The sequence below is a fragment of the Podarcis cretensis genome (assembly GCF_951804945.1).
Source record: "Podarcis cretensis genome assembly, chromosome: 1".
NCBI lineage: Eukaryota > Metazoa > Chordata > Lepidosauria > Squamata > Lacertidae > Podarcis > Podarcis cretensis.
In genome coordinates, this window is record NC_137170.1 from 109836753 (window position 1) to 109897700 (window position 60948).

Here is a 60948-nt window from a genome sequence, read left to right on the forward strand (position 1 = left end):
ACCTCTGCCAGCCTTACCACAGCTTCACCCATGCCACTGCCACCACAGCACCCGGCCCTCGCCACTAACGCTACATCCTCACAGCTAGTGCTACACCTTTACTGCATCGTGGTGGCAGCACAGGTGCAGCCACACGTGAGGGTGCAGTTGCAGTGCTGGAACCGACAATGATGCAGGCATGGTGGCAGGGGAAGGGAGCAGGCCTGGATCTGTGGGGTGTCGCTGCTGAGGGGCAGCGGCAGGGTGTTTTGCCTACAGCAGCTGCCCCTGCTTCATATCCACACCATGCAATTACAGCGCAAATTAAGACCACCACCCCTAAAGTATGCTGGGGACTGTAGTCTGTTAAGGGTGTAGCTCTGTGAAGGGTAAACTACAGTTCCCAGGATTCCTTGGGGGAAGCAATGTGCTTTAATTGTGATTTAATGTATGTTCTGGATTTTCTAGATCTTTACAGGAATGGCCCTGCTCCCTATGAATTTCTACCTTGGGAATTAAAATTTCGATGGCGAGTTGTTGTTGTTATTGTTGTTGTTTTTAGAGCACAGGTGAACATCTTGATTATATATATATTTTACGAGCTGCATCTTACTGCAGCGTTTCATCCAGCACATCACAGCTGGTGTTAAATGTGTGCTGACCTAAACCAAGGATGGAGGGGATCACTATGTCTGACAAGGCAGACACAAAAACAAAGGGTTCCACAATCTGTCCTTTTTCCAAGAAGCTTCAGCTGCCAAAACCCCAACACACACACATACACACACACTCTGCATCTGCCTTGGTTCAGTCTTTGAAAGATCGTTGCAGAATGGGCCTTGAATTTGGTAGTTGGGATCTGAACACAACCAAGTTACAAATCACTAATTGTGCTTGCAGCCAGCTTGAACAGCATGAAACCACAGATCATATTGTGACCTCTGAATGCTTTGGGCCACAAGTCCAAAACAGCAGAACTAAAAGGTCCTAAGTTAGGGAAGGCTGCTGCCTTCTTCCTTGGACTCTTTAAAGAAATAGGTTAAGACAAATTTATTCCACTGGCCATTTCAAAATTGCGTTTGCTGGGGGGGGGGGGATGTTCAGAGATGTTGCTGCTGATTATGCTACATTCAAGCCAACAAATCCTGAATTGAGTTGATGAAAAGCTTTCCTCTTGTTTTAGAAGGAGGACTTGATTTACAAAAAAAAAAAAAAAAAGAGTGGGGGGAGAAACCCCTCCACAAATTTTAAAATTCATATAAACACCGTAATAAAACTTTATCTCTGGTTAATAATAATAATAATAATTTATTATTTATACCTCAACCATCTGGCTGGGTTTCCCCAGCCACTCTGGGCAGCTTCCAACAAAATATTAAAATACAATAGTCTGTCAAACATTAAAAGCTTCCCTAAACAGGGCTGCCTTCAGATGTCTTCTAAAAGTCTGGTAGTTGTTTTTCTCTTTGACATCTGGTGGGAGGGTGTTCCACAGGGTGGGTGCCACTACTGAGAAGGCCCTCTGCCTGGTTCTCTGTAACTTGGCTTCTCACAGTGAGGGAACCGCCAGAAGGCCCTTGGAGCTGGACCTCAGTGTCCTGGCAGAACGATGGGGGTGGTGAAGCTCCTTCAGGTATATTTCTGTATTTCCACAAAATTGTATTTACTATTGCTTAGTTTCTGTACAACTAAGTTCCACATTCCTTCATCAAGGTTTAAAAACTCAAAAGAAACTAACATAAATCAATAAGGTAATCCATGCACGTCCACATTCATTCAAAGGTAAAACTGTGTAGCTTAAGGCACAGCAGACATTTCATAAATTCTATAATGTGAAATGACATAGACATTTGAACAAGGATTTTGATTGACTCTTGGACTATAAACATTAACTTATCTTTTTGTGGGGTACTTGGCTATATAGGCATACCTAAGCACTTAACTGATGGATTCTGCCACCAGCACTGACGGTACTGAATGCTTTGGGGAGGTGGGGCATTTAATCCAACTGGGCTCTTTCTCCCTCTCTCTTGCCAAATTGGGGAAAACCATCCCATCCATCAGTCCTTTATTACCATCCCTCAGACCAAGACTCATTTCTGCATAGGAGGAAGAACCTGGTCAACAAAAGAGAGAACACTCTCTTCATTCCAAATTCAAGGTTTGTTAAGGACCAGGTCAGCATCGGGCAGGAAGCAAATAGTATATAGTTCGACAATTTTTTTACAGTCAAAGTAAGTTGTGGCATAAGATTATTGATTCCGCTTAAAACTCCACTGCTATAGAATTGTTATATGGAGACTGGAGAATCATCACCATAAGGTGTGGGAGTCAGTTTTAGCAGAAGAAAATATTTCCATTTGTTTTGGAGCGGGAGTGGAAAAGAGCATTTTCCATGTAAATTCTGTAAATCTGTTCAATGATGATAAATTACTAGCTGGGGCCACAAGATCACCAAAAAAGCAGTTTGAGATGCATGAATTTAGAAAAAAGTAGGCAAAAAGTAGTTGCTGCTGCCATCTGGTAAGTAAAATAGAGAGGTCAAGTACATTTATGGACTGGAGAGAAATAGATGAGAAAAATCACATAACAGATCCTGCTACATCTAAAGCTGCCATGTTCACGGGCATGCTGGAAAAACATCTTATTTGTTTTTCTGAACATAATTGTGTCTGAAACTGAAGAGGGAATCCGTTCACATTTCCAAAGTTTAGGTAAAGGAGCTAAACAGTGTCATTTGCTAAGATTTTAAAAACACAATGCTACATATACTAAGGGGGAATAATGACATGTTATGTGCAAATGCATGTAGCTGGGTCCTAATCTCACTTTTTAAAAATGAAAAGCTGCTTTGGAGGAGCAGAGACTGCAACATACTTGTAGGAATGTAGGAAACTGCTGTTTACTGAATCAGACCATTGGTCTATCTAGCTCTGATCTGAATCATCTGCACTGACTGCCAGCAGCTCTCCAGAGTTACCAGCAAGGGTCTCTCACAGCCCTACCTGGAGATGCTGGGGATTGAACTTGAGACCTTCTGTATGCAAAATAATAATAATAATAATAATAATAATAATAATAATAATGCTCCACTTCTGAGCTACGGCCCTTTTGGAAGCTTGTGGGGGAAGCAGCTGGAGGGGGCAATCTGACGTGCAGAAATAGCAGCCAAGGAATAGGTGAAGCATCCCTGCCTCTTCTTTGTTCTAAATTCTCTGCTTCTGATACAGCTTTTCTTTTTCTTTAAAAAAAACCCACACACATTGTTTACACTTGACTTCATGCCCCAAAGTTAATATCAAAATTAGTATTCTTTGTGCATGTGGGGGGCAGCAAAAATTCCAACCCAGATCTCTAACATCTTATTTTATTTTACGGGACTATTTATAAACCGTCAGCTCATAAGAAATATTGAGGCAGCGCATTCTATAAAATCATAAAACTAGAAAACCATAAAATTCTAAAACCATTAAAAAAAACCAGAACGAATGACCTTAGAAGAACAAGGATATATGAAACTATTCCTCTGGGGAATCAATACTTTGTATAAAGAAAGATGCGTTTCCAAATTACTTCTGCAACCATCAGTAAAAACAGGGTGAGAAAGAGAATGCCCTACAAAAAATTAAGTCCATGGTCGTGCAGATAGTTACTTTGGTTTTATAAACCTTTATGGTGCTTTAAATCCTGTCCACCTGCCTTATTTTTCTGATCAAAATGTTACCAGAGTCGGGCTCTCTTCCCACCCATACCAAGAGAGCTACCACCACCTCAAAAGGCAGAGATGAAAATAATTCTGCAGTGTCCTTGTTTACAGAACACCTTTCTTCCAGGGAGTTGGGAGATACTCCTGTACAGAATTACTCTGAAAGCGTTAGAAGCTATTGATTTGTTCCCAAGAAATACGAGGTGCTGTTTCTTCTCTCTCATAGATAAATAGATGGATAGGCAGCTAAACAAGTAGGTAGGTAGACAGATCAAGATCAAGACAGATATAGCTAACTTAAGAAACATGCATTTTCATCCTTAAGAAGAAACTCCCTTTAAACTGTGTATGAAATATTGGCATTTTTTTTAAAGTAAACAAATATTTGCTTCTATTATTATTATTTTTGAGGGTTACCACCTGTCTTTTTATGAACTGCAGCCAATATGAAGCAGCTTTAAGAGGTTATTATAGAAGGAGACTTCAGATTCAGTATTAGGAGACTGAGATGCCAGAAGGCTACAAGAATGAACCTTAGCGGCTTGTTGTTTAAATCTCCTGAACATGTCATTTGTTCACATGATTTGTGGCAAGGGAATAATGGATGGCCTTGTCTTTGTACCAGGCTGAATTGGGGAGAACCTTTCCATTTTAAAAATATTTTTCTACACGTTGAAATCCATGAAAAAAATCACAGTGTGTTTGTGGGGGAGAGGGGCTTAACTGAAGTTGGAGTCCAGCAATGTGTGCAGTGGAGGAGAAACCAATCAAGGGTCTGAAAACCAAGCCCTATGAGGAACGGTTGAGGGAGTTATGTTTATCCAGGAAAAGAGGTGGCTATCAAATATCTAAAGGGTTGTCACATGGGAAATGAAGCAAGCTTGTTTTCTCCTGCTCCGGAAGGTAGGACCCGAACCAAGAACACTAACCCATGGAGAGGGCTCCCCATTGAATTTGTACATATGTAGAGCTCAAAAGTTGCCTGACAAATTTCTAGTTTTCTTAGGGACTGTCACAACCTTCCAAAGTAATCAGGTGATGTTAGGCAGGCTTTGCGCAATTTGGAGGAATCATGATTCCTGACAACCAGCTTATTAGCAGAGAGTATCCCTCTTATTCCCTTCAGTGTGACTTGTGCAGGACAGCTTCATGGTAGATCATGCCTCTGATAGTTTTAGGGCTGCAGAAAAACCTAGCATGATGAATCTGAAGAGATTATAAACAGACTATGGCAAATGCCAGATGAGTGAAACCAGTGAAAACCATATGTTGTATGTTTTTAAATTACATTTTTTAAAAAATAAGAATTTCTGAATTCCTCACACATCTTCTCTGAAGTCTGGATTTTTCCTTCCATCGCATTATCTAGAGAAGTACAAATGATGGATGCACGATCAAAGCTATTGTTTGAATCTGCAGGCGCAGTGCAGATTGCACCCAGATCCCTTCCCCTCCTCACAAATTAGATTGCTTTCCACCAGAATGATGTGCATTGTGTAAAAACAAAGGTAGCAATAGGTTGGATTGCAAACAAGTAAAACTACATTCTTTGGCAAGCGAGGGGAAGCACCCTGCTCTGCTTCCACTTGCATTCAGCCATATTTCTAATAAGAAATAAAGTGGGAGGCTCTTAGCAGTGGTGCTGTCGGGGAAGGAGTCTGGGGGAGATGTCAAGGGCCCCACAGCACAGGAGGAGCAGGATGGCTGCCAATCACAAGAGCCCTGACTTACCACATTTTGAAGTCAAGCATTGTTTCTCTGGACAGCCATTGCTTTATTTTCAATCACGGATTCCGTGTTGCCTGTTACATGTTGTACTCTTTCTGTTAAAACCATTTTTTTTGTAAAAAAACAAACAAACCAAACTAAACTAAAAGAAAAATTAATACACATGACCATCTCAACACAGAGACTTTATAAAGCCATTAAGTCCAAAATTACCCTCCTAGTGCTATCCAACCATTGTTTTTTTCCTGCTGTAAGCTAGAAGTGTGATCAAAATATGGTTTCTGCACTTGTATGCTTTTTCTGTATGTACTTCCAGTGGAGCATTTACCACAACACATCCTAGAACTGCTTCCCAAATGGCACAGGGGACTCCTCTTTAAGCTAATAAAAACATTGTGGCTGTCTGAGGGACATTCATATCCTTGTGGCATTGTTTCAGTTGGCGTACCAGCATCATTCTTGATCAGATAGTTCTGGGTCAGTCTTTTCTACAAGGCTACTTGTCCACCTTCCCCATTTGTACTGCTTTGCCAGCAGGGCAAGAAAAAGTGTGGTGAGAATGCTGAAGGCAGGGTAACATGCTGTGTTTGGGGACATCTTTTGTTTAGGTGACAAGGCCACAAATTCTTCCACCTACTAGGGCATGGGTGTGATGAACCTGTAACGCTCTATATGTTATGAGATTCCAGCTCCCATCAGACCCAGCCAGCATGGGTCCTAAGGCATGGGTACCTGCAGGAACCTTTCCTGAGGGGCTGGGGGGACCAAAATGAAACACTATAGGCTAGTCAGAAAAAATGAGAATAATGGTGTCTGTACATTTCACATTATATCTCATGAAATTTCTCTCTCTTGTTCTTTTTAAAGAAGGCTGGAACCTGTGGATTTTACATATGGAAATTCCTCCTGGGGATACTTATGTCCAAGGGGCCATAGGTTACATTTTGCTTCAAAAGTGAATGTCACTGCTTTAGAAAGTTATCATTGCCTTTATGACATTAGCAGTGGTGTAGCGTGGGTTGTCAGCACCCGGGGCAAGGCAAGTAATTTGCGCCCCCTAACCCATGGAGCCAGGTAGGGGCAGAGAGCTGCGAGTGCGAGCGAGCCCCCCCCCAGATGTTGCGCCCGGTGCGGCCGGGCCCCCCTGCACCCCCCACGCTACGCCACTGGACATTAGCAGCCATTACACCAGTGGTACGAAACCCTGAGCCCATGTGCATAGTTAGGATTTGGATAAACCACACCCACTGACATCATGTAACATGGAAGTTCGAGTGGGAGAAGTTTAAAAAAAGCTGCAGCTTAGATGAAGAATCTTCTTTACAGCTACACCCTGAAGCTTCAGTCACCTGACCTCACATGCAGTTACATGACTGGCAGGTGAGAGTGGCCCAAGCCACCTGTCAAAGTGGCCTGCAGAGGGTTGCAGAGTCACTTCTGTACCATACATTTAAAGCACTCCTGCTGTTTTAACAGTCACATCTTTCCCCAAAGAGTCTTGGAAAGTTAAGCTTGTTAAGGGTACCAACTCTGCCATTCCCAGGATCCTTAGCAAACCACAGTTCCAGGATTCTCCATGACTGTTAAAGTGATATGACAGTGCTTTATCTATCTATCTATTTATTTATTTTTATTTAGTAGATTTATATACAGTACCATCCTTCATCAATAAATCTCAGTGTGGTTCACAGAATAAAATACCGGAGAAAAACAAGTAAATACAATGGTTTCTCAGGTTAAGTACTTAATTCGTTCCGGAGATCCATCCTTAACCTGAAACTGTTCTTAACCTGAAGCACTACTTTAGCTAATGAGGCCTCCTGCTGCTGCTGCGCCACCGGAGCACGATTTCTGTTCTCATCTAGAAGCAAAGTTCTTAACCTGAAGCACTATTTCTGAGTTAGTGGAGTCTGTAACCTGAAGCGTATGTAAGCTGAAGCGTATGTAACCTGAAGCGTATGTAACCCGAGGTACCACTGTAATTAAAACAAAACAGCAAAACAATAATGCCCCCCTTCCCACAGACACATTTAAAAGTCTGTATAATATTGATCAGCCAAAGACCTGGTTGAAGAGGAATGTTGCTCCAAAGATTTCCTACTATACCTTCCAACATTTAAAAAACTTCCCTATACAGGACTGCCTTCAGATGTCTTCTAAAGGTTGTACTTATCTCTTTAGCTCGGAGATCACATAGCTCCATACTTTCCAGCCTTTCTCCATTGAAAATAGGGACATCCTAAGGAAAAGTGAGACATCCCAGGATCAAATCAGAAACCAGGATGGCTTCTCTAAATCAAGGACGTCCCTGGAAAATAGGGATACTCGGAGGGTCTGCAGAGGCAGTGATCTATTTGGCGGCAGCATCAGAACTGAGTAATGAGTTTAATCTCCTTTAGTCAGCGCAAAGTGCTGAAAGGTTCTGGTTCAACATTGTTGTAATTAGGAAACCAGAATATACCGTACTTCTCTTTAGACAATTCTGAAAATTGTCATTGTTTAGTAAATAAATCTACCACACCATTCAATATTTGGAAGGAAAGCAAAATAAACAGTAGCAGGGAAGTACCACTCAAAATACCTCTGTGCAGCTGGAAGACCATACGGCCTGTTGGATTGCAACTGGCTGATCATGCAGAGCTTGGCACTGTACCACAAGTGTCTAAGAACAAAAAAAAAAAGGTACCAAGAAGGAATATTGGTGTAAAACAAATCAAAATGTAGAAGCAGCAGTGCTATTTTTCTAGATAAAGAGGTGTCGGAACTCACCATGAACGCCTCTCTTGTTGTCTTATAATGGCAATGGTGCCCACCTGAGAGGTGCCAGAACTCATTGCCAGCAAGTTCTGGCTTTAAAAATGCCCTGAGAAGAAGTATGAAGTTCACCACTGTGTGCCCACAATTCACAGCGATGAAGCACAATGCATGACAGAGTCATTCTGTGATCCTTGTCAGTTTTCCACTGCAACACTTCAGCCTGATGTAGATAATATATTTCAAGGGTAGCCAAAATGGTGGCAACTTCCAGCCCAGATGTTCTTGCATTAAAACTTTCAGCAGCCCCAAAGAGCATGTCCAATTGTTACAGTTCAGGGGAGTCATAGTCCAGCAACAGGAATACACTAAAGATTTAAGCACTGGCCCTTCTCAGAGATAGTATGTTGGGTTGGCTGGCTGACCCATTGGTTTGACCTGGTAAAATTGGCCTTCTGAAAGAAAAGCAGCAGCAACCCTGATTTTAAGGTGATGGATACTTGCCTTTTGTACACCAGTCTTAATGTAAGCAGTAATATTTTCATGTTAATCAAATGATTAAAATAATAGTATTGAATAGATATGGCAATATAAGCAGCAGCTGGTTACACTGACCATGAGGATCAGGGGCATACACAACTCAGGGCATAGACCCATGGCAGACAATTGCATAATGTTTGCATGTGCCAGTCTATATGTATGGATATCATAGAGGGTGGCTGACCATGGGGGCTGGTGTCCATTGGGGCTGGAAGGGCAGAAGGCAGAGAGATCCAAAAGTAGGTGGAGCCAGAGCCGATGACAGGCAGAGCAACCACCTGACTGGTTGTAAGTAAGAAGACAGGTAGAGACTGGTGAGGATGGACTGAGGTTCGTGGGGCAGTGCCTCATTTGCCCTAATGAACCAGCCTGGTTGGCTCGGGCCTCACTGTCATGGCGCTGTGCCGTGAACTGGCCGCCATGGAAGAAAGTTATAAGTTTAGAAAAAGGGAGGAAAAGGGGCGGAAGATTCAGGAGCAGGAATGAAAGATCTGAGTCTCTGGTCTCCAGGGCTACCCCCTAACAATGTCCCTGATGGGGATATAAGTAATTATGACTTGAATGAGTAATGATCTGATTAATTTTGATGCAGCCTGTGTATATGTGTGTGAGAGCAGGAGAGAGAGATAAAGGAAGAAATCTGTCTGTTTAAGTGTGATACCTAAGCTGATACCCAGCCTGGCACTATCTATAACTCCTAATTTGTTCTGCTAATGGACAGGGTCCGTCCATATGGGGATTAGCACATAAACCCATTGAGCTGCTTCTGATATTTATGCAAACATAAAAACCTCAATTTGATATTATCAGCAACACCATCTGTAATGTTCTGTTCTAGGTGCTCCGGTTTTGTTTTTTTAATAGATTGAAATTTAAACTTTCTATACTGCCTTCAAGCATACCAAAATATACAGTAAAGCCAGATGTCTATATATCTAATGAATCATACAGTTTACAGTCTCTGGCTAAGATAAAAAAGGATGGAAAAGAAGATGATGAAAATCCAACAGATGTCCCAAAATATCTTTTGTGTCTCACAGCACTTCAAAACTTCCCATTGCTGCAATTTCTTTTTAACTTGTTTATGTCACTATTACTAAGCAGATGCTGATTCACTGAACCAGGGGTGAGGAACCTCAGCCCCTCCAGACATTGCTGGATTTCAGTTCCCATCAGCCCCAGCCAACATGGCCAATGGTCAGGGATGATGGGGACTGTAGTCGAACAACGTATGAAGACCTCCAACAATATCAACAGATTGCTCTGCACTGAACAATGGTATGTGTATTCTAAAAACCTCCAGTACTAAAAACAAAAGAAAGGGGTTGGAATGCCATGGATAGCATATTGCATGAAAGCAATTTCCAGAAAGCATGCATAAATCTCAGGTTAAAGAAAGTCTTGGTAATCTTTTCGTTTCTAAAGAAATGAATAAACTTAGTTTCTTGCTTCTTTGGCAGAGGGACCTATTGATTTTGAAATCTTATTTCAAATTATTATTAACTGCCTATCCCCACAAGGCTCAGGAGTAAACCCTACACAAGTCTGGAGCAGAGTCCCTGAGGCGGTTGGATGGCATCTTGTACCCCTCCTTCCAACAACTTCTGCAGCCATGCTGGTGCCAAACATATTGCTCTACTTTCCTTTGGACCACATCAGCGACGGTCTTCTCATCTGGGCAGCCCACGACCTCCATACACACTTGCCTGGCTTGTGCCCTGGGCAGGTCACTTTGGCGCTGTGGAGGCACACTCCATTGTCTCTTGAGACAGATGGAGGCCAACAACAACAATCCCCGCAACAAGCCTTTTAATTAGGTCACACATTACAGCATAGAAGAAGACAGATCTTTGTCCCAAGGTCTAAAATTACACAGAGGGAAAACAAAGGAGAAAGGGAGACAGGGTCTGCATTTCGTAAACTGCTCCAAAACAGATTCCAACAATAATGTAAACAAAGAACAATGACAGCAAAGCACAAGCAACCATAAAATGCCATCAATAAAACAATAGCAGCAACAATAAAAAAGAAAGAATTGTTGCTCATTAAAACCAAGAATATACAAAAAGGTTTTGACCTGGTGCCTAAAACTCAGTAGCATATGTGGGCAAGTATCTCTGAAGAGGGTGTTTCATAACCCAGGCACCACCCCAGAAAAGACCCTATCTGCTCACCACTCAACTATCCCCTGAAAGAAAAGGTGCACCTAAAAGGGTTTGTGGTGGTGAACTTAAAAGATGGACAGGTGAACCAGTGCTTCAATTTATGCCATCCAGCACAAGCTGGAAATCAAGTGAAGATGCTTTAACTGGTGAGGCTGAGATATATGCAAAAGAGCCAATCGCAGTCAATAACCTGACGGCTATTTTCTGAACCATCTGAAGTTTCAGAATGCCCCCTGCTTTCCCTCGCCTCCAGTGTCCCTGTTCTTTAGAAGTAATTGACTCATTGTTCGCAAAGACTTTCTATTGTCTAATGTTAGCTCTGTGCTCTTCTCCCCCCCCCCCCGCCCCATTGCTGCTACACGTGTTAACAACAGCCAGGAGAGCTGGAAAAAATAGTTCTTGCAATAATTATACCAGGATCACCCACTACCAAGCTGGCATATGGGGGAGAGGAGCTATAGCTATCCCCAACGCTTTATATTCATCTGGAAGGCATGCTTGTTCTAATTAAACTTTTCCTAAAATAGACAGGTCTGTATTACAGGACCAGTTTGATTTGGTGAATCTTGACAGTTTCGGTGCTTTTAAAAGATGATTCTCCGTTCGGGTCCAGGCGGAGACAGGAAAGTGAACAACTGAGGGCAAGGAAGAACAGAATGAGAGCGAGGAGGTACAGCGCAGGCCAGTGACGTTCGTACAAGCTGGTACAGGCTGCTAGAGGCTTCTGTGCCGACACAGCACAGCAAGCGTCTACTTTGGACAAAAAGGCTCTCCCTTCCTCCACTGCCTGCTCACACTTAGCTTGGGAGTTTTGCCTGAGAGCATGCTCCCTATGCATGAGCTTCTGCTGCTCATTTCTCCACCAGTCATTCTTAAGGGATTCCTAATCAGCCTCTAATACGTTTGTTTCTGGTCCACAAAGGACTTTGAAGATAAACAAAAACTTCAGGGAAGGAGAGCCTAGTCATGCTGCTCTTGACTTTTGGTGCTGGGGGAGATGGGTGTCCTATCCTGAGAACTAGGGTTTGATCACTTTTGGTGCTGGGTTTTTGATCTTCTGTCTCATCTTTGTCCTGAAATTGGACTGGTGCCTACACATCTTCAAAACAAACTAACTAAATTCATTTTGGGAGCAGGCAAAACTCGCCGGAACTTGATTCCAGCACCTCTCAGGTGGGTGCCATTGCCATTACTGTAAAAGAGAACAAGGAAAGCATTCGTGGTGAGTTCTGGTACCTCATTTTCTAGAAAAACAGCACTGGGAGCAGGGTACTGCTCAGCAGATAAGAGCCCAGTGAAACAACTGCATCCACCATTTCCACCTTCATGTCAGTGAGCTGGAGGATTTGCTGTTCGTTTCCCACTAGCCAATAAGGCAAACCCTGCATGACTTCTGACCCACCCAGGTGAATGTTGCCCACCAGTCATGTCCTGAGGCCTGATAACATCCTTGATTTTTAGTCACAGACAGCAGAAACAGGAGGTTACTGGTTGCCATGGAATGCTTTTACAGGAGCACACCAGTCTGGAAGCTAGTCAAGAACTTTATTGTCTCTCTTAAAGCAAGACCAGAACAGAAAGAGGAAACTCCTGACTCCACTCAGATATAACTAAGTCCAGTGCCACCTAGTGACTATATAATTATTCCACAAATTGGCCATAGGTGGCTATACACACAAGGGTTGCATTCAATTTGACCAGTTATTCAGGCCTGCAATAAGGTATCACATTGGTAATCAATAGAAGATCTTTTGCGATGGAAGATTTGTTTCCACTCTTTTGCTTGTGTCATGAACAAAACCATTAGAACAAATTAGTTTTTCTCCTTTATAACACAGTTTTCTAAAGTCAAGTGCTGTTCTATTAAAATATGCCCTGATGCAGATTTTATTCTCCAGACATGCCCGCCTTAATGAGGCCTAAGCATCTGAGCAGGAAATGTGCTGTCCGAAAAGATGATGAAATCTGGACCAGTATGTTTTCATAGCAATATTTTTCAACTGTTACATCCTAGCCATACGGTACTTGTGGCTCAAGTTGTGCATTGCTTGGTATTGTGCCCAGTGTCTCATAGCATGTTAACTGAAGCAGCAGGTCTTATCCCTTCGGCCTCTTCAGGAAAGAGACACTCACGCCAAGGGGCCATCATGAAGAAAATGGGCAACGTGGATGCTTCCGGAAACACCTGCAAAGTTAGGCAGATCCTCTAAGCTCAGAAATAAACATTGATGAGATATTTTGCTGGCATGCCACACTTATCTGGTCCTTCTCGCTTTTGCCGCTGGTAGGAAGTGTAATATTTCCACCACCTCAGCATACACAAAAAATGTTCATAAATCACACACTCATCCTTCAGAAGTACCTGTATTTCCGGTTGCTCAGAGATATCTGGCACTGATTCAACAGACTGTGCGGGTGCATTGATGACTAAAAGAAGCAGGATGTTAACGTTGTGGAGGTGCAGGGGGATGATTTACAAAATCAATCCTCTTGGCAAACTGGGAAGCCAAGTTTCAAAGGGCTAGTGCCCGGTCAAAGCCTAGAAGAAGATGGCACCTGTCCGTCAGTCCACATGTAGTGCAGTTTCTCTCACTAGAAACAACAGCCACCATATTGCAAGAGGTGGTACTAGGCAGGGCATGACCTGGTAACAAGTGTGTTGAGAGCAGCTGTAGCAAGGTGGGGAGACCAACATCAAAGAGAGGCTAAAAAAGCAACTCCCCTACGAGGAAGGGCTTTTTTACTTTAGAAAAGAGGCAAGTAAGAGGGGGACATGGCAGTGATGTAAGAGGTAGTATGCTTTTGAAAACCAACTGCTGGAAACTGCAGAGGGGGACAGTGTCCTGTTAGCAGGCTCCCCATAGGCATCTTGCTGGTCACTATGAGAAGAAGATTCTGGATGAGATGGATCTTCGACCTGATCCAGCAGAATTCTTCTAACGATCCTAAGCAGGCAAATTGCAGATCTTCTCTGAGGCCCCGCAGTAGGATAATTCATGCTGCACTCTGTCATCCAGAAATTAATGTACGGACAGAAATATGGATTTACTGCCATTCCTAAACTATGCTATGTATTAGTATCAAGTTTGACAGGGTTTTAAATGTGTGGTTTTTATTATGTCTTTCAGCTAAAGCCTAAGGATGTTTATTCACTGGCCACTGAAGATAGTATTCCCTACCCCTGCCCCCAAGCGATCATTGATTTTGTATGTCCCAATATTATGGGTCTTCTAAAACGGCTTTAAAAATGGTGTTGGAAATCACCATCACTGACTGTCATATAGGAAAGGCGAGTGTTGGTGAACAGGAGTCCCAATTCATTCTTATTTGATGCATGGCTTCCTTCTCCGTGCGAATTGTTTACAGACCAATCGAATGTCCCCCATATGCCCCCATATGTTTGCCATGGTGTTATCGTTTTATTATAAAATAGACACTTTTTTAGAAATAATGTTTTGTTTTTCCAATATGCTGCGCTGTTTGACTGGCTGAAGTTTTATTTCTTCAGTTGATGAATAAATAAACTTCTCTCATCCAGTAATTTGAAAATGGTTGGCATTCTATTTGGTATAATTGGGAGATGGAAGCAAAATAATTATGTTTTTGTAATATAACTGATACATTCAACATAAGGCTTCTGATTTAATAGCCAACATGTTCTCTTTACATGGCTCCTGAAGGGAAGAACAGGCTAAAAGAAAATAATAATAATAATAATAATAATAATAATAATAATGAAAGGACCTATAATGGTGTTTTTATTTCCTTGGATATTCCCCAGCTATTGTGAAGACCATTTCTTTGCAATATGCATTAAATATTGTACAGCCTGTCTGGGATAATAGATAATAGAGGGTGGGGGGAGTGAGAAATAAGTTATTTCTGTTGATGTTTTTGTTGTTGTTCTTAAATAAATTAAGGTTAATTGAAATGGAACACAGGTATGCGTTTTATTACACTTCTGGGTATACAATCCAAGGACTGTTTCATAGTCAAGGCTAATGCAAAATTCTTCTTAATTAGCATTGCTGCCCTGATTTTTATTCTCTCCCTCCGACCCCCCCCCCCCCCCGCGCTAGAGAAGAATGTGATGCATCTCAGTTTTAAAATGTTCAGATATATGATGGAGGTGAAGAAGTGATCTGGTAACTGAATGACTTTCCTGGCAGGAGCGAATCTGACAGGATGGCATTTTACTAATTAAGAAGAGTGCTGGACTAACCAGATGGGCGGAATACAGATTGGAACTTTTTAAAAAAGACTCGAATGAAATGGGGGGGGGGGGGAGACACACCACCAAAATAAAAATATCCAAACAATTATAATGTAGGCACTTGTGATATATAGGAAAGAGGTCATCAAACTGCTAGAATAATCAAAAGCTATGGAAACAGCTCAATTACATACGACACAAAATTAGGTAAGGAGAAGCAGCAGAAGCTTGCAACCTGCCCGGAAGAGGGATATGCAGAAAGATGCAGACTTCTGATCACAGATCCCCTTGCTGGATGGGGTTCTATTTGTGGAAAAAACTGCTGCATGAGTTAAAGCATTTTATCCAGTATGTTGAACTGCATGAAGAGCTAAGAGTTTGGTGCAGTCATCTTTGGGAAAGCCAACTTCCAGTTTGGGGAAAGATTGAATCCAGGCCCCTCCTGTTCCCAGCCCTGTCCTAGTCAGTGCTTTGTGTTTCAGCCAGGTAGATTCCTCAAAAGCTGTGAATGCTGGCATGCTGGTGAAACTGAAGACAGAGGTTGTACAATCTGGTCCACCCTTCTCTCTCCTTTTGACAACCCTTTTCTCTCTTTCTGATGCCTGCTTTCTCTTGTTGTGTCTCTCTCTTCCCCCCTTCACCCCAGTGCCGGATTTACATATAAGCTAAACAAACTATAGGGGGACACGGATGGCGCTGTGGTCTAAACCACTGAGCCTAGGGCTTACCGATTGGAAGGCTGGCTGTTCAAATCCCCGCAACGGGGTGAGCTTCCGTTGCTCGGTCCCAGCTCCTGCCAACCTAGCAGTTTGAAAGCACATCAAAGTGCAAGTAGATAAATAGGTACCGCCCCGGCGGGAAGGTAAATGCTGTGCACTGCTCTGGTTTCGACAGAAGCGGCTTAGTCATGCTGGCCACATGACTCGGAAAAACTGTCTGTGGACAAACATTGGTTCCCTCAGCCAGTAAAGAGAGATGAGCACCACAACCCCAGAGTCGTTCGTGACTGGACTTAACAGTCAGGGGTCCTTTACCTTTTAAAACAAGCTATAGCTTAGGGCCCCACTCTCTTGGGAGCCCCCAAAGAATTCTTAATTGTACAGTGGTACCTCGGGTTAAGTCTTAATTTGTTCCAGAGGTCCGTACTTAACCTGAAACTGTTCTTAACCTGAAGCACCACTTTAGCTAATGAGGCCTCCCGCTGCCGCCGCGCCGCTGGAGCACAATTTCTGTTCTCATCCTGAAGCAAAGTTCTTAACCTGAAGCACTATTTCTGGCTTAGCGGAGTCTGTAACCTGAAGCGTATGTAACCTGAAGCGTATGTAACCCGAGGTACCACTGTGTTTCACTATTAATATACCTCTTCTTAATTGTATTTCAGTTCAACAATTACTTTGATAAAATACATATTTTGTTATGTGCAAATAGTTTTAGATACCTATTAGGTCCATAAATTACCATATAGCATATATTCAACACAAAAAACAGCGACAATTTGTTGACAAAGGACAGCTGGACATATAAAGGGCCCCATTACCTTCAGTAGCTTAGGGCCTCATCAAACCTAAATCCGGTCCTCTTCCTTCCATCCAGTGAGCTGCCAAAAGAGAGACAGATTGCTCTCGCCAAAAGTCCAATTTGACTGCTTGAAGAGAGCTTTTGAAATTAATCCACAGGTTACCCATCCCTGTTCGAACCCAAGCTCAACCCTCTACTGTGACCTCATTGGTGCTTCACTCACCACCACCACCTCTTTCCATTATTTTGCCCATTGCTATAAAAATGCTCATAAAGGGCAACAGGTCTAAATGAAGAAATATTCCCAAACATCTACACACAGATAGAAGGCTGAGTAATCAAATCCCCTGTTGTTTCATAGCAATACAGTGAAATGCGAGTGAGGCTTTGGCAGTAATTGCTGCATTTCCGTTCTGAGTTTTCTGATTTTACAGGGTGAAAGATGAATTAATATTGCACTGATAGCTTTTTTTAAGAAAAATACTACAGCTACTCATATCTACTATCTATTTTGGAACGTTGTTCGTCCGTCTGTTCACTATGCATTTGCACACCTCTAAAGATATCATAACCAAATTGGGCATGATGGTTCCTGATATGAAAGAACATGTTTTCATCTATGTTTGGATACTATTGGACACCATTTTGAATCAAGATGGCGGACCAGACCTTTCCAAACTGGCCTTAACTGACATTCCCCTATTGGAGGACATCTTTTCAGAGGACCTGACACAAGAGGTAGATTTGGGGCTGCGGGGTGAGATCAGGGTTGGGCTTTAACTTATTGTTGTAATGTGGCTGTGTACAAACTCTGCGTGTGTTTCTGTCAAACATTTCTTCAGCACTGTGCAGCTTTCCCAGCTGCCTGCACTTCCTGATCTGAATAAAGTCCTCTGGGAGAAATTACCTCAAGTTGACTTCCCCTGAGCTTTTATTTGAGGTGGAGGAAAACCAGGCTACTGTGTGCCTGAAACTGATGTTTTCACTGGTTTTGCTTTTAAGCATGGGCAGAGCCAGGGTTTTTGTTAAGGGGGGGGCAGAACCTCAGATTTGTATTGATTTTTTTGGGGGGGACAACTGCCCCCTCCCCGCTACGGCAGACAAGGGAAACCCAGTCAGATGGGCAGGGTATAAATAATAAAAGTATTGTTGTTGTTGTAATTATTATTATTATTATTATTATTATTAGGAAGTCCAGACCACTGGCGCTGACAGATCACCAAAGAGATGATTTGTGGAACAAAATAAATGGCATCACGAACACATCTGAAGGCAGCCCTGTTTAGGGAAGCTTTTAATGTTTAATAGATTATTGTATTTTAATATTCTGTTGAAAGCTGCCCAGAGTGCCCAGATGGGCAGGGTATAAATATTATTATTATTATTATTATTATTATTATTATTATTATTATTATTTTTACTACTACTACTACTACCCTGGACCACTTTGAAAGAAAGGTAAGCCCAACAAAAGCCCTGCACCTGTAAGAATTTTTCTGAAATTTTATCTCCTCATTCATAATTTTCAGATGCAATTTCTTTTCTCATAAATTGGTGAAGAATGCTTGAGGTGGGCAGCGGCGGGAGGGAACGCAGGGGAAATGTTTGGCACAGCAGTAATAAGGGAGCATTCATTCTTATCTGCTGTCAGTGTGTGAGCCTCCAGTCTCTGAAGAATACAAGCTACAGCGGATACACCCTCCTTCCTTTCCATTCTTCTCATTTCATTTCCTAGCTCTTTTGAATAAGAAAAATAAGAAAATCAGGCGATCCGTTCTGTGTGCCTCACATAAAGATGCTCTTGCATCTCTTGCATGTAGGCAGCCAACAGAAAATGAGTACTGCGTTAGAAGAACAGGTGTGTTTTCACTTGGAAGAAAGCAGCAAGAGATATGAAAATGACTTTAACAGCTGGCGAGGAAAAGATATTGAACTTGTGCCAGTCAATTGGGGTTTGTGTGTGTGTGTGATTTTCCTTTGCGAAGGGCTTGCCCAGATGGCATCTTCCCCTATGTCTGGTTTAAACCGGAAATGGGGACGGGGAAATAACTGCAAGAAATAGGTAGCAAGCAGCTCATTGTTTTGTGGCTCATTCCTTCTTTTGGATTCCGCAACCTGTGTGGATCCTAGCAAACCTGGTTCTATCATTGGGGGTCAGCACAGTCCCAGTTCCTTGCAGGTGACCCATGCAATGATGGAATTATTCACCACTGAAAGCCAAAGATCCCAGTTAAGACAGTCACAATTTCAAACCATTGTGAAATCTTAAAAGATCATAAAATATAAATGACCGTGCTGCAAAATTATCATGCCATAAGCAATCAGGTAACAAAACAGTGACACTCTGATATTTGCTAGCTTTGTAATATCTTGGGTGCTTAAGCTAGGTTTATTAAAGTAGGTTTATTAAATATGTAGGGCCTATACCACTTCCCACTAAAAAGTCCCAGAGTGATTTACAAGCAAGTAAAATATGCAATAATACAATGATTAAGAAAAGACAGCTGCATGTATAAAACACAGTCATCAATCGCAGGAGTTGGGGCAGGCAGGAGTATTCTCATGACACAAAATACTGTACTCCCTTCACCCCAAGGGTTGCAAGAGACACACAGGTTAGGACTTGTAGCTGTGAACATACACTTGAAAGCAATGGATCTAGATCATGACTACTTCTATCATTTTTTTTGCAAACGTCAAGGAAGGTAAAAGACTTTAGAGCATATCCACCACAATTGCCCTTCCCACAATTGCGGTGACACAAATCACAGCTGATTTTACAGTATTTGCCCTAGAGAGCTGCAGCTGGTATGGTTTGCAATTTCAAAGCCGTGGCAGCTCTCTGCTGCTGAGAGCATGAAGCACACTTGCTTGTTACTTGCAAAACCTTCTGTCCAGAATCAAGTAATTATAGGAAATCCCTAATTCCACTGATTGTTGTTTTCTCCTCACTTAGTCTAGGAATGAAATATGGAAATTGCATGATGACTGCTTGAGAAATTAAGTGATTAACTTTTTATGTTGATGAAACTGATCTGACTGGAAGGCTGCTTGTGAAGAAACTCTCTATTCTCTATTCTCCGCCACAGCTCCCCACCCCCACCCCCAAACTGTGCAGCTGTGTGAAAGTCACTAAGCCTAGTGAAATTTCTGCATAGCATTTATCTAGAATATATTTTGAAGATCTATGGATGACTAAGCAACTGGCTGCCTAGCACCAAACAAAACACACTCAAACCCCTTAAACAAAGAAGACATTTACTCAACAAATGTGTTGAGGCATGTTCACAATTCTTCCTCTTTTGCAGACCTTTATGCAAATACTGTATGTAAAAAAACAAATTACCTTGGGCAGGGTTCTCATGTTTATGAATAATCCATAGTTGAATCAGCGAGACACCTTTATTTATATAGTGAAATCTCTATTTATTATACTGCATTTGCCATTGTAACAATTTTTACAGTTCAGAATCTCAGCAGGCCTGCATGGCTGCTGTTGTGCTAATGGAGATCCTTGTACAGTACAGTGGTACCTCGGGTTAAGTACTTAATTCATTCCAGAGGTCCGTTCTTAACCTGAAACTGTTCTTAACCTGAAGCACCACTTTGGCTAATGGGGCCTCCTGCTGCTGCCGCGCCTCCAGAGCACGATTTCTGTTCTCATCCTGAAGCAAAGTTCTTAACCCGAGGTACTGTTTCTGGGTGAGCAGAGTCTTTAACATGAAGCGTATGTAACCTGAAGCGTATGTAACCTGAAGCGTATGTAACCCAAGGTACCACTGTATGGGCTTCTGCTAGTGTGACTCATCAGCCCCATTGTTTCACATTTACCACTGGAAACGGGTACATCCTTATGGGGATTGGCACTATCTACCCTCCAGGTAAGTAGGTCAGTCTTCAGAAGCTCATTCTGGCAAAGATGGAGTCATGTTCTAGATAACTTTGTCTATAGTCTGCTTAGATATACTGTAGAAGACAGCTACTAAAGAATGCTGCTCATAAGCAGCAGCACAATACTTGTCCCAGCAAAAAGCTCTTAAAGCCTTCCAGAAGAACAATTTAGCATCTGTTAAAGGGCTGTTAATTTAGCATCTGTTAAAGGGGACGCAGGTGGCGCTGTGGGTTAAAGCCTCAGCGCCTAGGGCTTGCCGATCGAAAGGTCGGCGGTTCGAATCCCTGCGGCGGGGTGCGCTCCCGCTGCTCGGTCCCAGCGCCTGCTAACCTAGCAGTTCGAAAGCACCTCCGGGTGCAAGTAGATAAATAGGGACCGCTTACCAGCGGGAAGGTAAACGGCGTTTCCGTGTGCGGCTCTGGCTCGCCAGAGCAGCGATGTCACGCTGGCCACGTGACCCGGAAGTGTCTCCGGACAGCGCTGGCCCCTGGCCTCTTAAGTGAGATGGGCGCACAACCCCAGAGTCTGTCAAGACTGGCCCGTACGGGCAGGGGTACCTTTACCTTTAAAGGGCTGTTGCATTTCATCAGCACACAATAAACCTGAAATGCGTTTTTTCTTGCATCCTATCTGTGGCAGGGGACAGGGGAGTTTTGGTTGGGTTGCCATTTTTCATAAAAATATGTGAAAATCCAGACACAAAAGTTGTTGAGCTTTTGCTCTCTTTTCCCCCCTTTCTTTTTTTGCAAAATCTCCAAACAGGAAATTCATTTCCACCGTGGGTTGCCACGTACCCAGCTATGCTATTGTAGTTCAGAAACAACAAAGTTTCCCAACAGAGCTTCCAGGTAAAGTGGCGATACTGAGGGTGCCATGCCTGAGGGCCCCTAAAATCTTGGAGCCAGCACTGTTCATACCCATACCCATTTTATTTTTTTAATCCCCTACCGTTCTACATGTGAGCACTCATTTAGGCCTTTAAAAAAATCAGCAAGGCTCTACACCAACACACTGCACCATGACTTCTTCACCAATCAATTATATTTTCATTTGTTTTAGATTAGCCCGTGATTTTATGATATTATTGTTTTAGACATGTTGTTAGCCACCACCAGAATCTCATACCCTTCAACATTTCTCCAATGAAAATTGGGGCATCCTATTCAATACTACTTGGTTTAAGAACAGCTTACGGTAGTTTATGAACAACTTGGATTAAGAACGCTGCAAACCCGGAAGTAGGTGTTTTAGTTTGTGAACTTTGTTTTGGAAGCAGAACATGTTCCGCTTCCGCTGCTATGGGAAAGCACACCTTGTTTTAAGTACGCTTTGATTTAAGAACGGACTTCCAGAACGGATTAAGTTTGTAAACCAAGGTACCACTATACTAATCATCACCATCAGCACCTCAACATTTATAACCCAGCCATCTGCTTGGGTTGCCAATATATATATATTTGACTGACAAAACAATACAGTATATAACCATTCAAATGTTGTGTGCATTCAAATGATGTGTGTACTGCGATATCCATTGTCAGCTAAAAGTGGCCTCTTGGTGATTTCCTCCAGGACTAATTCTGAACCATGGCGACATATAAGGCATCTTCTGTGCCCTGGAAGGGGCCAAGCATTAGTACCTTCTGGAAGCAATATAGGGCTTATTCAAAGTGTGCTCCACCTTATTACTGGTTCCCCATCCCCACTTTTTTAAAGAAAAACCCAAAACAAAACACAGAGGAGGTTTTAATGGCTTTTGCATTTCCCAGAACTGTAATGTAAATTTGAAGTCTATATTGGCCAGGATGCATATTAGATTTTTTAATGGCTTTCCTCCACATGGACATTTAAATGCACAAATCATGCAAGAGAGGCTTTTAATGTGCGAAAACATCTTCGGCAGAGGAGACAGGAGAGGCAAGGTGAAAATTACCATATCCTGGAGACCCACCACTGAAGAGCCAAACAGTTGCTATTTTCCAAACCCTAAATCTTCAAAAGAATTGCAATGTTGGGCTGCCTGCCAATTTAAACAATTGCCAGTAGGCCCGATGATCCGGTTGCAATCAAATAGACAGAAAAAAGCAGTAACCACTCAAAAATCTCAAAGAAACAGATTTTACATGTTTAAACAATTCCAAAGGAAGACTCCTTCTATACCCAACAATATAAAGAGCAGGAGCATTGTCTGACTTTGAAATGCCACCAAGAATGTCTAACAAATCTAAATGCACTATATATCTGAACTGACCAATTTGGGAGTTGTGTCCAGGTGCTCAGATTGAAGGGTTGGTAAGAAAGAAAAAATGCAAAGTGTGGACTTTGTTTTCATTTACAGTCTCTTTCCCCCCACCCTGAGATATCATAGAGTTGTAGAGTTGGAAGGGACCCTGAGGATCATCTAGTCCAACCCTCTGCAAGGCAGGACTATGCAGCCTTCCCATATGGCAGTGGTTTTCAACCAGCGTGTCATGGCACCCTGGCCTATGTCCCTCTTTCTTTCCTTATGCCCTCTCACATCTCTGCCTCCCAAAGGCTTGCACGACTGTTTGTTGCAGCAGCCCTGGCTACAAGCTCCCCAGGCGAGTGGTGCCTCTGGGGCTGGCCAGGAGCTGCTGGTTGCAGGAGCTGATGCGGCCTAAGAGTAAGCAAGGGGGCGAAAAAGCCCAGCCAGCCAGTCTACCAGCCCTTGCTGTTGGGAATGGACAGACACATCCCATGTCCCTATGGGGCAGTGTGAGGAGGCACCTCTCTTTGGGGCGGGGGTCGAGCTCAGATATCAAGGGCAGCAGCAGCAGCTGCCCAGAGGACTCCCAAGGAGAAGGAAGAGGAGAGGAGGCCAAGGGAACACTCCACAAGGGAGGGTGTTCAAAAAAAGGCAAGAGGCTGCCAGCTCTGCAGGCAAAGGGTGACATAACTGGGCTCCTGAGCCCCACAGGGTGCCACAGAAAGAATGTCGTTGGTCAAGGGAGCTGTGGACTCAAAAAGCCTGAAAATTCTGCCATTCAGGGCTCAAACGTGCAACCTTGGTGTTATCAGCACCACACACAAACCAACTGAGCTATACAGGATATCCAACTGAGCTATTCTCACTATGTTAATTTAGAACACCTTCACCGTCTTACATGTGCTAAAGGAAAGGTGCCATTTCCCACGAAATGCAATTCACACATTCATGTTCATCACTTGCTGGCAGTAACATCAAATGCAGACTTGCATGTGTGAATGAACCCTTGGCAAACGTAGCACTGCAGAAATAAAGTTTGCATCGAGGTTTTTAGTATCACATATTCCAAAATGTCGTCTACAAGTACTTGCAGGTTTTAACATGTAATATGTGAATCCGACCTTAATATATAATTATTATTTCCCTGTTGTCTGATTTGGAGAGCATTGTGATTACTTTGATAATACATATATTTAGGGGGTGGGGTAATTCCTCTGTACTACTGCACTGCTGTTATGTGTGGCCTTTCTGAAGTGCGTGAGATTCTTTCCTGGTCTAGAGTCGTCTACTTACAGCTTGTTTTCACTTTAAATTCTCATTTAGAGAGAACATGTTTCATAATGATTGGCTATCTGTGGCTACATACAAGGAAGTTCTCAAGTGGGGGATTTCTCAGTGGAAGTTCCCATCTAACGTCAGTCATAAACCAAGCAGGACGCTGCCTGAGTTGTACTTTTCTTAAGTTCCTGGGGAGAAAGCTTTCCGATTCTGTGAACATTATCTACTTTGTTATTATTAGGAACGGAGGCAAAATTAAAAGGTTCATCAAGAGATTACGTACAAGGTAACCAAAATATTTCTTTGTATATAACCCATAAACAAAAACTGTTTGGTGCTGCTGAAATATACGGTGTGAAGCTGCCTTGTATCAAATCGCTATTTTGAAGAAAGGGCATAGGATCTATAATTCTAATATTAATTTTAACTGATCTGGTGCTTCTGTTTAAGTAATTAAAGTTGGGCTCGTCTTTTGATTCTTAACCTTTGTGCCCACCCATAGGCTATGAAAATGAGGTTGCAGTCTTAAACACATTTGACTAGGAAGGAAGTACCACTGAATTTAGTGGATTTACTTTTCAGTAAACACAGCTGGGGCTGTGCATTGACAGCAGCCTCACAAATATAGCATGTTAAAATTCAATAGGTTGCCTGAGTAAATCCATTCTCTGCTTTAAACAAGTTAGAATGATTTTTGTTAAGACTGCATATATCCCTTCTCCTCCTAACATGAACTTCCTGTGGGTCTCCATTGGAATCAAATTTTACTCATCCTCTAGCACTGAGACTTATATATGTGTTCTGCTCAGTCATCACAATTCTGGTACAATCATGCATAACACTGTGGACATGATTTGTGTGATGTTTTTATGGTGGTGCCTTATGGTAGTTTAGTACTAGAGCACCGGGGTCTTGCTAGGTACTTAAAAAACTAGAGGACCAGGCCCGTGACACAAATGTACATAAAACTATCACATGATAATTTATACATAGAGTTACCCCTGGAAAATTAAGGTGGTTGAGGTCTCACTAACACTGCACTTGACGTGTGCACAACTGTCCTATAAATTGCTTATGCTCAAGAAACACTTTTTTAAAACACACACATTTTAACAGTGATGGAGAAGTACAACCCATCCCATAATAACAGCACATCCCTGGACTAGGATTAGTAATGATATTTTACAGTGATTTAGTACTAGGGGAACATCTATAATAATACTGAGCTTTTAATGCAGATGTAACGAATCCCAGCGACGGGGTGAGCTCCCGTTGCTCGGTCCCTGTTCCTGCCAGGGAAAGCACGTCAAAGTGCAAGTAGATAAATAGGTACCGCTCTGGCGGGAAGGTAAACGGCGTTTCCGTGCGCTGCTCTGGTTCGCCAGAAGTGGCTTAGTCATGCTGGCCAAGAAAGCGAGATGAGCGCCGCAACCCCAGAGTCGGTCACGACTGGACCTAACGGTCAGGGGTCCCCTTTACCCTTTACTAACATTATACTAGGCACAACCCATCAGGAAGCACTGTCAGATTTATTGTACTACTCCCAATTGTTACAAGGGGGCTGGCACAAGAGAACTTGCCAATGGATTATGCTCAATCGTTGGTGGGAAGAAGCAAGTTAGAGATTTGTCCTACCATTCTCACTAAGGCAGGGGTTGGGGAGCCTTTTTGGCCCAGAGCACTGGATCTTTATCTCCTATGGGCTAATTTTGACAGCTAGGCAGAAACACCAACCTGTCAATCATCTGGCATCATAAGGGCCTAAATTATACCATTCCAACCATTTTTGTTATATAACTACCGTGGTGGACAGGTACAGATGAGTGCAAAAAATCATCACTTTACTCACATTCATCATACTAAAGTAAGACTGTACTCCTATGCATACTTCACCCGAAACTAAGCCCCCACTGCTTTGGTACTTACTTCTAAGTCAACATGTACCATATTTTTCCATGTAGAAGACTTCCTAAAAAATAATGTCAAAAATTAGGGGGTGTCTTATACACGGAGCCATCTCCCCCCATTTTCTTAAAGCTGAGTCCCCAAAAATAGGGGGCATCTTATACATGGGGGCATCTTATAGATGGAAAAATACTGTAAGTTGACTATGGATGCCACCTAGTTAAAGCTGCACTGTACCTTGGACTCCCATTGATCTTGATAAGAGACAACACATGCTTAAACCTCTATATATGAATTATGAATGTTTATATTAGGACCTGGATTTTACTAGATAAAATGTTGGACATTATTTTATTTTTGGTTCACATAAGATGGATGATGTTACCATTATTAGACAGAAGAGTTTTTGTGGGGTAGGAGACATTTATCCACTTGATGTGGGCCATCTAGTGTTTGAAAATGTGGATAGAGGATGGGCTATTAATGAGTTCCATCCCAAATGTGTGTGTATATATATATATATATATATATACACAGTGGTACCTCGGGTTACAGACGCTTCAGGTTACAGATGCTGCTAACCCAGAAATAGTACCTCGGGTTAAGAACTTTACTTCAGGATGAGAACAGAAATCGTGCTCCGGCGGCGTGGTTGCAACAGGAGGCCCCATTAGCTAAAGTGGTACCTCAGGTTAAGAACAGTTTCAGGTTAAGAACGGACCTCCAGAATGAATTAAGTTCTTAACCCGAGGTACCACTATACAGAAAGCACCATGTGCTACTGTCAAGACACCAAGAAGGAAATATCTTAAAACTTTTCTCAAACAACTAGAGAAACTATGCCAATTATGGCGGATTGTGCATGCATTTGGGAACCCATTAATTAATTTTTAAAAACCATCTGTTGGTAGTGCTAATGTTCCAACCCATTTTGGATTATGATGTAGCCCAGTAATGGGTCCCAACCTACCTGCTGAAGAAGAAGAGTTTGGATTTGATATCCCGCTTTATCACTACCCGAAGGAGTCTCAAAGCGGCTAACATTCTCCTTTCCCTTCCTCCCCCACAACAAACACTCTGTGAGGTGAGTGGGGCTGAGAGACTTCAAAGAAGTGTGACTGGCCCAAGGTCACCCAGCAGCTGCATGTGGAGGAGCGGAGAAGCAAACCCGGTTCCCCAGATTACGTGACTACCGCTCTTAACCACTACACCACACTGGCAGTAGTGTCACTGGGCCGTATGAGCTCTGGTGAGCTCTCTGTTGCAATGAGGCAAATCAAGACTCATCTGGCTGGTCAAACAGTTGCAAGGATGGTGCGGGGAGCAACAACTGAGCAGGAAGCAAGCAAGTAACCCCGTTTCAAATCCCACCAGGGCATAATTACATCTCTGCACTACATAGCAGGGGTGGGTATGTGTGGCCTCCAGATGTTGGTTCCCCAACCCACATCTCCCTTCTTTTTTCTTCTTTTCTGATGCACCATTGGACGGTGCATCAGTTAGGACTGAGCCTAGCAGGCTCTCCTCTGCACAGCACCGCAGGGGAACTTCCAGGCACCTGCACCTTCCAGATGTCAATGAACTCAGACTCTCATCTGCCCCAGCCAGCAGGGCCAACAGCCAAGGACGAAGCGCCTGGGCTGCATCCACCCCTGACTCAAGAGCAAGGGAGCAAACAAGGCACTTTCGCCTCCACGCTTTCCAGGCGGGCTTGGATCGGGTCCGACGAACTTGGCTAGAAGGGAGGAGACGCAGGGAAAGGACTGGAAAGCAGCCAGCGGTGTGCGGACTGCGGCCAGGAGCAGCCAGGCAGTCGCCCTCTTCTTTTTCTTGGGCGAAGGCAGCAGCAGCGGGGGATCTGGCCCGTGGAAAGGGGGGTAGAGGAGGCAGCCCTAGATGGGCGGGGACCGGCTCTGGGACCTCACCCCGCTGACCCCGCTTGGGCAAGGCGATCTCGGAGGCGCCGCGCGCAATTTTACGCGCCCAGTCACATGGCCCGCGGAAGGCAGCAGGAAGTGGATTGTGGTTCCTGGGTTGCGCGTCAGGGCCGCCGCTTTGCGCCCGGGCGCTTGGAGAGGCGAGCAGAGCGGAGGTGGCTGCGAAAACCGTGAGTTTCCTTGCCTTTGTAAGTAGCCCGCTGTATCCCAGGCTGAGCAAACGAGGGCGATCGCCCTTCTCTCTGTTACCAGCTATTGCCAGACGCTTCACCTCCTTTTTTGTAGTTGTCCCTTGCCCTCCTTTAACCCTCTGCGCTTCTGAACGAGCATTTCCGCGACAAAAAAAGTGTGGCGCTCAGCCGCATCTCAGAAAAGCTGGCGCGTGTTTCTCAAAACGGCGCGATCATAAACTTGTTTACTTCTCTTTCCCTTTTCTTTTTGTAAGCCTGGATTTAGTCGGAGGGATCTGCTTCCAAACTCAGTGTGCATGGGAATGCCGCCTAACTAGTGTTGATTTTTCTTCTCCGCGCGCACCCCCTCCAAAAAAAAAATAAAAACTTCCCGGCGTCTTTCTGCTCACTAACTCGGCCTGAAGAAGTTTGAAGGGCTACTTTCAGTGCGCCTGTCGCTCATGCATTTCCTTAGAAGGGCGGAAGTGCCTAGGGAGGAAGAAAACACACGCATGCAAACAGAGGGATAGGCAGGCGTTTAGGTGGCTGTTTTTGTCCAGAGCCAGCTGCACCTGGAACAAGAAAGGACTGGGTGGATTGTGGGTGGGACCCTTAAGTAAGAGAAAATGAATTGGGTGTTTTAATGTGCATGTGCCCTTCACAGGAACAGAAGGGCAAGGGACAGGGAAAGCTTCCTGTTAGTTGTTTTCGAGGCTGTTTTGTGCAAAAGCCCTGTGAGAAAATCACGGTTCATCTCTTGTGAGCTCAGATGACATCAGGTGTGCCTCCCATCCCCCTTTCTCCTTCACCTTATCGCTCACAACTGGAACTAGAATCCAGAGTGGAAGACTGTAAAAGTGGACAGGTCCACTGACAAGACGAAAGACAAACACTTAGAATGAAATAATTCTGAATTCGTCCGGAGTATCTTTCATTTGAAGTTGGCTCCCCTGATGTCATGGTAATGTCAGATTGACAAGTGCAGGGGGTCTGCTAGCTGCATTGTAGTCCCCAACTCTGTCTGGTTGGGACCTGGAAGGCCAGGTTTCCAATCATGACTCAGCCACAAAGCTCTCTAGGTGATATTGGGCCAGTTGCTACCTTTCAACCGAACCCTACCTTGCAGGGGTGTTGTGAGGATGAAATGCAGAAGAAGAGAAGCATGTACACCAGCTTGAGTTCCTTGGAGGAAATATGTGACATAAATGGAGTAAATAACCTAAAATATTAAATACAGTGGTTACATATGCTTCAGGTTACATACACTTCAGGTTACAGACTCCACTAACCCAGAAATATTACCTCAGGTTAAGAACTTTGCTTCAGGATGAGAACAGAAATCGTGCAGCGGCGGCACAGCAGCAGCAGGAGGAGGCCCCATTACCTAAAGTGGTGCTTCAGGTTAAGAACAGTTTCAGGTTAAGAACAGACCTCCAAAACTAATTAAATTCTTATCCCGAGGTACCACTGTACATAGTTTAAGGTGTGAAAGAAGGAAACTTTTTTTTTTTTGCTACTATTGTGAACAACTGGAGGTCATCAATCCTTGCTGATCACCCAGAGATTATTTAGTAGATCAGTTCTACCTTCTGCTTACCCCTGATTTAGTTTTGGGGCTAACTGGTCACTATAATTAAGATCAGATTAGAAGTGCTTTTCTTCCCATATATTGAGTGGGTTGGCGTGCTTCAATCATTGCTTTCTCTTTTTTGCCCTATGTCCACTTTTTGATGTATCCCACTGACCTGGATTGCTGATGGCTACATGGTCTTGCTTTGGGAAGGTGATGAGGTTGACTGTAGTGAGATGTAGTAGGCCTCATTTTCCACAATGAGGTACAAAAACAGCAGCATGGGTCTCTTTAACATTTCCATTCTTTGCACAAGCTCTGGTGTCCGGAGTCTCCCTAAGGATGCAACCTGTGCAGCGTAGTTTGGGGTTAAGTCCTATTGAAATAGCATCTAGATCAAGGGAAGTAATAGTGCCACTGTATTCTGCTCTGGTCAGACCTCACCTGGAGTACTGTGTCCAGTTCTGGGCACCACAGTTCAAGAAGGACACTGACAAACTGAAACGTGTCCAGAGGAGGGCAACCAAAATGGTCAAAGGCCTGGAAACGATGCCTTATGAAGAACGGCTAAGGGAGCTGGGCATGTTTAGCCTGGAGAAGAGGAGGTTAAGGGGTGATATGATAGCCATGTTCAAATATATAAAAGGATGTCACATAGAGGAGGGAGAAAGGTTGTTTTCTGCTGTTCCAGAGAAGCGGACACGGAGCAATGGTTCCAAACTACAAGAAAGAAGATTCCACCTAAACATTAGGAAGAACTTCCTGACAGTAAGAGCTGTTCGACAGTGGAATTTGCTGCCAAGGAGTGTGGTGGAGTCTCCTTCTTTGGAGGTCTTTAAGCAGAGGCTTGACAACCATATGTCAGGAGTGCTCTGATGGTGTTTCCTGCTTGGCAGGGGGTTGGACTCGATGGCCCTTGTGGTCTTTTCCAACTCTATGATTCTATGATTCAGTGGGGCTGCATACTCTATATTGGAGGGTTGGTTTGTTTTTTCACTGGCTGAGGACAGGAAAAACATGCTATGGAAACATTTACAGTGATGTCGATGGAAAGCTGTAAATAGAAGATCAAGCTTGAACTTTTGTATTCAACTGACAGGTTTGCAATCCTAAATGCACATTCCAGGGAGCAAGACAGTGGGATTGACTTAGAGGAGACAGGCACAGGTTTGCTCTCTCGGACTGCAACCCTGTGCACATTTACGGAGCAGTCCTAACATGGGACTGAGGAGGAGTGATGTAGCAGGATCCATTGTTGCTGGCCAGGGCAGAAGGTGGCTGTGGTGGTGGGTGAGGCAGTTCTTCCACTTCTCTAAACTTTCTCCAGGTTGGCAGAGCTAAGTGGCCTGAGGATTGTTCCTCTCAGGGGGTGGGGTGGGGGTATTGTTCTGTGGCGTCCCACTTGGTGCTTGGCGGAGAGACCTGCTGACAGTGGCTTTCCTCCTGACAGGGGCCTCCAGCCAGAGTGGAGAGAGAAACAGGCCCATTGTCCCAGTGGTACTCCTCTGTTCTGGAAGAGACCGGCATCCTCATCCAAACCCCATTCCTGACTCTGTGTAAGGCAGCTTCCTATGGAGGATCTGAACCTGTGGCACTTCTTTCTTGCAGGACCAAAAGCTTGATTCCAGGGGAACTATGAAAAAACTTCACTGAGAGAAGATGACATGGTTCAAGATCACTTTTGCTATTCCTGCCAGAGCATTTGCAAATGGTCTGTATCAATTTGATGCTGTAAGAAATGCAGACTTCTCTGCCTAAAGCTTTGTTTGTATTTCCTTGTGTTGCAAGAAATCTAATTTCTTGCAACACAGTCCATCTCAGAAACATCTCTAACCCTAACAGAGTTTTAGAAAACATTTTTAAAAGAATGTTAAGGATCGTCCTGAGGTTGACTATCCCAGTGAATGCTGTCCTTGGAATAAATAAAGAAAAAAATATTGTTTTTCAATCCAGACATTAGATGCATGCATTTGGGCCACCCACTGGTTTCTCTGTTTTTCCTTGTGAGGTTGGAAAAGCAGGTTCTAAACTTCAGTGCAGCCAATCATGACACTTGGTTTTTTTAAAAAAAAAAAATCTGCAAGACATAACTTGCAACAGTTTGCTAAACAGTGCGTAGGCATCTTCAGTGTAAATGCAGAAAAGGTGAAAAAGTAAGCTTCAAAGTATGTTATGTAAGTATGCAAACAACACAGCACACTTATCAAGATACTTGAGATTTTGAAATTATGCTTTTTACGTGCATAGAGTTGACCCAAACTGTTCACTTCCAGTAAGAAAGAAAGAAAGAACAGTCTTGGGCTTAGATGCTAGCATTTTGTTTGCCTGTTCATTAAAGACTGCAGTTCATTAAGGAGAAGTAGAAAAATCAATGTTTGCGAATTAAGAAATTTTCATATGGAACATGATAGGCTAAAACCATGCAATAGTCTTGTAGAGCTGGCTTTCAAATATGAATGCTGTAGGGGGCGCAGGTCACAGGTATTTCGCCTACCCCTTTCCCCCTGTGAAATGGGCAAGAGCGAGCTATTGCATCTCCATTCATTTCTATGGGACTTGTGTAGGAGAACTTCCTGGCTGTATGCAGCTTAAGTCGTACAGAATTATTTTTACTGTGCCCGTAATTTGCATGCAGTGTGAAAACAATTCTTCTGAGGTCAAAGTGGGTAGTGGGTGGTAGGGGAAACAGGCGATAAATTCTATCTCCAGGGAAGTAGTGGGGACACAGGGTCACCAGCACCTACTCTAGGCAAAGGCCTTTATGTTTTTTCAGGTCCTGTAATGTTTTTGTCGTGTCCTGCAATTGCTTTAACTATGCTGCTGCTTTTACTGTTTTTCCTTGCATTGTTTGTTTTGCTGGTTTTTTAACAAGACTTTTGTTTGATCGTAAAACACCAGGAGAGCTAAGGTGATGCAGTAGGGTACGCATGTCCTTAACAGACAAATTGTAAATACAGTGGTACCTCGGGTTAAGTACTTAATTCATTCCAGAGGTCCGTTCTTAACCTGAAACTGTTCTTAACCTGAAGCACCACTTTAGCTAATGGGGCCTCCTGCTGCCACCGCGCTGCCAAAGCACAATTTCTGTTCTTATCCTGAAGCAAAGTTCTTAACCTGAGGTACTATTTCTGGGTTAGCGGAGTCTATAACCTGAAGCGTTTGTAACCTGAAGCGTATGTAACCTGAGGTACCACTGTAGTATTTTGAGGCATTTGCAAAACTCTGACACATTCGGATTCTGCCTTACTCAGATACATACAGAGTTTGCAGGGAAAAAGCACCATGACAACAATGGCCACATATGTGAAACAAATAGCTGCCCTCAAACATTGCCTGGTCAAGTTCCTGCATTGTAGGGGGTTGAACTAGATGACCCTTGGGGGTCCCTTCTGACTCTACAACTCTATGATTCTAAGCTGCGAAATCTGACCAGAGTGTGGAAACTGGCTAGCGCATCAGGAGGGAACGGTAGCAAGATAAAATGAAGCATGCCTTCCTCAATCCAGGGGTAGTGGTGCTGTAGAATTAACATGGTCTGCCCTGGGTGTGGTACCCAGAGTAGTGTGGTATAATTGGGGTGAAGTAATTCAGCAGGTAGGGACGTGGGTGGCGCTGTGGGTTAAACCACAGAGCGTTGGGCTTGCTGATCAGAAGGTCGGCGGTTTGAATCCCCACGGTAGGGTAAGCTCCCGTTGCTCGGTCCCTGCTCCTGCCAACCTAGCAGTTTGAAAGCACGTCAAAGTGCAAGTAGATAAATAGGTACCGCTCCGGCGGGAAGGTAAATGGCGTTTCCGTGCGCTGCTCTGGTTTGCCAGAAGCGGCTTAGTCATACTGGCCACGACTGGACCTAATGGTCAGGGGTCCCTTTACCTTTACCTAATTCAGCAGGTCTCCATGCAAATTGCTAGGTAACTTTTGACAAGTCACTAGGGAGGTGTTTGGACAATCCCACCAGCAACTGGGATCCTGGGATCATGCCAGGCTGCATATTTGGCATTGGTAGGAAGAAGAGCTTCTGACCATCATCTCCATTTATGCTAAATCCACAACACATGGCAGAGGAGGGAGTGGTTAACATTCTTGCCAACATTGGGTTCTATCTCATTCCCCCTCTTGCTTTACTAATGTGGCTGAGTTGCCCCGAGTTCCTTGGTAGGAAACGTAAGATGCTATAATAATGTTTGCTAACCACAGCCTTTGCCCCCATCCCAGACTGTGGAATGGCCTCACCAGGAAGTCTTGCCTGGCACAGACTTTGTTTCTGTCTGGTGCCAGGCAAATGTGTTTTTATTCTGCCAGGCATTTGGACAGTAAAAATGGCCTGACTTTGGGGTGTTTTACTATTGTTGATTAGATGTACGTGTGGGCATGTGGTTTATTTTATCATGTCGGGTAGGCAGTTACAGTATACCGGTCTCATTATAATGGATTTTTTTTTTTTTTTTTTTACTGTACAGTGGTACCTCAGGTTACATACACTTCAGGTTACACACTCCGCTAACCCAGAAATAGTACCTCAGGTTAAGAACTTTGCTTTAGGATGAGAACAGAAATCGTGCTGTGGTGGCGCGGCAGCAGCTGGAGGCCCCATTAGCTAAAGTGGTGCTTCAGGTTAAGAACAGTTTCAGGTTAAAAAAGGACCTCCGGAACGAATTAAGTACTTAACCCAAGGTACCACTGTAGATGTTTTGTTTAATATATGTATAGCTTCACACAAGAGGAGACCCAACATAATTTACAGAGATAATATCCAACCCAACTTAACCCCCATCTTCACCTTCTAGGGCAGGCAGCTTTAGAGTTGAGGAAATATCACTCTGCCTGTGTGGATGTTTGTTTGTTTGGCTGGTTCCTTGCATTTAACTGGCACATGCTCCTCAGGAAGAGCGAAACTGACTTGGCCTCTGTTTCCCTTCAGCAACAGAAGCTCACTTCGCCAAGAACAGCTTAAGGGAGGTGCTATCCCTGGCCAATTTCCTAAGCTAGGCTTTTAGTTATGAGATACATATATCAACTCCAGCCATGCAAGGAAGTCTGCAAGATTTACAGGTCCACAAGATTTGAGTAGCCATTTGCCATCTTGTACATAAGAAAAATTATTTTGGTTTAAATGGCAGGGGGTGTTTCTGGGTTTGGTTATTTTTTTGTAAAAAAAAAAAAAACTTGTTGCCTGGAGGCAGGTCTTATATAACCCAGGAACCCTGATTGCAAGCCATTTCTAAACCTTTTAAAGTACTAATAGGTTAATTGCATGTAAAATAATCTGCTTGCTACGCAGAGCATTTACAGGGCAATCCTATAGATGCCTACTCAAAAATAAGTCACACGGAGTTCAGCGGAATATACTCCCAGTTAATAGTGTAGCCTTGACATCATTCTGAACTTGTCTTTCTTTGGCTCCATCTGCACAGTACATTTTAAGCAGCGTCATACCGCTTTTAACAGTCATGGCTTCCCCCAAAGAATCCTGGGAATGGTAGTTTGTTAGGTTTTCAGAGTTCCCTAGGAAGATTGTTAAACCCCTCTGGGTATTGTAGCTCTGTGAAAGGAATAGGGGTCTCCTAACAACTCTCAGTTGCCTGGACAAAATTCATTTCCCAGGATTCTTTGGGGCAAAGCCATGACTGTTTAAAGTGGTATAGCACTGCTTTAAATGTACAGTGGTACCTTGGGTTAAGTACTTAACCTGAAACTGTTCTTAACCTGAAGCACCACTTTAGCTAATGGGGCCTCCTGCTGCCACCGCGCCACCGGAACACGATTTCTGTTCTCATCCTGAAGCAAAGTTCTTCACCTGAAGCACTATTGGTGGGTTAGCGGAGTCTGTAACCTGAAGCACATGTAACCTGAAGCGTATGTAACCTGAGGTACCAGTGTATAGTGCAGCTGGGGATTTATTTATTTATTTTAAGAAAAGAAAAGGTAGTTAAAAGATGGCAAGATGGCGGAGCAGACATCCAGTTCCAAGCATGTCTCCCACTAGTAGCTTGCCCACCTAGCACTGGAATCATTGCAGCTTATCAGGACCAGGCTGGGGAGGGGCATTGGTGAGGTTGGGGTGGGTAGGTGCCCCAGACTGACTTTGCAAGTGTGCCCACACAGCCCCTGACCTCACTGCCAACTCTGCCCCTCCACAGAGATGCCAGTGTTGGAAAGGCAACTCTGCCCTCTCACACCAGCCACTACTGAGGCCTACTCAGAAATAAGTCTCACTGAACTCAGTAGGGCTTACTTCCAGGTAAACGTGCCTGGAATCGCAGCCTAAATCTCTTCGACTAGCAGAAATCCTTATTTTTAGTAACCCATTTTTAATTGGGAAAAAAAAATGCAGTCTCAGCAGAAGGGAATGTGTCTGCCTCCGAAGGATTCGAGCTTCTGTAGCTTGTAGAAATTGGTAAAGGTTCCTTAAATAATCATAATGGTTTGCCTTAGATGATAAATAGAAAAGTGGGGGGGGGGGAGCAGAAGCCTGCTAGTGCCAAAGTTGACTCTGTTTAAATTAGAAATTTGTCACATTTAATTAATTATGTTCTGGAAGCTGTTCTTGTTTGTTTGGTATTAGATCTGAGGAAAGATAATTGGATTTGGTTTTGCAGCTAGCAATAGTCTGTGGCTACAGCAAACTGCAAAGTTTTGGTCAATAACTGGTGCAACCTAGTAGTAGCTTTTACCGATGACTGTTGTGTTGGCGTCTCTCTATATTTGTGGAGAAAGTATTGTGGACACTGGAGGACTAAATGCTGCGTTTCGGGTGTACATTGGGTCACAGCTGAGTGTTGGGTTGGGGTAGTTTGAGGCAAAGTCCTCCTTGCCCTGGGCCAAACTGCTGTGTAGGCAACCAATGCTTTCCTTTCCTTTTTCAGTAACGCAGCCAGGTCTGCTGCATTTGTAACTTCTTCAGTGATGAGACACTGCTGGAAGGAAGCATGGATAAGAATATTGCGGAGCAGCTCAATAAGGCGTATGAAGCCTTCAGACAGGCGTGCATGGATAGAGACTCTGCTGTGAAAGAGCTAAAGCAAAAGGTACGTGGCTGTTTTATGTCTAGCGCTACAGGCTAAGATTATGTTTCTGATGGCTCCCAAAGAAAAGTCGACTCCCGATTTCACACACAAAGAGGAATGGTCAACACAGTTGGATAATGCCAGGGAAATTCTGTTAATTATCTGGGGTGATCTGCTCTTTGCAGGTGTGAAATTGTGCCATGCGGCTTGTTTGCCCTTGTCCATAAAATTGAGGTTTTTGCACCTGTCTGGGGTGCAGGTTGTTACCAGCTTTTAACTGTGGGGAGGCCTTGAAATGCATATTATAGATACTGCTTCTCTGGTTGCCCTCCCCAAAGCAGGCAGTGCCTGTCCGGAAGCAAAGCAAAGCAGGGTCCCTCCTTTTTGCAAGAGGAAGTGCGAAAAGAAGCAGTTGTTTGGAACTTCCCCACTTTCGTGTTAAATATAGCTGTTGCGTTATTTCAAAAGAGAGAAATTGCTTGGATGCCATGCACCCTGTGAACTAACCCCATTTGTTTCCATGGGGGACAGTTAAGCATGGGATTAATTTCTCCAGTAATAAGATTTACTCTGGCTGGATTGTTCTGTTGGGTAGTTAACCAGCTGGCAACCCCAAATTCCAAGCAGCTTGAAAAATTCTTACTTAAAACAAAAACAAACCAGCTCTTCCTAACTATCAGAAACAGCGTTTTCTGATAAAATTCAGAATTTAAAAGGCTTTTAAAAAGCACCAGCATTTATTGTTAAAAAGAGCCAGATTTATTTTTTCCCCAGACTGTCTTCATGTAAGGCACTTTGGGCTAGGAAGCCATTTGTGGCTTCCGGATGCTTGGAACTGACTGCACTTTTAGACCCTGTCTGAATAATTAAGGCGACAAGAGGAGGAATGTGCTGGCGAGCCTTTTGTAACAACCCCAGCAAGCATTTTCAAGACGCACGGCACTAATGCTCTGCGTCCCTTCCAGGAATCCTCAGAGATGAATCGGCCCGGCACTTAGATTGAAAAACCTAAGGACTTGAAACGGCTGAGAGCTACGGCAGTGGACTGTGTGACTGCTTGCTGCACCAGAAGCAGAGAGTGTCATGGCTGAGGAGATGGCAACTCTTGCCGCTTCTGGGATTGGCTGAGCTCCGATTGGCTGAGCCTGCTAAGGCAGGGATGGGGACGCGCATTCCCTTCTGGGCAACCTTCCCCTCAATGTGTGCCAGTGGTGGGTGGGGCCAGAGGCTAAAGTGCGCGGAGCAGCAAATGCAACAATTTACCTTCGTCTAATAGGCTAGCTTCTATGTATGGCCCTCTCCATCCTCTCCCGGCAATCGAGAGGCATCATCCCAAGACACATTCCAGCCAGACAAAGTCACTTGGGCGGGGGGTGAAACAGGGCCAGAGAGGGCTGTGGCCCCGGGGAGAGTTCTGAGAGCCAAATTGAGAGACTGCATTGGTCTCCGTACCTGAGGTTCCCCACCCTTGTACTAAGGGAAATCAGATCTTCACTCTGTCCTCTGCACATATTTGTTCCCTTAAAACAAGGTTGGCCCTCCAGGTGTTGCTGAACTCCAATTCTCATCTCCCTAACCATTGGCCATGCTGACTGGGACTGGTGGGAGTCGAGAACATATGGAGTGTGGCCACAGACTTCCCCTTGAAATGTGGCTGTCGTCGTTTTGCTTTGCAACTTTAAAAGTTAACCTTTATAGCACATTTAACAGCTTTCATTTACACCCTCCTTCCCATCACTAGGCTGGTGAATGGCATAAGGACAGGCAGGAGGATAGTATAATGCACTCCTGAGTGCTGTCTCTCTCTCTCTCCCTGTTTGACCCTTAAAACAACCCTGCGAGGTAGTGACTGGCCCAAGGTCACCCAGCATGGACTTGAACCCAGGTCTCCTTTGCCTTGAAGCCTAAGTGCTTGCAGTAGTTAAAGCACATTTGCGATCTTCATCACTTGATGGCTTAAATGGAGAAGAGTGCTGACACTTTCCTCCCAGTTGCAAGCTTCCCTGTTGGGTTTTGTACAAACTCTGCTTACTCACAGTGTTGGAGTCTTGGAGGTGAGGCCCTGCCAGGATAGTTCAAACTCCCCCCTAAATTTTCAGTTTTCATTTTTCAAAAAATGGGATAGGGCCACCTTTGTGGTTGCATTCCTTTTTATTAAAAAAAAAAAACACACACCTTAAAATTGATCTCTTCTCCTCATGGAGATAACAGGGATAAAAGTTTGCCTCAGTATCCAACTTTTTTCACCAATACAAGTGAATAACCTTAAATTTATTTGGCCACCTTTTTTTTAATGTTCTGGTTATTCTATAATGATTCACAGCCCCACCATAAAAAATCCTGTCAAATCATACTCAACACAGTCTTACCAAGTTTATTCTCAAGGCAGGGAGCCTGCTTCTTTGGCAAATGGCCTCCGGAATTGGGTACGGAACCATAAACACTATGGAAGAAACCATAGAAAACTTGGACTTCAGATGACCCACACACGTTGAGTTTGCTCTGATTCTTATTCTCCCCCCAACACACACACCTTTACTCCATGTTCTCGATTCTGTGTTGGCATACCCTCCAGCTTGTGGCCAATGGCTGATTCCGCAAGTAGCTGATTGGCTGCTTGTTTTGCTACTCTTTGATGATTGGAACTGTGTCATGCATAGAAGCCGGAGTCATCTCAGCCAGATGGCGCTCGGTGTAGAGGGATGTTTGGTTGTCAAGTATATCTTCTAGTCGGTAACTTGTTGCTGCCATCTGACTCTAAAAGAATTATTTGTGCACGCTGGCTGTCAAAAGCATCTTCTCTTCTGTCTGTTTTAGCTGTCATGCCTGTGCTCTGTACAGAAGTGTTGACAAGACATTGCTGTTGTACATTTTCAATTTGGGTCTTGGTGACTTTTTCTTCTTCTTCTGTTTCCTGAGGTCTCCTTGGCTGCTGGAAAATGCTGACCTCTTTGGCTTTTTAATGGGTTGGTGAAGCAACAGCTGTTTGGTGCTTTATTTTGAATCAGGCTGTAGGGAGACTCTTGGGTGTATTGGGGGTTTGAAAGGGTATTTTTCTCCCCCTCTGCCTCCCCTCTGAAGAATGAAAGTGGCTAAATAAATCATGGGGTTTCCATTATCCAGCTTTTGGAGAAGGGCTGGGGCTGGGGCATTTAATTCAAAGTAGAGCTGGGAGATAACTCAGTCAGGAATCCTGGAGAGCCACTACCAATCAGTGTAGTTAAATACGGAGCTATATGGACCAATGGACTAATTCAGTGTAAGACAAACTTCCTTTGTCCCAAGCAAATATTTTTGATCATGCAAGAGGGCAGACTTTTTACTTGGCAATAACTTGGCATCACAGTATACCCCTGTGGTGACACAGGGCTTAACTTCTAAATGAGAGCCGGATAATTGTGAAGACAGGCCTGCATTCAGCCCACGAGCCTCTCTGGGTGAACCTGGGCCAGTCTATATCTGTTGGCCTACGTCGCTGGGTTGTGGTGAGGAGAATATGTTGGTGGAATGAAATCCTTGATTCTGTCCTTGAAGAAAGGGCAGGATGAAAATGTAGTAAATAAATAAAGTGGCAAAGGAATTTCTACAGAGGGAGAACCAGAGCAATAGCACAGGTGATAACTTTTTTTATAGGCATAGCTGCTGTGACAAAGCCAGGTGTTGTACTTCCCTTTGTTAGCCTGTTGTTGTCACAAAATGACTACTTCGAATTAAATTATCTTTACAGACAGACAGCTACGAAAAGCAGATATGTGAACAACAAAACCAAATTGTATTTCTTACAAGCACTGTCACAAAACTCAACTCACAGTTGGCTTCTTTGAGCTGCAACAAAGGTAGGTAATTTTCAAATCTATATCTTATCTATCTATCTATCTATCATCTATCCATCTATCTACACCACCACAATCCACTGGGTTTCCCCAACACAAACTGCTTTTTTTATCATGCATCTGGACTTCGGGGCCAATGAATGGTTGCTGGTTGTGATTACTCAGTAGTGAAGGGTCAAGGGGAACAATGTCTAGGTCACTTCATACCTTCGAGCACCTGCTTCTGGAACCATGCATTGGGATGTCCTGGCAAAGTCCTGCTTTTGGAGAAGGAAGCTATAAGGGAGAGAGGAGTGGGCAGTTGTATGAAAAGAGAAAATGGGAGTATAAAAAGCTAAATAATGAAGAGGGAATGAAATAAGAAAGAAAAAGTATTCCATAGGAAAAAAGGAATGGGGCATGAAGGGTTTGAATAGTTTTAAGAGGAGCAGGTTGAAAAGAAATACTTATATCACATGGCATTCTTCAGTTCCTAGAAGGCATCATTTTAAGAAGATTGCAGTTCTATACTGTGTTAAGCGGGACTTGGGTGGCGCTGTGGGTTAAACCACAGAGCCTAGGACTTGCCAATCAGAAGGTCAGTGATCAAATCCCCACGATGTGGTGAGCTCCCGTTGCTTGGTCCCTGCTCCTGCCAACCTAGCAGTTCGAAAGCACCCCAAAAAGTGCAAGTAGATAAATAGGTACCGCTCCGGCGGGAAGGTAAACAGCGTTTCCGTGAGCTGCTCTGGTTCGCCAGAAGTGGCTTAGTCATGCTGGCCAATAAAGCAAGATGAGCGCCGCAACCCCAGAGTCGGCCACGACTGGACCTAACGGTCAGGATCCCTTTACCTTTACCTTACTGTGTTAAGCATGCTCAAGTCTCAAAACTGCTGCCTTGTCTATCTAAGGAGGAAACTGCATTGTACTTCAAATGTTAGTGTGCACTTATTTTCCTATATAGAGATTATCTGCGTGTACCGAAAACAATCCCAACCCAATATTGTGGAAGTTGCATTATTTGATTCCCTATTGTATTCCATGTGTGAAACGCCATGTATGATATACCATTATGTTTGGGGTTTTTTCATATGTGCATGACCACCTACCAGAAGACAGCGAAGCCAGAAGAAATGGTACGTTACTGAACTTGAATGCTGATCAGCTGTATGAAAAGCTGCAGTTGGCAATGCAAAGAGAGAAGCTTTTAAAGGTAGGATGCTTTTCACAAGATAATTCTAAAATAATAATAATAATACTGGCATGATAAGCATCACATTTGAACTAGACAAACTGTGATGAATCGTAATTATGGTTTATTAGAAACAAGCCAACTTCAAACCACGAGCTTTCTTCGACAGATCGCACAGTTTAGGGTACGGATGGCACACAAACTATGGTTAATTAAAAAGGAAGTGAAAACTTCCAATCTCCTTGCAGTCATGTCATGATGGAGGACTTATTGCAACATCCACATTTGTGCCTGTTATTGTTCCTTTATCATCGATTAAGCCTGGTAAATTTCTGCACTTAAAGTGAAGTTGCCCAAGTTATGCCAACTTGGAAGAGTTGATGATCTGGTTCTGTGACTCTTTCCAGTGTTATTTTTACGTGTCTGAGAATCGAGAATTGCTTTGGAATTTGAGGTGGTGCAGGGTTTTCAGCTGAGCTTGTCTTTTTGAGCTGGCCAAGGGGTGGTGTGTGTGTGCATTGTTCTTTCCCATAAACATTTCTCCAGTGTGCTGCAGCCTCCCTGGCTGCCCGCACTTCCACATTTGAAAAAGTCCCACACGTAGCTGTCAAGCATCCCTTATTTGGCGGGACAGTCCCTTATCCCAGCGTTGTGTCCCGCTGCTGTCCCTTATTGATGATGTCCCTTAAATTTCCCGGGTTTCAAAGGAAGCAGCTCCTCTCCCTCCCTCCCTGCCAGCCAGGGAGGAGGGAGGCTCCAACTGTGTTGCTTGGCTGCGTTGCTCACCCAATAAGAAGTCTAAGAACAACTGGGGGGTGGAGCTTGCATGCCTTGTGCTGATCAAATCGGCTGCGTTGCCTGGGGACTCGCCTTTGCTCAGTGCTTCCCAGCAGAGAGGTGACGGTGGTTTTCCTTGAGGCTTCATGCTTCATTTGGCTGCTGGCTGGGCTTTCTGCCTTTGGCTCGGAGGGGCTCAGAAGTTGAACATACCTGTGCCTGGAAAATCCCTTATTTTGGCTGCTGATCCCTTATTTTTGAGGCTGCTGGTCCCTTATTTTCAAATCTGTAAGTTGACAGCTGTGGTCCCACAGGAACATTTCTTGGGCTTTAATTGACACTTGGGAAGCTGGGGAGACTTCAGAATGCAGGCCGTTAGAGAGATGATGTAGAATGAAAGGGAAGATGCTCACAAACGCCCCTCTGTCACCCCAAAGATAAGGTAACCCATGAGATTTTCACCAACATTTTCATCTCCTTCGATAATTTTCAAATGCAACTTTTCTTCTCATTAATTGATGAAGAGTGAAAAATCAGGAGAGATGCTTAGCACAGCATTCATACAGATATGGATAGCGCAACGTTTTATAAGTGTATTTTTCTTACCCTTGTTTTGCTGAAGAGACTCGTCATTTGACTCAGTCTAGTTATCAGTTTGCCCTCCTAAAAACCTTTGAATAGCCAGCAATATGAGTTGAGAACAAAGTAGTTACATGAGTAACAGCGGGGAGCAACATAGTTCTTTAACAGTTGCCGACATAGTTACACTATTTCAAATGGCAAGCTGTCAACTGGTTTTGGATGTGCATAGAATGCTCTGTGAAAATGCAAAGTCTATTCATGAATGCATATACAGTGGTACCTCGGTTTATGAACTAAATCCGTTGCTGAAGTCCGTTCTTAAACCAAATCTGTTCTTAAATCGAGGTGCGCTTTCCCTAATGAGGCCTCCCGCCACCGGTGCCCTTGCTCCGTTCGGCTTCTGTTCGTAGACCGAGGTAAAGTTTGCAAACCGGAGCACTACTTCCGGTTTTGCAGAGTTTGTAAACAGAATTGTTCGTAAACAGGACTGTTTGTAAACCGAGGTACCAGTGATATTTCCAGTTCCTCACACACTCCCTCTGTGGCAGTGTGTCCTATAGCCAGCATTCTGTCCTTTTTAGTTCTCACTGGGTACTCATTTTTTGCTTTTTAGTGCTACCTTCTAAATTTTTATTGACTTGACTTACTATAGCTAGTTCATCATTCCCCCCCCCCTCTTTTCCCCCTACACACACAATTCTCTTATGACACCAGATCAGGAAGTGAAGTTCTTCTTTCCAACGTGTTTTTTTTTTTATTTATTAAGACCTGTTGTGCTAAGACTGGGTTGCAAGGCATAATGTTTGAACACTCCGGTGCCAAAATCTTCCTTTCGCTTCTGATTCTGTTTTTGTTTGCTTATCTTTGAGACTGTTCTTCAGCCTTTTACACAGTTACAAGTCAGCGATACTATAAATATGTTGGAAGGGTCACATGTTCACCCCCAGGTCACACACATGGTGTGACATCTGTCCACCGCTCTTAACCACTGCACCACATTTTGGAGATGATCTTGTAACATCTCAGTACAGTCATACCTTGGTTGTTAAACAGATGCAAACCAAGGCGCGGCTTATGATTGGCTGATTGGTCCCAGAAACAATGACAACAAGTGAAACGGACGTTCGGCTTCCGAAAAATGTTCGCAAACTGGAACACTTACTTCCGGGTTTGCGGCTTTTGGGAGCCAAAACGTCCAATTGCTAAGGCGTTCAACAACCAAGGTCCGACTGTGCTCACTTTAATGAAACACGGGTGGTGCTTTGATGCACATTTCTAGACCTCCAGCTGAAAATTGCTTGGGTGATCAAACCTCTGGGAGGAAGTGGGCAGCCACAGGTGACTGCAGAGAAAAGCCGCTTTCATCTATTGCATCAAACCAAGTCTGTCCCGAGTAACCTTACTGAGTTTCTTTCCGTCTGACACTGAGTCATTGAAGGTAATTGCCTTAGGATTACTTCGCACATTGCGTTTTTAAAGAGCGCACCTAAAATATAAATTGTGAATGCAGCCAACAGGTGTTTAGAAACAGCTACACTTGTCAGAGAGATGGCACTGAGAGAGAGAGATGAGATTGCCGAGGCTTCCTGTTGAGAGTACGCTTTTGTTTTGTTTTGTTGCTGTTAGAATTGGCTGAGTACCAGACCCATTCTGATTGCCAGGGCTGTGCATGGAGCAACAGGCCTGAGAAGCAATGGCCTGGTGCAGGTGGGCTCTGGGTGCATGGTCAGGGCTTAGCTACCATATTTTCCCATGTATAAGACGCCCCCTATTTTTGGAGACTCAGAATTAAGAAAATGAGGGGAGATTGCCCAGAGTTGTTGACCCGCCTGACCAACACTTCCGATAGCATGTGACACAGAAGCCACCAATCGTCTCACCGCTCGCCGTCAGCCGCCGCCAATCACCCACACAATTGCCACAGCAGCAGCCATTGCCGCAGCCACCAATCACCCGCACTATCATTGCTTACAATCTCCTGGTCGTGGTAGCAAATAATCCCTTGTCCCCCCTCCTCTGCACTACCCATGTATACGACGACCCCAATTTTTTCACATTATTTTAACGTGAAAAAACCTTGTCTTATACGCGGGAAAGTACAGTATTTCTCAGCAAGATCCGTTTCTGGCTCTCCTGGAGTGGGGTGTGGGATGCGCCAAGCTCAGCTGGCTCCGTGGAGTCGCTTTTCCTGCCTCAGGTGCCATCCTAACACTGGGTAGACACGCTAGTGGCCTTCATTCCTGTGAAGTGTTTGAACTGGCCCCTCAGCCCAGTAGAAGTCACAAAAGGAAAAGTAGTTTGTGAGGCAGAGGGGGATGCTGTAAGAACATTTGCTAGCCCTCTTTTTCTCTTGCTTGCAAGAACCTTTACATTTGGTCCTGCTTTACACTTAAAGAGCAAATCTCTCATGAGGCTTCTGTTATTTTTGCCATTGGCATGGAGTGCAGCAATAACAAAAGGACGGTATTTAGCGTGGTGTGACTGAGAGCCAAAACTCCTGCAAGGAATCTTTCCCTCAGCTCTCAGTGGAGGGACTTACCAGCATTGTGGGATGAGCTGTAAGCGGTGTTGGCCAAATAACACACTCTGGATCAAGGGCCATTACGGTCAGATGAACCTTTTTATTTTAACCAAATATAAGTGTCTGGTGAAGGTCGTTGCTTACTTTGATAATATCATCTTATTTTTCAGAGTTTGAGCAGTAGCAAATTTATTTCAGATATTTTAGTTGTCGTTGTATAAACAGACAAAACCCTATGAGAGCACAACACGTCTCAAGTTTCCTTTGCAAGATCAGCTCCCTGATTTTGTGTCATTTTTTAAAATCTAGGGCGCTGTTTATTTCCTCGTTTCTGACTATGCCTTGCATGTGCCTTTCTTTCCCACTTACCCTGCAAAAAAAATAAAATTGAGTTTACACACACATGCTGAGTGAATTATGGTTCTGTTTCCCTTTTGTAAAAAACAAAACAAAAAACTGACAAATGTCATACACCCTTGAGAGCTGGAAAATTCAGCCTTTTTAAAAAAAGACAATTTTGCTGCTGCTAGAACTTCATGGTTTTTCTCTTCCCAACTCCTTGCTGAGTCTCCCCCCCCCCCACGCTTTTTGTATAGAATGTCATCCTATATAGAAAATTAATGGTTTAACATTGCAGAAGCCGACTTTTTAAAAGCCTTAATTTCTCCCCTTTTGAAGTTTTATAGCTTAAGTCTTGCAAAAATCCTAAGTCATTAAGTGCTAAATAGCTACATTCCAACTGTTCGAGAAATTACAACCCTTGAAGACTATTGTCACCTTCTTTAAATGTACTTTATCTTGATTCCAGCACATCCTAAAACTAATTAAATATTAGTGAACAGAGTGTATAAATGGAATGAGACAACATTTCCCACATTTATAGGCACTAATATGCACGCCGCTACGGTGACTATTTTCAGTATTCAAAATAACGCACAATTGTTTTGAATAATTGTCCACAGTGAGATGTAACTTCATGCTGCCATAAATGGTTATTAATTATTTCAGCCTAACCTGATGGGGTAGTGCGTACGGGCTGAATTCATTTTAAGGATATATAAAGAAAGGACCAGCTTGATCAGACTGAAGACCATGCAGTCCAGCATCTCATTTGCTACTGTAGCCAACCAGGTGTCTATAGGAAGCCCCCAAATGCATTCACCCCTCTCCCATTCTGGCTCCACAGGAACTAGTATTCAGAGGCATGCTGAACCCCAAAGAGAGCCTTATCATACACAAATTTGTCTAATCCTGTTTTAAAGGCATCTTAAATAGGTGGCCATCATGATAGCAAATTCCATAGCTCAGCTGTGTGTTTCACACAAAGTGACAAAGGCATCTGCAACAAAACAGTTACCATATTTTTCGCTCTATAACGTGCACCCAACCATAACACGCACGTAGTTTTTAGAGGAGGAAAATCCGTAGGCATGCCACCCGTAGGCATTCCCTCCATAACACGCACAGAGATTTCCCCTTACTTTTTAGGAGGAAAAAAGTGAGTGTTATGGTGCAAAAAATACAGTATTTAAACAAAAGGATTCTATGAGGAAGCACATTTTGTCTGTCCTAAATCTCCCAGCATTCACCTCTGTTGGATGGCCTCCTCGTTCTTGTATTATGAAAGAGACAAAAAGACTTCTCTTTGTCTTACTTTCTCTATAGTATTTATTTTTTTAGCAAACTATTAGACTTCTTCAATTCAGAAATCCCATCCACCTGCTCCAGTGAATATTTATGATTTTTTGCTTTTGGAGGGTATCTATTGGGAAAGAGTATTTTCCTCCACCACATGAGATGGAAATTTGCTAAAATGCCAAGGGGATCCGAGTGTGTGGATCAGGCTGTATTTTGAGTACAAAAACTAATTATATGTTTGAGGTGGGTGCTGTTTTCACCCATGTGTAACATCTACAGTGAAGTAAGGTAAGCTAAAACTGGCCTGAATTCGAAATAGCTACAAGACCACACTGGTTGGAAATTTCCCATAGAAACAATATGCTTTTGTAAACCACTTTGAGGTTCTTTACCAGCAAGCAGCATGTAAGTCAAACTAAATGAATAAATTTATACACCTCACTTGCCTTTTTCCCCCCTGCCCTCCATACTTTGAATTCCCAAATATTGCAACCTTTCCTCATAGAGGAGCTGCTTTAGCCACCTGATCATTTTGCTTGCCCCTTTCTGAACCTTTCCCAGACCTGCAATATCCTTTTGGAAGTGCACCAGCCAGAACTGTATGCCAGATTCCAAGTACTGTACTGGGTGGGGCCATACATCTGCACAAAGGTGTTAGCGATTTTGGCAGCATTTGTTTTCGATCCTTTCCCTAATGATCCCTGACGTGGAATTTGCCTTTTTCACAGATTGCCAAGACTTAATTTAGCCTGTAGTAGTCTATTCTGCCACGGCATTCCTCAAAGACTGAGAAATTAGCCAACTGTGCTGTATGTGCTTCTTTCTGTTTCAGGAACAATTGGACGGTGAGAGTGTAAAGTTAAAAGAAACCGAAGAGGAAAGCAATTTAAAAGAAAAGAAATTTGAATCTATTATCGCCATCAAAGAAGATGAAATACGGCTTCTGAAGAAACAGCTGAAAGAAATAAGTGAGGCACAAATTTCCATGCCAGGACCAAGAAACGACAAAGAGGTAAGATTATCAAGGGAAGGGAGACCCAAATCTCTGCCTATAAATAACACTGTATGCATATGGAAATTGTTCATGCAGATGATCCTTGTAGAATGAGGATTAGGCCATGTATTTGGGCTCTTTGGCACATGTGTATTATGCACATGCTCTATTCCCTCCCCCTTTTTGCATATAATTTGGAAGCAGTCGTTTTTCAAATGCTTTTCTACCTGTTGCGGAGTATGGTTTTGGAAAGCCAGTGCACATTCAGCCTTGCCTTTTGTGTTTGTGCTTCAGAGACAAATACGTTAGCTTCATTTTGCCAGACAACCTTTCAAAGTTTCTGAAAGCCATATAAAAGACGGATTATCGTAACAACTTCAGTTTCAGGCTTTTGAATAAAACGCCCATGTAATACTGTGCTAACCCACAAGGTGGTAGTCAAATATAATAACTTCTCTTCATGCATGATAAAACACACGGTCTCAGCCCTGGCCCAGCTTATTGAAGGTATGTAGTAGAGTCTCTGCTGATAGTTTTCTGGCTATATATATATATATATATAGCTATGATCTGATGCGTAGAATATGTGGCTCTCTGTCCCAGTTTTATCATTTGTTTGAAGAGGATTGGATCAAATACCAGAAAACATTGAAGCAAAAATATTCCATAAAAAGGGGGGTGAATAATGACAAAATATTCTAATGGAAAGGAAATGAAGCTCAGAGAATTAATTGTTGGAGCTGCAGATTAACTATGTCCTCTGTGTAAGCTCTGTATCAATGTATATAGCCTCTCCCACTCATCTCAACATCCACCCAAATACTTTGGGAATCTTCTGGTGCCTTCATGTAAATGAGGGTGTGGACATGTTCAATTTCCATCTAAGACATTTTCCAAGCCATTATTTAGAACGATTGCATTTTACTTTTTTATATTAAAAGGGGAGGGGAAGGCTAGTGCCATTGTTAAGCTGCTACTGTACGCGCCTGTTTAATGTGTTGATTCATTTTGTTAGGCTGTTATAAATGCAAGCTTCTTCCTTTGTTTATACTTACGATCTTTTTTAAAAGGCAAGGAATGGAAAACATGCTTCATCTAGGCAGGAATTATCTCCGGGGGCCTTCGGTACAGCTGCCTGTGAAAGGTATATCACACTTATCCCCCCCCCCTTATATTTTTATTTATTTAAGGAACCTGTTTTCTTTTTAGTAATCATCTCATGTTTACCCTCGTTCTCTGATTTTTAAAAAGTCAGGAGTGCTCCTGTTCTCCCTTGCCACCGCTAAATATTGAAAAAAGGTATCTAGAGCCACTTTTGAGCATTGGCAGGTTTGGTCAAAGGAGGGGCTGTACCCTGTGCCTTAGCACGGCCCTCATCCCTTTCTCTGGTTAAATGGAAATGGTTAAATGCAGTCAAAATGGGAGACGACAACACACACGCCAGCTGCTTTACAGATTATTGTTTTTCTAAAAAAACCAACAACGCTGCAATATCAGGTCGCAGATCTCGTAGATCGTGTCTCTTCCCATTCCCTGAGTCTGGCTTTCAGGTATAGCGGGTGCCAAAATTTCCCAGGGTTAGGCTTGATAAAGACAAAAGAGTGGAACAGAACGTGGTGCTTTATATCTGAAATAATGTATTTTTATTTATTTTATTTTTGGAAGGGACGAACTTGAGGCTGTTTTCTGGGGCATGAAGGAAGAATTTCATCACATACGCGCACTAGCTAAAGCACAGACGGACCAGCTGAGTAAATTTAAACTACGGAGAGAACCTGTAACTGGTATCGCTTTACTGCAGCTCTTACTGTGATTCAGCTGTTTCAGTGGGGGGGGGAAAACATGCTTCGTTTTTGGAATATGATGTATATGATGCATGCGCTTTCCAACGCTACCCGGGACTTGCCCTGACTTCTGTGTGGTGCTCTATAATTGATGAAATGGTCCTACATTGCAATAACCCTGGTGACCGAAATATAAAAAGAAATGTGTGTGTGTGTTTGATAGAAAAAAGAGAGTGAGCGCACGCACACACAAACACAAACACACACACACACACACACACACACACACACACGTCACTTGTGCAGTGTGATGTGACTGTTCATTTTGCTGCAAGTGCATGTCTTGAGAAGCTGCCGGTTGCCTTGTTTTTCTTGACCTATCTGCTTGCAACACAGTGAACGCTCTTTCTTCCCTTCGCCAGTGAAGGCTGCCCCTGTTTTCTCTCTCCCACACACCTATCTGCCGTACAGAGATCACCTCCGTTCGATAACAACATGATCAGTGACGCTGCCTTTAGTTATCTGGCTAGGAGCAAAAATATAGATCGGAATTTATACGGCAGGTTTTTGGCCTGTTGTGTGGAAAGGCGAGCATGCAGATACCTATCGGAGTGCATTTTAATATCTGCTTTGTGTATGCCTCGCTGCGGTTTGCCGCACCACCTTAGATGCTCAATTTCTGTTGAAGCAGGAGAGCGGAGCACCTGTCTGTAACGTAAACTGATTTCGGCAGCGCTTGTGCAGCAATGCTCTGAGCTTATTGCGTGCACTTTGAATTAATGCATTTTGTTTTGGAGATTAAGGCATGCAGTGCTAGGCATGTCTGCTTAGAATGAATCCCCACTGAGTTCAGTGAGGCTTGCTCCCAGGTAACTGGGTATTGGATTGCAGCCTAATTCTGTTTAATGTCTTTATTTTATAAACATTTTTCAATCCTTCTCATAAGAGACCAACACCAGCACTCCCAACAACGACTGGTTAGAGGCTTCTGGGGAGCATCTTTGATCTAAACCACTGGTTTTGTTTCTGCTCAAAACCTTGTATACCACACTTTTGCAATCTAACAGTAACTGAACCTAATTTCTAGTACTGGCATTTACAGCTAACTTCATTGCGCAGCATCCATAGGAGGAGGCCAGCATGTGTTGAGCTGGTGATAGCCATGTACCGCTCATTCGAGGGATCAGTTCAGTTCAGGTTTGCCTTTTCGGTGTGCCACAGTTAACGTACATTTAAGTTGCTTTTTTTGTAGCTTGCCAAAAGTGGACTGAAGGCAGCCTGTGGCAAATGGATGTGCACAGCTAGACCCTAGACGTGTGTTGAAATGGTTGCATAAGCCACAGTTTGTTAAGAAACACACACACACACCAATCCAGTCACCTGTCATTCCTCAGCTAGAGACAAATTATCTGTGACGCAACCCAATTCTTGCCAAAATGAAATCTCAATAATAGGTAGCGTTATTCATAGTGTCTAGAAAATGCTTTCTGTATAACATGGAATATAAATATCATTATTATTTTCTATCTTAAGTAGTGAGAGAGACCCAGCCACCCCCCTGAAAAACAAGTCTGGCAAATGGGTTTTATTTTGAAAGGTTTTAGCCTAACTTGTTTTTAAACATCTAATATTATCTAATAGTTTATGGAAATGAAATATAGTATATCTAATAATTAAATCTTAACATTTTAGGGAAACTGCTTAGAAGTTTTGTTGGTTAAGCGGTATATAAATCTTGTTAGTGGAGAGCGTTGGGGATGGCAAGGCACAAGGGCAATTGCAAGGCTTGAAATTTTGGCCCCAAACAAGAGTTCTGGCAAATTTTATTCTTGCATAGGAGAGCCAATGGGTTGGCATGGAAGAGTCACAATATCAGTCTGTGGTGTGTCAAACTGATAAATTGACCATGCTGGTCTTTGGGGAAATTAAATTTGTCAGGCAGTTGAAGTTACGTGCTTTAAACCAGAGACTTAGGTACTGTTTAATCATTTCCTTTTCACCTGTCTTTACAGAAATTCCATTCTCCACGCCTATCCAGTGCACCGATGAACAAGCAGACGACCTCTGTAATCCTTGGGTTAAAAAGGATCTAAACAGAGGTGCCCCACACTTCCCATCCGCCACTCCAAGCGGGATGGGGCAGGACGAGGAAGAAAACTCTGTGGAGTCCCTTTCTCAGTTTAATGTCAAGTTCCCGCCCATAGACAACGATGCTGCTTTCTTGGAGAGCACCCCAGATGCTCCAGGAATCCCCTGCCTTGTGATGACTGAAAACATGCTCCCAGATAAGCCGTTTCATAGGGACCTTGGGGACCAGGACATGAGCTACAGCGAGGTGAAGCGCAACATGTTTGAGGGCCATGGCACCGACTCAAGCACTTCAGCCGCACATAACCTGCCAGCCAAATCTTCAGCCGCCCACACAAACGCACTCGTCCAGAGTCCTTTGGACAACCCTCTGTGTTTTCAAGTGCCTTATGCGTACAACTTTGGAGCCACTGTCTTTCCAGATGAAGATATCCCTGAAATAAAACTTCCATCTTTAGAAGATAACAAGAGCCCTGTTGGAGTCCCTCAGCAGGTATCTGCTGTTTTCCATTTCCTTTTGTGTTTACATATGATGATTCTGATTCTGTAAAGCAGTAAAACTGAGCAGGTAGCTGAACTTGCTCAACCTACTGTGTACCTGGTGCAATATCTATTATCCCATCTGTCCACTGCTCTGATTCAAAGCGTTTGCATTAGCACAACAGCCTGATATCATTGTGCCACCACTGTAATGTCATAATTTGTGATATTGTGTTTAGACCAGCAGCCGGTATTCCCTATTCTAAGCCTTCCATCTGCTGATGCAGCATGCTTTGAAACTAAGCTGCAAGTTAATCTTTTGGGGCCTTCTAACTAGGGATATTTGAATGACTGAAGAGTATATTTAAGCTCGTGTCTTGTATGTAGACCCCAGGCCAAATGCCCACACAGGCAGTCTGTTGTACAAACCTCTCTTCCAGTCAGTGCAGGTTTTCTTGCTGTGCACCGGTTCCAGGCATTTCTGTGTGCACATTGTAGGTGCGTGTGCATAGTCATCTCTGGAATTGTAGAAAACAGGGAAGCTCTTTTTGTTTGGTTTTTTATTACATTTTTATTCTGCCTTTTCTCTATTTGTGCCTATATGTTTTTCTCCCACCCCTTTTATCATCTCATAGCTCAGTGCATGCAGGAGTTCACAGATTTAGTCCCTGGCACCTCCCATTAAAAGAAAGTGATGGGAAAGACACATCTCTGCCTGGCAAACTGTACAGGGCTGCCAGTACAGGGCTATTTGGACAAATAGTCTGATCTAGTAGGAGCCTGATTCCTATGTTCCTAGCCCATTGTGGTAGCTTAGGCTGAGAAAGTGACCGAGAATCAAGGCTGAATGGGGGCTTGAACTCAATGTATTCTCAGGCCATAACCTTTCGCTCTAACCATTGCACACTGCTTCTTCTCATCCATGCTTTGGGAGTCTGCGCTGGATTATGTGCACAGAGGATTTTTTTTTTTTTCAAAAGCCCTTGCACATATCACACAACTGCTTTTTTAATATGGAGCGAGAAGCTGATGAAAGACATGTGCATGCACATTTCCGTGTTCCAGGGTCAGTTTTAAGTTGATAAATGTTCATGCTTCATATGTACAAAACCAATGTTTGTTTATTTTAGCTTTCGGCTGAATTTTTGTGTGCATGTAATCCTTCCACATTAGGCAGTTTTGTGAGCAGGCAACGTGTATGGCTTCAGTTCGGAAGTGACTCCGTCTTGGCTTCCTCAAACCTCACCAAAAAAAGTTATTTGGCTACTTGCTATTCTCCCATCCATTTGTCTACTCCTTTCTTTCCACCCCCCACTGCAGGCTGCTTCTTCCCCTACCCCCAATTTTCTTATTTTCTTTCTCTCTCTCCTCCCTCATGGCACTGCCTCTCTAATGTTTAAGAAAAAGGGAGGTGGCCTCTCAAGATCTGTTGCTAGTGGCAGATTGGACCTCCTTTGGTTTTTTTAGGCTGAAATCCTATACACACTTATAGGGAGTTAACCCCTTGGAACTTGGCAGGTTTAAACCCATGTGCTGCATCTGGTTTAAACCCATCTGAACTTATTTGATGATGATCTGCCATTTTCGGCAGTCACAGAATGAGAGGATACAGTTTGATCTGAAATGATCCATATTAAAACTGATAAGCATGCCCGTCATTTTTTGTAAATAGCTCTTAAAAACTCTGCTGTGATCTGCTTAACATACTTACCGCGGCGTTACTGTCATCTAAATCGACTAACCCTGTTGAAAGCAGATGAATTAAAGTGCAAGCGTGCGCAGGTTTTAAGAGGCATATTGATCACACTGCGTAGTGTTAATGTAGTCATGAATTACAGTCACCACTTTTATGAGTAATGGATCCTCGCTACAAATTATTGAAGATTTAATGAGTTACACCTCTTACTTTTTCCCAAGTTCATTGTAGCACTCTTAATTTTAGACACATATGCCCAAAGTCCTGAGTGTGCCTTCAGTCTATTACATCCTAAAATAATAATGATGACCTGCAGTTTGGTAATGCACTATTTATTATATATTCATACTAGTTTCCTTTTTCATCCTATATTAGGGCTCTAGGTTTTGCATTTGAATTATTTGATGCCTGGATAGTTTCTGCTTTTGTCTTTACCGCACCAAATTCTGAGTTGGGCTGGATCAAAGCAAATGAAACTATTTCTTCTGTTACCACTGAGATTCCTGTGGTTTTCGTTCTTCTTCCTCTTTTTCTCCATCATGTCTCCTGCTTGTTTTTTTAACTATTCATTTCTCAGTAGATGGCACTCTGCATTGTATATTAAAGCATGTGAAACAGCTGGTCTGTGATTTCAAGTTGATAGAGAAGCATGCAGCTTTAAAAGTGCATAAGAATTGGTGTTGAACTGTCAGAATGTGCAGGGCGTGAGACTATAAAAATTCATATACTTGAAAAATAAGGAAAAGCTTACATTTTAAAATATAAGTGGCCTGTGCTGTAATTTAGTAGTAGCCAGGAAGCCTTGATATTTTATGTGTCTACATTTGGAGAGACAACTGGTGACAGAAAATACTTCCGATATTGGTTTGTTGTATACAGGAAGGTCTTTGATTAAAGTTGTGCATTTTCTCTAATCACCTAGGCAAAAAAAAAGCCACCGTTCCTTTAAAATCTTCTAAATTGACAGCTGCATAGATTTGCTAAACATTTTGTTACCTTTCTTGTTGCTTCCTAAATGTTTTTGTACCCGTTTAAGGGTGATTTTTTTTAACAGATGCAAAATCTCATCACTTCGAGTCCAGTTAGCAATAGGTTGCAGAAAGTTTCCATCATTTGAAAATGTGTGCTTAGTCCCCCCCCCCCCTTTTTAGCAGCAGTAGGGAAAATGTGAAAAATGGCGTCACAAAATACTTGCTAAAAATAAGGGTCCCAATTCACAAGGCATGTTAAAAGGGCTCTGTCCCTGTTACTGAGAGAGCTGTGATGATAGCCTCATGCTTGCCCATACGAACTGTAGAGCTGGCCTGAAAACCTTTGCAGGGTCTGATTTGAAATGTACTTTGTAAGACAGTGACAGCAATTCCTGGCGGAGAACATAGCTTCACTTTCACACAAAGACAGCTTGGGTCAGCCCACCATCCTGTTTGCATGGTAAAAAATGGCCAGGTTGAAGACACATTGAAAGCACACAAGTCCTTGTTCTATACTATTCACCATTGCTGACATCCTGATAGTGCCATCTTACTTGCCTGATATTCTCTCCCACCCCTCCTGTAGACAAGAGCTTTCTGTCATGCATTTAGTACATGCGTTAACAAATAACAACGAGGAGAGGAAACTTAAATGCAGTGTAATTGGCAACCGTAAGTCATTAGAGCTGTGGCTCTCAGCTGATGTAATAAATTTAGCTCTTCCTTGCAGACACTAAATATAAAAACTTGAGCCTGCTTCCTTAGTATATAGCAGTTTCTTAAACACCTGGATTGAAAACTGTAATACTGAAAACAGGAGCAGAGACTGAATTGAAGGATTAGGATTTTGATTCATCCCTTCATTCTGTGTCGTCTGGGGAGTTAGTCTAGCAAGCAGGGCTCCTGGTTTTGAGACAAACAAACATTCAGAGCATTTTCATCCATGTAAATGTGTGCACGTAGCTCCAGTTCAACACAACACTTTAACATTTGCACGAGTGTTATTTGGCAGGGGGAAGGTTGCATAGTTTAATTTATTTTGAGCTATAATTCATCTTTAGGACTGCAAACGCCTGTAGCTTAGCTCACAAACTGAAAGCCATTTTTTTAAGTGCATGCTTTCTTCAGTATCTTAAAAATAAGCACCAGCATTGATTAATCCAGTCAGTTCTCATGTTACCACAACTTCAGTCAGTTAAAAGGCAGATAATTAATTGGTTCACACTTCTAACAATAACATTCTTGCAAATATTCGTAGCCATACTTTTATTGGGTGGGGTTGCCAGCAGAGATCCAAAATAAAAATTACAGTAGCAGCTGAATGCCATCTACAATAAAATAATAAAAATCCTGAATAAATGTGTGTTAGGCAAGAACCCTACAGTAGAGCCTACCTGAATCAAGCTCAAAACTCTGAGTAAAACACTTGCAAGCTAAGGCCCTCCAGCTGGTGTGAATTTGATCAAATATTTCAAATACAGCATGCATATTGTGGCCATCTAGTCATGACTCCTATTACAGTTATTAAAACTGCCAGTTTAAATCAAGGTGGAGTTGCAAATAAGTAATTAAAAGCACACTTCCGCAGTGATATTTAAAACACGCGTCAGTGCCTAGACAGGTTTCCGAAGCAATTTACACCAACAGAAAAGTAGACTGTTTGTTAGAACTTGATGTAATTACACCTAATTAGCCTGTGTTCTTCGTGGATTGATGACTGACCAGAGTAAAAAGAAAAAAAGGCCACAATAGAAATCTGCTAAGGCGTTGTGGCCAGTATTAAATATTGTTTAGACAAAAAAATTACTCGGAGAAATTGTAAGTGTCCCCACTTTTTTTTTTTAATAAACCACTTTGCTTCAGAATTTTTCAGATACTGGTACATATGAATGACATAGAGGCTTTGTATGCTCACACTCACATGTACATATGCACACTTTCACACATTAGACATATAAATTGTATACATTTTATTTTTGAAAAGCCTTCTGAGCCCGAGTTGCTTGTTCCAGCTCCAAATCCAAGTTGCTTGTATGCCCTCATAAGTTACATGATCGAAGTGATTGGTAAGATATATTTTCTTGGTGTTTATTTTTAAAATGGGGGTACCACTTCAGTCGTAATCCTCATGTAATTTGAATATCGGTGCCCTGATATAAACATGCATTGAAATAGGAAAGTATAGTATATGCATTTATCAATCCACAATTATCAAGAATAAACATTTTAGCTGATGAAAATATTGGCAAGATTTCATTCTAGGAGTAGTCATTTGATTTGTTTTTCTAAACACAAAGTACATTCAGTCAAATGAAAGGCCGCATATTTAGATGTATGTAGCAGCAACATCAGCCATCCCTAGCTGGTGAAATATTTGCATTCATAACTCTTCTTTTTCTACCCTCTGCTTCTTACAGCCGCTCTGGGAGCCATATCACACTCAAGACAATGATGTATTGGCACTTCCTTCTGCAGACTCGGAACTTGATCAGACTGGAATATGTGAATTCTGTCAGAAAGTTTTTCCACCATCTAGTACATCAGAGGACTTTCTGAGGCATCTGAATTCACACTTCAACTTGAAGTCCTAGTGTCACCGGAGTACAGATTTCTGTTGTTGTTGTTGCTGCTGTTGCTGTTGTTGTTGCTGTTGTTGTTGTTGTTGAAACCAGGTGTTTCTGTACTTTGATTCCAGCCCAACTGCGCATCGTAATTCCTGAGCTTTGCGCAACATCTATACCAGAACCGACCCGGAGCTATGTTAATACAATTTAAGCCAATTTCAGATGCATAAAAGGAAAATAACTGCAATGCCACTAACAAAGGCATATCTTCCTGAGAACAGGGGTTGGGAAGAACTGAAGATTGCGACTATCTGGTCGAGGGGGGAAAGAAGGACTTGACTTGGTAACTATAACACCATTGTGCCTTTGCTTTCACTTTTATTTACTGGAATCTTTTTGACCATCAAAACAAATATTTACTTTTGCCATCGTGAATGATACAGTACTGAACTCCAGCTAGAAACAGATGTGATGCAGTGCTTTCAATTCAGCTCCCCCACCCAGTGCACCAGGTTTGTAAGGGGGAGGGAGGGCTTTGGGGAGATGAATTAGTCAGAGGTGTCCAGAATGGAGCTTCACTTTCCACCTGGTTTAGAATTGCACCCTTAATTGTGCTCTTACTCTGTGCTGATCCTATCACGTAGAAATGCATTTGCCATATGGGCTGGCTTATTTGCAGTTAGTGTTAGTGGCCCATCCTTCTTAGCTACTGGTCCTAAGTGTGCCAGTGCTCCACATAAATGGATCAGTGTCTTTAGTAAAGACATTAACCATGACTAGTGGCCATCAAGCAATTTTCTAGGAGGCCGTTTGGAACAGAATAAAAAGTTACCTAGAGCAGGGCTTTGCTGTTTCGCTTTGTCCTTTTTCAGGATTGGTGAGTGGTCTCACATAGGTGATCTCACTTAAATTATATCACTGCTATAGTAACAAAACTGCCTCTGGGAATGCGGGTTCCTGTTCCTGAAACATAAATGCCATTGTTTAAGGCTAGCATTGAATATTCAAACTGACCTATGGTGTCGTGTTTACCCCATAAATATTGGACTCACACAATCAGTGTTTGTGTGTCTTCTCTCAAAAAAAAATAAAAAAAAAATTCTCTGTTGCAAAGGGAAGAAGATGGTGACTAAACTGAAAGAATTCACCCTGTGAAACTCCATAAGCCTGACTTTGCGATGATGTGTAAGCAAGCTCTTTAATTTTGGGTGTGGAGAAGGCAGTCTCGCACAGGGAACCTGTTTCTGTGTGGATTTCCCCGTTCCCCTATCCAGTATAGTTGATAAGTATCAGTAGAGGATAATAGCATCTGCTTGCAATAAATGTTAATTTTGTGGAGAAAAGTGGTAGCGCGATAGTAGAGCCTATTACTGGCATGCAGAAGACACCACTGTCAGTCCCTGGCATTTCCTGATAGGGCTGAAAAACGTGGCAAATAACTACTAGTCAGTACAAATAGTACTGAGTGTGGTATGGCTTGATATAACACAGCTTCCTGTGTTCCTACACTTACCTTCCCAGGCATCTTGAGGGAAGCTAGGGATCCTAGGTCCATCCTTCACAAAGCCCCTAATTTCCCAGGCAGCTCTTTTGCACTTTCCTCACCATTACCTTTACCCCTTCCTCATCCCCCTCTCCCAGCTTTAGGAAGCTGGAAGCATGCCTTAATTCCGGCCAATTGAGCAGGCAGAAATGGCTGCCAGTCTTGGTGTTGGTGGACAGTGGGAGGACGTGAGGCCTCCAGGGTTGTCACTAGATGAAGGGCCCAGGAGTGGCAGGGAGGAGCCGTAAGCCAGCAATAGAGCAGAGAACATCTTCTGCCAGACAGAACAGGCAATATTGGACTAGGCTTGTCAATGATCTGGCAATATAAGTAGTTAATGTCAGAACAATAGATGGCCCTGGATGAAGATGGCCCTGTTTGCATCAAAAAAACATGTCTCACCAGCTAAGTGGGACTGAGATGAACATTGTATAAGGCTTTCATAATATATAATGAGTACACAAACATTTAGCTTTATTGGGGCATTGCATGGGGAGGTTTGTAGTGAGTTTTTTTAAAAAACAAAACATTCCCATTTTACAGGTGAAATAAGTTGTTAATTCTGAGCGTTTTACAGCCATCAGGCTTTACCTGAGACACTTCAAACCGCTGCCCCCCCCCCACACCAGTATGGTATTTTTCAACAAGCTGATCATGTTTGCAACATGATAACTTTGGACTGGTTGTTTTTTGTTTTGTTTTTTGTCCAGATGTAATAATTTTATATAGTTAGGAGTTTAAAAACTGTCTGTATATGCTGTTAATATCTAAATTTCTTCACTTTTCCCAAATGTCTAGTATTTACATAAAAGTCCCAATTTTGCAAATCGAAAGGATGGAGAAAACCCGGATGTCTTGCATAATTTTAACTCATTTGGATATATAGACATTTTTGTACAACTTTGGTTACAGCCTCTCATCTGTTTCTGAAAAACTGTTAACTGCCTTTGTGCTAAAATAAACTGCATCGTGCAGGGTTTTGGCTCTGGTGTGACCCAGAATGTGTGTTTGGTCTTACTCCGATAAAACTACCAGGCCAAGCCTTTTACAAATCCATGTATGACATAACACGTTCTGAGACTTTTCTTTAGGCTTGCTTATGAATTGTGCTCTTCAGGGTGTACTCTGGAAAGAGAACAAACCGCATTTCTTGAAAACGGGCCTTCATCTTGAAGTTGAAAGTAGTAAGGTGTGATGGCAGTATAATAAAGGGCTAACTGGGATTATTTTTTTTTAAGTCATGTATTTTGCATTGCCTACGTTTCTCTCTACACACATTCCCTTCCTGTATTTCCTGTGAGCTGGCACATATCACTCTCAGTGCTGGCAGAAACAAGTGGGATAGCAGAATACCCAGAAGTACAAAAAATGTTTTTCAAAAACACAGAATTAAGGGGGGGGGAATTCCCCTTCCAAAACAAGAACACAAATAGAAACAGGCTAGTAAGGTACTACAAACACTGAGAGTTAAGTAGAAGAAATGAAAATGGGCTGGAATGAGCTTGCTTGCTTTGCCCCCTTACATCTTGGAAGTGTAGGGATGGGGAATCTGTGGCCTTCCTATTGGGACTCCTATTCCATCTCCTTGCCTAGTTCCCTTAGCTGGTGGAAACTGTATTTTAACAATTGGAGGGAGGGTCACAGGTTCCCTACCAGTGGTTCCCAACCTGTGGGTCCCCAGATGTTGTTGGACAACAACTCCCATCATCCCTGAGCTCTG

At 43.1% G+C, this 60948-nt stretch overlaps 1 protein-coding gene across 8 annotated transcripts; it reads left to right on the forward strand.

The window, feature by feature from the left end:
* The first annotated feature begins 24134 nt into the window (after positions 1–24134).
* On the forward strand, positions 24135–60229 carry TANK (TRAF family member associated NFKB activator). 8 transcript variants are annotated; one of them, XM_079980473.1, is made up of 10 exons: positions 24135–24286; positions 31191–31293; positions 36446–36607; positions 40314–40422; positions 41511–41611; positions 47941–48120; positions 49173–49246; positions 49768–49886; positions 51899–52467; positions 57539–60229. In XM_079980473.1, the coding sequence occupies exons 3-10, from the start codon at positions 36509–36511 to the stop codon at positions 57710–57712; spliced, it is 1425 nt and encodes a 474-aa protein (XP_079836599.1). In that variant the 5' UTR covers positions 24135–24286; positions 31191–31293; positions 36446–36508; the 3' UTR covers positions 57713–60229. The 8 variants fall into 8 exon arrangements, with proteins under 8 accessions (XP_079836599.1, XP_079836604.1, XP_079836602.1 ...); XM_079980478.1 differs by lacking the exon at positions 24135–24286 and adding an exon at positions 27871–28030 and having other exon boundaries at positions 49768–49853; XM_079980471.1 differs by lacking the exon at positions 24135–24286 and adding an exon at positions 27876–28030.
* Positions 60230–60948: the final 719 nt, after the last annotated feature.

Coding starts and splice junctions, on each gene's coding strand:
- TANK (XM_079980473.1), top strand. CDS start 36,509: ATGGATAAGAATATTGCGGAGCAGCTCAATAAGGCGTATGAAGCCTTC. Junction 40,423..41,510: donor TTCTTTGAGCTGCAACAAAG/GTAGGTAATTTT, acceptor ACCACCTACCAG/AAGACAGCGAAGCCAGAAGA. Junction 49,247..49,767: donor GGTACAGCTGCCTGTGAAAG/GTATATCACACT, acceptor TATTTTTGGAAG/GGACGAACTTGAGGCTGTTT.